This window comes from Tenrec ecaudatus, chromosome 4 (genome assembly GCF_050624435.1).
Source record: "Tenrec ecaudatus isolate mTenEca1 chromosome 4, mTenEca1.hap1, whole genome shotgun sequence".
Taxonomy (NCBI): Eukaryota; Metazoa; Chordata; class Mammalia; order Afrosoricida; family Tenrecidae; genus Tenrec; species Tenrec ecaudatus.
The window spans coordinates 15,174,413-15,246,501 of record NC_134533.1 but is presented as its reverse complement, the minus strand read 5'-3'; the positions used below and the strand labels follow the sequence as shown (position 1 = coordinate 15,246,501).

The 72,089-nt window shown below is 40.2% G+C and overlaps 3 protein-coding genes across 3 annotated transcripts; all 3 read right to left on the bottom strand.

Annotated features, from left to right (window-relative positions):
- Positions 1-9,753: 9,753 nt before the first annotated feature.
- LOC142446303 (olfactory receptor 5AN6-like) lies at positions 9,754-10,695 on the bottom strand. Its single transcript, XM_075548069.1, has one exon. The coding sequence runs from the start codon at positions 10,693-10,695 to the stop codon at positions 9,754-9,756; it is 942 nt and encodes a 313-aa protein (XP_075404184.1).
- Positions 10,696-42,647: 31,952 nt separating this feature from the next.
- LOC142446302 (olfactory receptor 5AN6-like) lies at positions 42,648-43,583 on the bottom strand. Its single transcript, XM_075548068.1, has one exon. The coding sequence runs from the start codon at positions 43,581-43,583 to the stop codon at positions 42,648-42,650; it is 936 nt and encodes a 311-aa protein (XP_075404183.1).
- Positions 43,584-64,858: 21,275 nt separating this feature from the next.
- On the bottom strand, positions 64,859-65,800 carry LOC142446301 (olfactory receptor 5AN6-like). The gene has a single exon (XM_075548067.1). It carries the CDS (start codon positions 65,798-65,800, stop codon positions 64,859-64,861), a length of 942 nt encoding a protein of 313 aa, XP_075404182.1.
- Between the last annotated feature and the right edge of the window lie 6,289 nt (positions 65,801-72,089).

Sequence of the window (72,089 nt, the reverse complement as noted above, 5' to 3'; positions counted from 1 at the left end):
ACTCAAGGTTCAATACAGCCCTCTGTCTCTACTTATCCAGTTACTTTCCAATTCAGATGGAGAGATGAAGAAACCAAGAAGCTAAGAATCTTTAAGAATGGTTCTTAGAAACTTTACACATCGCTTCTGTTCACATAACACTGTGCAGAATTTGTCACGTAGCTTGGATCCAGCCGAAAGGGTCCCTGAAAAATTGAGACACTGACCCGGGGGTCATGTCTGATCTCTTCCAACTACACAAAGGGGAAGGAGACTACAACTCCACACCAGTCCCCGTCGGAATGCCACAGCAGGGATCAGACAGGTCTCCAACTTCCATCCTACTTTACCCTATCCTGACACCAACCATTCCTCCTAAGGCACTCTGAGTCTCTGCTACACTCAAAACGTGTTGCAGTGGCCACATAGCACTCACAACCAAGGGAAGTTCTCACATTACAAAATGAGAAGGATCCAGTCTTTTCTTGCTCCACAGTAGCTCATTTCAGCCATGCTGAAGGTATCTCTCTCTGTTCTTCCACCTCTGAGCAACATAAGTTTTGGTCTCTGACTATTTAGGCCAGGAAGTCCACCCACCTCTCAGTCTCATTGTCTCAGTGCTGTGGCCTTTGGTGCCTCCTCCACTTCGGACAGAGAACTCATATGTGCTCTATTAGTGAATCTTCTTTCTTGACGGTCATGTGCTTCCTATTCCTGGGTCACTCTTAGACCCAGGAGAATCACAAAAATGACTAATCGAATACAAAAAATAAGCTAGAGTCCTCCACACCTATTTTCACGACTTGTCTGTCACTTTGATGTACTGTGTGGCGTATGTGCTGCTCTGACGTTGGAAGCTATGTCACCAGTGTTTCAAATGCCAGTAGGCTCATCCACATTGAACAGGTTGCAGCAGAGCTTCCAGACTAAGAGCAGACAAGGACTTGGCTGCCCACTTCAGAGGAAGTAGCCACTGAAAACCTTATACTTAGCTTTGAAACATTTTCAGACACTGAAGGTCTGATGAATGGAAGCAGAACATTGTAAGCGATAGTGTCAGAGGATGAGTCCCTGAAGTTGAAGGTCATTCAAAAAGTGACTGAGATGGAGCTTATTTCTCCCAGTGAAGTCGACCATGGTGATGTAAGGAGGGGAGTAGAGCCTTTGGAATCTTTATTTGCTGATGAGGCATGACTCAGAGTAAGGGAAACAGCTCCAAAAATCTGCTAATGATCAGAATTTGGAATGTGAAAAATATGAATCTAGGATAATTGGAAGTGATCAAAACTGAAATGGACCTCATAAAAATGGATATCCTAGGTATTAGTGATCTGAAATGGGTGGGTATAAGCCATTTTGAATCATAAAATCATATGATTTACTATGAGGGGAATAACACAGTCAAGAAGAATGGTGTTGTCAAAAAGGATGTTTCAAAATCAATGTTGAGGTGCCATGCTGTCTGTGCTAGGATTATATCTATCTGCGTTCAAGGAAATTCAATCAATACCACTATTATTCCAACTTATGCACTAACCACACAAGCTAGTGATGAAGAAATGAAAGAATCTACCAAGAACTTCAGTCAGAAATTGATCAAACATACAAGCAAGATGCATTGATACTTATTAACAATGGAAATGCAAAAGTTGGGGGAAAAAGAGCAAGTAACAGTAGTTGGAAGGTATGATCATGGTGAGAGAAATGAAGCTGGAGAGTTCAGGAAAGAATTTTGAAAATCCAACAACTTGTTCATAGCAAGTTCCTTTTTTCAGCAATACAAAAAGCGACTATATACATGGACTTTTCCGGACTGAATTCACAGAAGTCAAATTGACTACAGCTGTGGGAAGACACAATTCAGAAGGTCAAGATAAGCAACTAAAATAAGGCTATGGGCTGACTGTAGGACATACCATCTATTGCTCATATGTAAGTTCAAGATAAACCAAAGAAAATTAAAACAAGTCTATGAGAGATGAAATATGACCTTGAGTCTATCCCACATGAATTTTGGGAACATCTCAAAGACAGATTTGATTCTTGGACAGTTATGACAGAGACCTGATGAGCTGTGTGAGGATATCAAGAACACCATTCATGAGACAAAAGTTATTCAAAAGACAGAACAGAGAAAAAAAATCTAAGTTAATGTCAGAAGAGACGCTGAAACTTGCTATCATCGAATGGCCAAAGCAAACAGGGAAAAAATGATGAAGCCAAAGAACTGAAAATAAAATTTCGTAGGGCAGGTCCAGAAGACAAAGCCAAACATTATAATGAAATGTGCAAAGACCTAGAGTTAGGAAACCATAAAGAACATGCTCCACATGTCTTAAACTGAAAGAACTAAGAAAATATTCAAGCGCTGAGCTGCAGAATTGAAAGATTTGGGGAAAATACTTAATTACGCATGAAGCACCAAAAGAAGAGAGTCCAGAGTCGTCGCACCAAAAAGAACTGGTTGGCATTCCACCATTTCAGGAGATAGCTCATGGGCAAGAACCAACGGTTCTGAAGGACACATTTCATGCTGCATTGAAAGTGTTAGTCAAAAACAAGCTCCAGGAATTGATGGGATACCTATTTAAGGGTTTCATCAAGCTCATGATGAAGCACTGGAAGCACTTCTTAGTTTATGACAAGACATTTGGAAGATAGCTACTTGGCCAAATGAATGGAAGAGATCCACATGTGTACCCATTCCAAAGAAAGGTGACCCAACAGAATGCTCAAATTATAGAACAATATCAATTATAATATATGCAAGAAAAATTTTCTGCAGATCATCCAACCATCATCCCTGCTTCAGGCCAGATTGAGAAGAGGGCATAGAACAGGAGATATCACAGCTGATGTCAGATGAATTTTGGCTCAAAGCAGAGAAAAGTAGGAACATGTGTACTTTTGTTTGTTGACTATTGAGGTAGTTAGTTTATTTTGTCAACCTGGCTGATAAACACATGTGGTGTGGAGGGATAAATGGGTTAGCGAGCTCCGCCTTTCCAGTTCTCAGGTCTCTTGCTTTGTGATGGTCAGACCAGGGTGCAGTTGCCTTAGCCAGTTCTCTGCTTCAGCTGACAAGGCTCACTTTCTGCAAGATATCCCCAAGGAAAAGCCACAAGGACCTACCCCAATGCAGCCCTGGGTGCTGGAGCAGCCGTGTGGAGACCCCTGCCAGTGATAAGATGCTTACACGTTCACTGACTTAGCTCTCCTCTTGCAGTCGGCATCATAGCGTGTGTTTTGTGAGATGGAGAGGGCTTTGGGGATTGGTCTTGGACATATGAGTTAATGGGATAATGTTGGACTTGTGGGCTTGGGAAGCACTGGGTTGGGATGTATTCTTGAAGTGCACTTACCCTTTATATAAAACTCTCTTATAAATGAGTTTCTGTAGATTTGTTTCTCTAAAGTACCCAGACTAACACAACTATACCAAGGAATTTGACTCTGTATGGATCATAACAAACTGTGGGTAAACTCAAGAGGAATGAGTATTTCAGAACACTTCAAGGTGATCATTCAGAACTTGTACATGAAGCAAGAGGCAGTTGTGCAAACAGAACAAGGGAATCTTGCATGGTCTAAAATCAATAAAGATGCACATCAGGGTACTTGCTTCTCAACATACGTATTCAATTTGTATGGTGAACAAATACTCAGAGAAGCTAGATGATGTGACAAATGAGAGGGAGACTTATTACCAACCTGAGATTTGCAGATGACACAACCTTGCTGGCTGAACATGAGGAGGACTTGGACGCACTTGCTGATGAAGATCAAGGATTGTGCTCTTCAATGATTATTAAAGCTCAATGTTAAGAAGTCTCAAATCCTCACCACTGGTCCAATAGGTACCAGCATGATCAGTGCAGAAAAGATTTAAGTCCTTAAGGATATTGTCTCGCTTGGATCCACTGAAAGCAGTAGTCAGGACATCAAAAGTTACATCACATTGGATAAAGTACTGCATAAGACCTCTTTAGAGTGTGGACAAACAAGGATGCTACTTTGAGGATTAAGACGCACTTGACCCAAGCGATAGTGATTTCAGTTACTTCATATGCATGTGAAATTTGCACAATGAATAAATAAGACCAAAGGAGAATTGATGTATTTCCACTGTGGTGCTGGAGAAGCAGATTGGAAGTAGTATGGACTGCTAACGGGCCTTGGAAGAAATGCAGCCAGGGCGCTCCCTGAGGTGAGGATGGGGAGACTTCAGTTTACACACTTTGCACGTGTTGTCAGGACAGCCCAGCCCTTGTGGAAGGAAATCATGTTCGGCAAAGTAGAGGGGCCGTGACAAAGAGAAAGGCCCTTAGGGAGATGGATTGACACAGTGGCTGTAATCATGGGCTCCAGCAGAGGAAGAGCTGGGAGGATGGTGCAGGACAGGGCAACGTTTCATTCTGCTGTGCTGTGGGTCACAGCGGGTCAGAACCGACTTCACGGCACCTAACAACAACAACATCACATTTTTTCTTGTTCCCATTCATTCTATGGATCCGAGGGGTCAACACTGGGGACAGAAGAGTCATGCTAGGCAATGTCACTTCACCACAGAAACAGGACTATTTTGAATCCAGATAAAAAGTTGAGTGGTTTTAGTTCTTAGAACACAGAGCGAGCAGCTATCTGAGTGCTCATGTGCAGGTTCTCCTGCAGGGGCTTCCACAGGTGGTCAGATCGTTTCCTGTCTCTTTGCTGTGTTGCTGCTGCTCTGGCGGCAATACCAAAGAGCCACAGAAGAAAGTGCAGCATCGACTCTCCGAACAGTGAAACGGCCTCCTGTGTGAGGGTCTCTGTGACTCAAACACCTTCCACATCTCACTCTTTCTAGACAGGAACCCTGGTGGTGCAGTGGGTTACATGCTGGATTGCTAACCTCAAGGTCAGCAGTTCAAAACCACCAGCTGCTCTATGTTTGAACCACAAAGTGTTCTACTACTGTGGATTTCTGGGAAGCCAAAAGGGCCACTCTTCTCATTACTCTCATGGCTCAGAGCCAGAATCGATGTTATGGCCCTGAATTTGAATTTTGTTTCAGAATGAAAATATTCATGCTTTGAATTTTTTTTTTCCAAAACCAGGTGTTTTCAGTAATGAAAAGCATTTTGAATTTTGATACAATTAGTCAGACAGGTGTCTTGAGGGGTATCTGGTGCAGAAGTTACTGGGATGGCCCCGTTTCTTAAGACTCACACATTCATACATGTATCCACCATATGGCAGTAGATACGGGAGGTGGGCTCACCAAACCACAACCGAACTCACTGCGACTGAATCGACTCATAGTGACCCTACTGGACAGGACAAAATGGTCCTTGTGGGTTTCTGAGAGTGTGACATTTTATGTGAATAGAACGCTTCCTCTCAGATTGTCACGTATCCCTCACAAAACAACAAGAACCTCACTGAAATCAAGTCAATTCCGTTCATAGTGACTTGATAGGACAAGATGAAACTGCCTTTGTGGGTCTGCCAGACTGTAACTATTTTATGGAAATTAAAAACCTCATCTTTCTTTTGTGAGGTGACTGTTAGATCTGAACTCCTGACATTACAGTTAGCAATTGTGCTAGTCTGGGTAGACTAGAGAAACAAATCCGCAGAAACCCAGATATATAATGGAGAGACTTTTATATATAAGGTAAGTGTACATTAAGAAAGCATCCCAACCCAGTTCAGTCCAAACCTATAAGTCCGACATTAGCCCATATGTCCAACACTGATCTACAAAGTCATTCTCAAACTTACAAAACACACCCAATAGCACCGAATGCAGGAGGAATTCCCAATCAATGAGCGTATTGTAAGCATATCAGGGCTGGCAGAGGTCTCTACATGGCTGCTCCAGCACCCAGGGCCACATCAAGGTAGGTCCATGGGGCTTCAGCTCAGGGATGTTGCACAGGAACTGAGCATTGCCAGTTGAGGCAAAGAACTAGCTAATGCAGCCACACACTGGTCTAACCATCAGAGAACAAGAGACCAGAGAACAAGAAAGGCGAGGCTCACCGAGTGGTTTATTGCTCTGCCCTTCAATTAATCCCATGTGTTTATTGGCCAGGTTGGCACAATAAACCTTAACTAGCACAGAAGCCCAACCATAACCCACTACCCCACAGGGACTGTGTTGTTAGGTTGTTGGTTTCATTTCTTCAGATAGGCTCTGGGTGTGTACAGTGTATTTCTTTTTTAAAAAAATCCATCAAGATTCTTAACCCTAACACTTATTTAATGATATGAGTGGATTAAAAATCAGAAGGAGGAAAAGTAAATTTGAAATGGCCTTGGAGTGATGCATAATTTCATCACAACCAAAAACTGTAGGGATGACGAAGGAGCAGGCTGTGTTTAGTTCCGTTGTACAGAGTCTCGAGGTGGAACTGACTGCACAGCACTTCACAACCAACCAACCCTGGCTCTGCAGCTGGGCTGTTACCCCAAAAGGTAGAGCTTTGGGTGTAGTTGTTATGCAGTGGACAGCTAACTGCAGGGCCAGCAGTTCAAAACTACCAGGCGCTCCTCCAAAGGAAGGCAGGCCTTCTTAATCCTGTAAAGACTTACAGTCCTGGAAGTCCACAGGAGCAGTTCTACCCTGTCCTACAGGGTCCTTATGAGTTGGCAATGACTTGAGGGCACTGAGTTACTGTTGTTTAAACAAAAAGGTAGGTCAGCAGGTGGAACTCAACAGAGACTTTCTTTGGGAAAACATGGGAAAATCTGCTTCTGCAAAGATAATAGCCTTAGAAACCAGAGGAAGCAGATCCACTGGTTGCTATGGTTGGACATCAACTTGATAACATTGGGGTTGGTTTTCTGATTTGTCCTACTCCAGCATCTTCAATATTTATTCCTCATGCAATGTATTTTCCAAGGAAGCTACTTTCCCCAGAGCCCATTTCGTTTCCTCACTTGGGATTTACTGGACCTTATCTTGTTTATTAACCTGCAAACAGCAAGCAGGGACGGGTAGATCTTAGGTTCCTACGGGGCAGTTTGCTCAGTTGAAGTTCTTGTATGGATTTCCAAAACCAGTGGGAACGCCTCTCTTTTAAAAGGGGTGATCCCTTTCTGAAGGAAATTTCCAGGAAATGTGCTTTATGTTCTTCAGGTTCAGATAAACAATTTCCCCCACCCCACGTGCTGGGGCTACATTCTTTCCTTAGAGGAACCTGATAGAGATAGTGGAGACGTTCCCAAGCTGTCCGTTCCATCTTGGCTGCAACTCTGCTGCTCCTGACATTGAGCTGTTGTCAGGCCAGTTCTCCCGAAGTCGCAGGAGATAAAAGTTCCCTGAGTGACTGCCATGGGGCTATCTAGCTTTCTCAGGATAGTCTGAGTTGGGAATTGTCTACCCAGAGCCTGCTATTTTCATTTTATTAATATTTCCATTGCCATTAGCAACAGTTCCCTCACACATTTTAAGGGACATTTTCTGGACATCAATTTCTATTATTTCAAATTACTGTGTACCTCCTCTACCTTATTTACACAGAAACCTTATTTACCTTAACCACAGTAACGTTGATACATCTGCATGCCAGGTGTTAGTGTCACCTGTCTTAGTCTGATTTAATCTGGGTTTCCCAGAAAGCAGAAACTAAGACAATGCTTTATGAATGGTGAGTATCATCTCAGGTAGTGAAAGTGAGCAAGCAGAATTCTAAGATATGAAGGAAATAAGATCGGTTTTCAAAAGTTTAATCCAATTGTTCACTGCAATAGACAACGACTTGATTGATACCATGGCACTGTCATCCAAGGAGGTAAACCAAGTGCATTTCGGGAAGGATGCCCATGGAAAACAGAGAGATCAGTGCTATCCTTCAGCTTCCTTTGGTCAGCTCCACGTGATCAGATAGTTGCCGTGTTGTTACTTTTCTCACTCTTCCATGTTAAATAAGCATGGCCATCAGGGGCACGATACTGGACCTCACTGGTTCCAATGAGGCAATCACATCCTTCCTCCCTAACTTGACTATCCATGAAAATCATTTTTCCAATTAAAAGATCTGGTAAGCATGAGCTTGGGTTCAGAAGTACTCACAGTGCCCTATGATGACTCCGCTCTTGACTTGACCCTCCTGCAATTCTGAGTTCCAAGTCTCAGAGTCCTTCACACGTTCAGAAACACAGGGGGTTAGAAACGACAAGGCTCATGTTCTGCAGAAACTTGAAAACACTCAGATTTCTGGAAAATTTTATTCTCTTTTAGTCTTACCGACAAATTGACCAGTTGTTTTGTGACTTACTGTATATACTCGTATATAAACAAAGTTTTTCAGCACAAAATTTTTGTGCTGAAAAACTTGGGTTTGGCTTATACATGGGTCAGTGGTACCCCAGTGAGGTGTAACATCTCACAAGTGATTGCTGTTTCTCTGCTTTCATTCATAGCCCCGCTGACACTACAGGGCTTTGAATGTTTGTTTACTCACATCAAAGCAATCAAAGCCGTCCTATGACGTGGACAGCTCTAATTCGCAGAAGCACCCATAGTGATTCACTTACACCGGCAGCTGAAGTGGTAAGGATGTGTCTGTGGCTGTGCTCCATCTCTCCCCTCTGGTTTCTGTGTTAATCCATATCTTGCATTTCCCACCCTAGGCTTATACTCGAGTCAATCAGTTTTTCTGTTTTCCCAGGTAATAATCAGGTACCTTGGCTTATACTTGGGTTGCCTTATATTAAAGTATGTATGGTAACTCTTTCTTAAAGAATCGTGCTAAATGCACCCAACAGAAACCAACCCATATTTTCATACTTTTCATCTAAAGCTGAAATTTACTTTTCAGCATAACTTATTGAACTTCCTTTTTGAGCTATCACAAGGGATAATTAAACTTTATTTTTCCAAACAAAAATTGCTATCCTTCACTTTTCAATAGTACACATTTTTTAACACACCCATTTCCTAGATTTAAAGACAGAGTAGTGTTAGCATTTTAATAATTGTTACAAAAGAACACCACTACCTATATAGACATCCATATTTGTTATACTGGCAATGAATCCGAATGCAAAAATATAATTAGTGATAATAATACATATATATATATTGGGACTGAGTCATTAACTAATGAGAACATTGAGAGATGAGCAGGGATAAAAACACAAAGATAAAACGTTGGCCTAGAAGTGATATATTTCATGTCCATTCATGCTTCATTTGCCAGAAAAATCACACAACAAACCTAAATTCAGGGGGATGAAGAAGTCTAATCCTCCCCCAGAGTAGACAGGGGAGACAGCTGTTGACATACAGATACACAATAAACTAAAAGGGTAATGAGTTTCATTTTTCTTGCATGGTTGTATGTGTTTGTGTCCTGAATCCGAAGGCAGCCCAATCTCAAAAATGTCAGGAAATCAAAGTAAAGATGACAAGATAAGCAGGCATGGAAAGTAGAATACTGGAAGTGTAAAAAATCTGAAAGTAATTAAAGAGAATATTGACATATTGTGAAAAGTATAACTAATACCACTGAGCAACTTGTGTAGAAACTTGGAAATGGGAGTCTAGTTTGCTGACCTCATGTTCTCTGAAAACAAAACAGAATATTCATTTTGGGGAAAAAATGTGAAAAGAAATTTCCTGAGTAAGACTGTCAATAAAAAACAACATAGATGAAAATCTAGCCAGATGTAGCAAATATTTTTAACAACCTCACAAAGGTATTGAATAAGGCATTTTTAAGACCCCAGATTCATGTTGCATATCACTTATTTTGGAATAAAATGTAAAACCTTTGCATAATATTGTCAGGAGAAAATCCTTCTCTTACATCTGATGACGGCATCTTTGATTTCCTTATTTCTCAGACTATAGATCAATGGATTTAACATGGGAATCACTATAGTGTAGACAACAGAAGCCAGCTTGCTTTGGCTAAGAGAATCATCAGAATTGGGGCATAAATACACAAAGGTGCTTGAGCCATAGAAAAGACTCACTGCTGTCAGGTGAGAGGCACAGGTTTTGAAAGCCTTGGATCTGCCTTCAGCCGAACTCATCTTCAGAATTGTAGCAACGATATAACCATAGGATATCATGATAACCAGGACAGAGGTCAGTCCATAGACCACTGTCAGCACAGCAAATAAAACGTCCATGTAAAAGGTATCAGAACAAGATAAGTTCAGTAGTTGTGGCAGGTCACAGTAGAAATGGTTAATGATATTTGGCCCACAGAAATGAAGCTGAAGTAAGCCACACAGCTGGGTTAATGAGCCCAAAGATCCAGTTACAGTTGATCCAATTAACAGCTGTAGACACAGGGTTGGGGACATGATGGCTGTGTAAAGTAGAGGGTTACAAATGGCAGCGTATCGGTCATAAGCCATGGACACGAGAAGACAGCTTTCAATCAGACCAAAGCTAGAGAAGAAGAAGTACTGCACAGCACACCCCACAAAGGAGATGGATTTCTGCTCCTGGAAGAAGTCTGAGAGCATCTTGGGAGTCGTGGAGGACACATAGCATATGTCTACGAAGGCTAGTTTGTTGAGGAAGTAGTACATGGGGGTGTGCAAATGAGAGTCTATCTTGATCAAGATGCTAAGACCTAGGTTCCAGAAAACTGTCAGAAGGTAGATGCCTAGGAATATTGAAAAGAGGACGAGTGTGAGCTTTGGAAATTCAGAGAATCCCAAGAGGATGAACGTGGTAACAGTAGTTCTGTTTCTTCCTTCAGCCGTTGCCATGACACTCCTGAGATATTCAGGATATTTTGTTATCTTGTTATTCTCAGGCTTTTGAAAAGGATTAGAATATTTCACCAGTACTCATTCCTCCAGCTTAAAAGAGAGGAAAGAAGCTTCCTACATATGTTTAGTTCTCACATTTTGGGGAAGGAGGGAATACGAGGACCTACAAGCAGAGAAGAGTTTTCATTCAATGTAGTGCTCAACTTTCATTGCTTTTAAAAATAGTATATCTTTGTTGTTGTTGGAATTACTATCTATTGAGTTGGCTCTGAACCCCAAACTTTGTATGACAAGAAAATTTTGCTCAGTCGGTCATACCATTTACATAAATATCATTGATACGTTTCAGAACATCATTGCAGAGAATATCCATTTATACCATTGAATGTTTCCTTCCTTTTTACTGACTTTCGATTTGATAAACAGGATGCCCTCTAACGATTGGACTTTTCTGTGGACATTTCCAAGGTAAGGAAGATAAAGCCTTATCACCCTTGCTTCTCAGGAGCATCCCTATGGAATTTTTTCCAAAGTTGTTTTGTTCATTCTTCCTGAACTCCAGGGCATGTTCAAAAACCTTTGTCAAAAGCACACTTCATGTGCACCAGTTTGCCTTCTTTTTCATGGCCTATCTTTTTCCTGCATAGGAGGAGATTAAAAAGACCAGAGCTTGGACAACTTTTCCCTTCACTGTCAAGGTGAAATCTCTGCCTTTTACAAACTTTAATCATCTTTTGTAAAAGATTATACAAAGGAACTCCCAAAAGTCATGAAACATTGCCACTATCTTTTCATTTCATTTTCCATGCATTTTGAAGCCCCTTGAATTCTAGGGAAATGATGTATTAAACAGAAAATATTACAAAGAGTACGCCTTTTAAGGAGGAATACATTCAGATGGGGATCAAAATTAAACCTGTGCAAGAATTCAAAAATTGAAAAATGAAGCTACACAGCATGATGAATTGATATGGAGCACAAGCTACCCAGAGCCAAAACAAAACTACTGGATTAAGTATTTAGTATTACAGTCAGTTGTGTGAATTTGTTGTTGTTTTTTAAATCAAAATATGTAACTCACAATAAGCACTGGTTGGTAATAGGATTCAGTAAGTTAGGAAAACAGTGAGTCTGTTTTTAGTATTAGAGATCCTTGACAAAAAAGGTGAACCTGGCCATAAATTATTTCATAGACCTCAGAGATCTAGAATAGTGGCCCAATCAAGGTGGAAAATCTAATAAAAGAACATGGCAGTCCAGGTGGTAGCCTATAGCTGCATTGGATTATATAGTAACATAACTCAATTGTGACGTAGCCATTAGCCCATAGAGCATCAAAAATCTAGCTACAAAGCCCTGTTTTTGTTAGAAAAGTTAAGTTGATATGAACCACCCAAGGAATTTCTAGCTATGCCTTCTTCGCAGTCTTCATAAGGTCTAGAGCTCACAGTTCAATTGCACACTCCCTAGTATCCAGGAAGGGAGTCCTGGTGGTGCAGGGCTTTCATGTTAGGCTCCTGACTTCAAAGTCAGCAGTGCAAGCCCACTGGAATCTCTGTGGGGGAAGAATTTTCCCTGAGGGTCATTGTGAATCAGATTTAACTCAATGGGAATGAGAGTGAGTGCTTTCAGTATTCATGAAGCAGCTCCAAAACTTACAGCATGAGCTGTGATTACGATATTAAACAAAATACAAACACCATAAAAAGATATAAACTAGTCATTCATAAAGAAATCCAACAGGACTAAGAAAAAATATTAGAAAAGGTGACCCTAAAATTCAATAGCCAAGGAGGATTTCAATAGTTTCATGAAATAAGAAAGATTTTCTTCACATGATAAACGTTGTCTACAAAATTCTACATTAGTCAAATCATTCATTGTGAAGTAATGAATGACGTTCCTTGTGATTGAACCACGGCTGTCTTCACAGTTATTCTTCTTTGTGCTGTGGGTCACACCCAGAAAGGTAAATAAAATATAAGGAAGGGAGAAGCAATGGTGTCATTATTCACAGATGATATCATAGTAAGAAAAGAAAAATTAAAAATAATAGAGATAATCAAATTTTGGATTAATGGAGATGAGCCTTTATCCTCCTGCAAAAAGTTATGACTTCAGACACCCAGTGGGCAGTATTTTAGGGTCACTTACATCAGAACTGACTTAAAGACAATGTTTTTGAGTGCAACAATCAATTAGATTTTCCTAGACCAAAAATGACAGTAAAAACCTACCATTAATAGTAGCACCAAAAACGCATGAGGTATAGAGGAAGGAATCTAACAAAAATGTTCAAACTCTTTAGGGAGAATATATAATTTTATAACTTTATTGAAAAATATTAGAAAATACTCCAATGAAGAGATATGCTCTGGCCTTTGTGCAGTGCCTAAATTAATTAAATATATACAATTTCTCCAAAATCTATAAAATTCAAGGTAATTTAGCTCAAAATCCCCATGCCTAGCTGTTTTCCTTAATTTTTTTTCCCATTGAAATTTGAGATACTGAGTATCCGATGTTCAGGACAGAGCTGAGACCATCATGCCTGCACTCCATAAGAAAGAGAACTCATATTCAAAAGATGTGGTCATTCCTCACAAATAAGCTGATTCTTCTTCCCAAGTGGAAGAGGGGCCCAGTAATCAATTTACCATCTAGTAGATGGTTGGTTTCTTTGAGGGATGGCTCTACACTGTAGACTAATGCATTGTTCGCTGTGTTTGCCTGGTAAATATTCAAGAGCAGGCCTAAGTTACGTAGCATGCTGAAAGTTAAATAAATATTTTTGCAGTGATAGTGTAGACGGAAGTAATGTGTTAGTGAAGAATCCTACAGCTGCCCATATTGTTAGCCGAATAGAGGAGAAATAACCACAACACACACACACACACACACACACACCACACACACACAACACATAATGCTCAGATGCACTCCATTGTTCCTTCACCATTTTCTGAATGAGGATTTCTCACCTCACCTCTCCTGACGTTTTGGACTTGATAGTTCTCTGTTGGCTGCAGATGGCTATCCTGTGCATTGTTAGAAGTTTTGCTGCATTCCTACACTCTAGTCACTAGAAACTGGTAGTCAAAATGAAATGTCTCAAAGCATTGCAAAATCTCCCCTGCGTGAAGAGGTCAAACTCTTTCTTCCCTAGGCACATTGTTTTCTTTCTCATTTCCCCACAAACCCCGGGACTGGAAGAGCTCAACTCAATCTTAGATAAGTAAGAAGCAAAAGGAATCTTCACAAAATGAATTCCCAAAAAATGAAAACTGGAGGCAAGAAACATAATAACTAGTAATGAAAATTCAAAAACATATTCTCTGACAGATGGTTAAAGACTAGGCTCACTCATACTGCCATGCATGTAAATAAGCTACTAGTCAAAAATGATACTTCAAAATTTGAAGCAGCAACATGAAGGCTCAAGAGAGAAATAAGAAGTCAACAGAAGCAAATGAAAACTGAATATGCAGAACTCAGCTTCATGACAGAGTTAAAAACTCCAACACAGAATACAGAAATTAAGTCTGTTTAGCAAACAGTAAGGCCAAAACAGACTGTTAGAAGTACAACAAATGACCTGGAAAATCAGCTTGTAAAACAGAAAAACTAAATGTGGAATAGAGTGTACAGAGTTCAGAGAAAATAAAAGATGTGGAAGTCATATAAAACGAACTAGTGACCCTAAGGTCCAAAGCTCAAACCTGCTGCCGTCTAATCGATGCTGACGGACAGGGACTCTACAGGAGAGAGCAGAACTGGGCAGATTTTACAGTTTTTGTGATGGTAAATCTTTTGGGGGCAGACAGACTAATAATTCCCTCAGAGCAATTGATGGGCTTGAACCAACGACTTTGCAGTTAACATCCTATTACTGATTGATACCACCACAGAAGGTGCACAACAATAGTGAAATAGGAAAGATATTTAATCTTTCATTGATATTTCCCAAAAGTAGTCAATGATGTACACTTACAGATTGAATATAAACCTCTTCCCTCCAAAAAAGTCCTCAGTATATGATAATCAATACCAAGGCATCTCCTGATGAATTTGCTAGAATTCAAAAATAAAGGGAATTATTTGGATATCCAGGCCAAAAAAAAAAGAGTGAGCTACCTGTAAGAAGAAAAGCTCCTATTTGTCACAGATTTCTCCACAGCAATGTTTGGCATCAAGAGAAAGCTGAGCAACCTTAAGAGTCACTACAAAAGTGATGCAGTGTAGATACGCACATGCATCATAAAATGATTTCTTGTGAATTTTTCATCCCCTGGAATTGGTAATGTAAAACTTGATGTAGCGACACTCAAAATATGCAAGGCTTAGTAAATGGAAAAAGTAGATTACAGAACCCACCTTCTTCATAATAGAGATAAAAGCCAAGGAGAATAATGTGGCACGGAGAATTCTAAAAGGCAAAAAAAGCAAGAATAGAAAAAATATATGTCAACACATGGAATCACAAATGACCATTTTCCTAAATATAGGAAGAATGTTTGCATAACAATAAAACAGATGACACAACAGAAAAAGTAAATCAGTAAAAAAACACTGTTAGTTGGAATTGGGACAAATCTAAGTGCATTACTTATACACAATAAAGGGTCAAATAATTAATAACAGTTACGCGCTAAAGACCTAGTTTAGTGGTGGTGGGACTTAGTTCATTCCATTGATTTTTCACTTGTAAATTTCTCTAGGAAGAGTTAAGCTGGAATCTGGAGAAACTGTTCCTAAAACTACGCAAATAAATCTGAGTAGCACAAGGGCTGAACTGTAAAGGATGCTGTGGTGTACTACCCACATCCCTTCCTCAGGACAAAGCTGCTCATTCCTCCAGCTGAACATATTACTTGTGACTGATGACTCTGAGCTGAATCCCCTTCACGCATCACACAGAGACATCTCACTGAAGGTTCTGCATCCTCCAGAGTAAGGACAACCTGAGGCTGCAGGTGGATGGCTATCCTGCCTCCATAGCTCACAAAGGATTAGCTGAGGATTTAATTTGACTGCATTACTGTATAACTCCTCTCTTGGCCCACTTCTATTTCCTCCACTTCCTATCAGATTTTAATCCCAAGAAAATTTTCTAATAAATTTCTTACAGGCAAATCTTGGAATCTAGCTATTTTCCCCAAGGGATCTCTCCCTTAGATAACCATTTTATAAGACAGTGAACACGAAACACACAAAACGGGACAATAAGGATCTATGATTGAGCAATTCAATTTCTATTACTAAATCCTGAAGAAATTGTTATATAAATATATACTGGATACATATGTGAATTTGTTCACAAGCACATCGTATCTATTAGGCTCAAATAGAAACAACCCAAACACTCATCAATATAGAATGGATATATAAATTGTCGGCTATTCTTATAAAATAATACTGCTATATGAAAATAAAAATGAACTAACTAGGGATGCACATTTATACAGAAGAAGTTTACAAATACCATAATAATGAAATGAAAGAAGACACAACAGAATTTTCAATAAGACTCCATAAATCAAAACCTTATGAACTGGAGACAAATTATATGATCAGTGATAGGTACATAAATGATAAAATTACAGAAGCAAGCAAAGAGGTGTCCTGGGCATGGTGTGGAGAGAGGCTGATGTAGCTCAGAAGGTTGCTAGCACCGTGGCACTGTTCTACTTCCTGCTCTCAGTGGTGGTGGTGACCCAAGCGTTCTCACTATAGCACATGGAAGATTATCACCAAAACGACAAGGATATTTAAACTGTTAAAAGAAGCCATTTAAGTAGGTAACCGCCCACTCCCACCGCCACTGCATGAAAACCTGTGTTGAAATTGGAACTCCCAACAGAATGGAGCAAAACAGAGTAATTCACTCCACAAGGGAACAATATACATGCCTGCAACATTCTGAAGAGGCTTACAAATTATCCTGATTATCTGTGGGCGTAGGGTGAGTTTGGGGAAGCAGGCAAAAACCTCTTTGATCTCTGGAAAAGAAGAACCATTCAAATCTCTGTAAATAATGCACTGGTGGGTTTTCGTATGGCTCGAAGTAAGAACACATAGGTGGTAGTAAATAAAAAATTCCAAATATAATTTTTCTCACCTTCATGACTTTTAATGGACTTGGATGAATATCATCAAATATTTTTTCTGAAAATTTACACACAATCACATATTTGAAATGAAGTATGTGAGACTTTTCTTACTTTTGATTAAAACCTTATAGAATATATCCAAAGAGATATGAAGACTCAGTGATGGTGGAGACACCACCTCCAGGAAGAAGATTCATCAGTTTCAAGTTATCCAGCAGAGAAGATGTGAGCTCAGAGTTATGATCTAGGGCAGCCCCAACCACCACAAATCAGGCTCCTGCTGAATAGTTATTGCATAAAGATTCCATGATTCGATTATTGCTGTTGTTAGCTGAAGGCAGTTGGGTAGGCACTGCAAGTTAAAATTACTAAAATGAAAAAAGGCAAACGTTTGTCAAAATGGTCCCACGTAGAATGCCCTCAGTAAATTTCCAACCTGCCATCTCCGCTCCACAAGCTGCCTAATGCTGCCGTTCTAAGAAAGAACACTTATGATTACCTGAAACACCTTGGTTTCTGTTAATAAACAAGTACTTGCATGAGAAATGCAATATGTAAAAAGAAGGAAGAAGACTAGGTTTCAGACAAATGAAGGATGTAAATAATGGGCTAGGGTCAAAATATTGTTTCTTAAAGGTCATGGCTGAGTTAGGAAGCAAAACACTGAGAGGAGGGGGAAATACAAATAAACAAACCTGTTGCCATCGACTTGATTCCAACTCATGGCAACCCCGTGTGGTACAGAGTAGAATTGCTCCATGGGGTTTTCTCAGCTGCAATATTGAAGAAAATAGTCCATCACCTTTTCTTCTGCAGTACTGCTCGGTGCATTGAAACCATCAGCTTTTGGGTTAGTAATCAGGTCCAAACAAAATGGAACAGGAAGGTGCCAATGGTGGATTGGAGTCACCAGACATAATCTGTTCAGGGTATTCCTGCCAAAATTACTTGCTGAGATACTCCTGACATTTTTTGCCAGGGTAAATCTGGAAGGACTATAATCTATTGCCTTCATTTGGTCTCATCTCACAGCCTCCCTCTTGGTCCTGGAGAGACTACAGCATCCTTATAGCAGAGGCCCTTTTAACTGCTTCCAGGGAATTTAAATGTTTCCAGTGGAGAAATGGAGACAATTATCAGAAGTCAAATGTTTTCATTAATTATTCTCTAGGGTTTGAGATAGAGCCAACTAGTGCTAATGTAATCAGCTCAGTCCATCATCCTCCTTCTCAGTCCTATTTCGACACCCATGATTTAATTGATAGTTATCATTTTTAATCAGACACTGTTGTAAACCCTCCACATGTGTTAATTTCATGCTCTCCACAGGCTGGGTGGGGGCTTGTTATTGTGCTATCTGACACATGGAAAAGCTGAGAAACATAGAAGTTAAAATTTCCAAGGCCACCACACTAAATAGTGGAGTCAGTCAACCGTCTTGCTGCCAAGTCTAGCTGTGGTCTCTGACTCTGTTGTACTCCTCTACCACTGAGATGTGAACAAATCTACTCTAACGTTTTTCAGACTTTAAAACAAGATGGACTTTTGGGTTTTCAGGGATAATAGTGTCTGTAATTTATTTTCAGGGTCAATGTTGATTTCATAAGCATTAACTCATTAAAAATAAACTCACTGACATTGAGTCACTTCTGACTCACAGTGACACTACGGGACAGAGTAGAACTTCCCTTGCAGGTTTCTGAGACCTTAGTTCTTTACAGGAGTGGGCAGCCTTGTCTTTCTTCCACGTAATTCTGACACCTCGTTGTTCTTCTTGTTAGGTACCCTACATTCCGACACAGAGCGACCCAATGTACTACCAGAAGCACTGCCCAGTCCCATAGCCTCTAAATCGTTACTACCTTTGAGCCTATAGTTGCAGTCCTTGTGTAAACTTGATTGAGTGCCTTCACATTTTTGATAACCTTCTACTTTTATTTTGGCTTTAAATAACAGATTATGATGATGTTCCCAAGTTCTGAGAATTGGTTCTTTTTTTTTCCTTTTAAAAAGATCATTTTATTGTGGCTCTTACTGCTCCTGCAACACAATATACATCAATTCTATCAAGCATATTTGTACATATGTTGCCATCATCATTTCCAAAATATTTTATTTTTTGTAATTAATAAAACTTTTTATTGGGGCTCATACAGCTCTTATCACAATCCGTACATACATGAATTGAGCAAAGCACCCTTATACATTTGTTGCACTCGTTATTCTCATAATTCACCTTCCACTTGGGTTCCTGGAATCAGCTCGGTTTCCCTTTTTTCCCCCTCCGCTTCCCTCCCCGCTCCCCCCATCCCGCCTGGTCCCTTGATAGTTTATAAATAATTATTATATCTTATCTTACACTGCCCGGCGTCTCCCCTCACCCACCTCCCCATTGCCCATCTTCCAGAGAGGAGGTTACACATAGATCTCCAAGATCGGTTCTCCCTTTCTACAACCCCTTCCCTCCTGGTGTCGCCAATCCTACCACGGGTGTTGAGGGGTTCATCCGTCCTATATTCCCTGTGTTTCCAGATTCCTACTGCACTGCTGTACATCCTCTGGTATAACCAGGTCCGCAAGGTAGAATTGGGGTCATGATCATTGGGAGGGGAGGAAGCGTTCAGGAACTAGAGAAAGGTTTTGAGTTTCATTGTTGCTACACTGAAACCTGAGTGACTCATCTCCTCCCCACTACCCCTCTCCAAGGGATGTCCAGCTGTCTACAGATGGGCATTGGGTCCCCATCATGCACTCCCCCTCATTCACAGTAATGTGATTCTCACCACCACCCCGCCTTTGTTGTTTGAGACCTGGTCTCCTCTGCCCTTCACGATCACCTATGTTGGTGTGCTGCTTCCGTGTGGGCTTTGTTGCTTCTGGGCTAGATGGCCGCTTGTTTGCTTTCAAGCCTTTAAGTCCCCAGACTCTATATCTCTCAGTAGCCGGGCACCATTAGCATTCTTCACCACACTTGCTTATGCACACTTTCGTCTTCAGCGATTATGTGAGGAAGGTGATCACACAATGATTGTTTTTGTTCCTTGGTGTCTGCTACATGGTCCATTCAATACCTTGTGTTCGCTTAGGCCGTGTGCTTCTTCTCTGTGGGCTTTGTTGCTTCTGAGCTAGATGGCTGCTTGTTTGCCTTCAAGCCTTTAAGACCCCGGACGCTATATCTTTTTGATACCCGGGCACCATCAGCTTTCTTCACCACGTTTTCTTACACACACGTCTGTCTTCAGTGATCATGTCAGGAAGGTGGGTGTCATGCAATAACCGTTTAGCAGGGCGAGGTGCTATGGTATTGGGGAATTATGTATGAGGAGTCCCAATGTCCATCTGCTACCCTACTACTGAACCTATAAATACATGCACATAAGTCTATTTCCCCCATAATCATAAATATATTTACATATGTACATGTCTATATTTAGGCTTCTCTGTGTGCACTTTGCCTCCTACTCCTTTCCTCTAGTTCCTTTCGCTTTCCTCCCATCCCATTACCATGTTTAGCCTTCATTCTGGTTTCAGTAATTCCTCTCAGTTACCTTGCTCTTGGTCACTCCCTACCAGTCCTCCCCTCCCCTCCCCTCCCTCCTCTGGTTTTGAACCACTCTCTGTTCCCTTGTCCCTGTGTTGGGCGACACATCCTCCCTTCCCCTACCTCCCATGCTGTTGGTCCTGTTATTTTCTTCTCTCATTATTTGTCCAGCCTATCTTGTCTAGGTGGACCTGCTTATATAGTAATATGTGCATACTAATGCAGATGACTTTGATAGTGCCCAAGTGGCACATAAGAACACGGCTTTGACAGAAGCAATATCGACATGCTGATAAGCAGAAAAGTCACTAACATACAAAATTTACAAGGTAAAAAACAAAACAAATTAAAAAAACAAAAGACAAAACAAAAAGATCGCAAATATTAAAAGAAAAATGGCTAGTAGTTCAAGGTCAGTTCGTTGGCCTTTAGGAGTCTTTTCTAGATGTAGCTTGTGAGGTGCCACGTCCTGGCCCGAAAGTCCATCCTTTATACTCCCTTGGGATCCCTTTGCTCTGCTTCCTCCGCTGCTCCATTGCACGCCCCCAGTGTTTGCCTCAGTGTGGTGGGGTCAGCTCAGTCGCACATCCCCCACTGTGTCTCAGGTGCTGTCCCGTGTAGGGCCATATGTTGGTGCAGAATGTCGCATCTCGTAGTGTGGCCAGCTAAATGATCCTCTCTGTATGATGGGCCCTTCTAGCTGGTCTATCGACCTTGGTCTTGGTGGACCCAGGTGTACTCCACTATGTCCTTTCTCCTTCATTTGTTTCAACTTCCTTCTGGATGTGGTGTGGTGGGTCAGTTCTTTTCCCACTCCAGACGATCTATTTTCGTTTTCTGTGGTACTCCCTTTGAGTGTGGGGGTTGGCCTTATTCTGGTTTGGACCAGCGTGTCATCCAGCCCCTTTGTGTAGTCCTCTGTACTTTATGTTGCCCTCCTTGTTTGGTGTGTTGTGGTGGGGTCCCTATGCATGTTCCAGTACTCTGGGACACAACCGATACTGTCCCCCGGGTGGGTTAATACCCTGTTCCCCCCCATACCATCCACTCGGATTCTCCCCATCCCCACTACTCCTTCTTTATGCTGGGCTTTCATGTACCTCCCCAAGTGTGGCCTGCCCTCCCTCCAACTATCTATGCTTCCCCCCATTTATTGTGGGATGGATGTTTATTCTTCTATTTCTGTCATGCTGATTGTACTTACGTACTTACTTCTGCCAACCATCTACTCTTGCAAATATGATGTTTTCCTCTATAGAGTTATCTCTGGATGACTAGTCCAAAGCATCGGACTTGAAGATTTGCCACTCTCACTTCTTAGGAGCATTCTAGTTGTTCTTTTCAGGCGAAATTTCTTCATTGGGATAGTCATTGATAGATGAACTATTCTTTGGCAACACCCTAATTCAAATGTACTATGATTTTCCTTCTTCATCCTCCAAATTTTATATGCACATGAGATGATTGAAAATATGATGGCTGTAACAGTCAAATGTACCTTAGTCTTCAAAAGGACATCTTTGCTTTTGAAACATTTAAAGAGGCCTGCTGTAGCAGGCTTTATCAGAGGAATGCATCCTTTGATTCCTTGTCCACTGCTTCCAAGGACATAGATTGTAAATAAGGTAAAATGAAATCCTTGAAAACGTCAATCTTTTCCACACTATTTATGACATTGTGTACTGGTTCCATTATGAGAATTTTGTTTCTTTTATTTAATGAATAAATCATTTTGGGGGGGCCCTTACATATAACATCTATTATATTCAGCAGACATGTAAAAATGGTGCCGTCAACAATTTTAAAACATTATGTTTCTTCCTGAACACTTTGATATCAACTCCTCTTTATCTCTCCCTTCCTAATCCTTCCAGCTTCTTGAACCCTTAATATATTTTGGTATTTTTATTACTGTCTATACATATTTCACTCCACCCATTGTATGCCTTTACCTACAATGCCTGGTATCTGTCCACCTTGAAGGGGGCTGCTTTGGCATCATTGCTCTCAGTTCCCCTTCCCCCACCTCTTTCTTTTCCCAACCCTCCTGGAATTGTTACTCCCATGACTGTTTCTGAGGGTTTGTCTATCCTAAATTCTGTAAATTGAAAACACTCATATGTACCAACGTAGGATCACCAGTCTAGCAGAATTTGGAAGGGAGAATTGCTATCATAATAGTGGGGGTAGGAAAGATTAGAGAACTAGAGGAGTGTTGTGTGTTTCCTCGATACTAAACAGCCCCCTGTATGTATCTTGTCTTCTCTGTGTGCTCTCTGGGAGGGATTGTGCAATTATCCACAGAAGGTCTCAAGGTCTCTCATTTGACCCCTCTCCTTCACCTCAGTGAGGTTGTTTCTTTTTGAAATTCTGATACCGATTCCTGTCAACATCTCATGATCACACATGTTGGTGTGCTTCCTCCATGTGGGCTTTGCTGATTCCCTGATAGATGGCTGTTTGTTTGGCTTCAAGCTGTTGAGGCCCCAGATGCTAGATCTTTTGATAGTTGGGCACCATCAGCTTTTGTCGCCACATTTTCTTATGCACCTGTTTTTTCTTCAGTGATCAGATTGGGAAAGTGAGCATCAACTAATGCAAGTTTAATAGAACAAAATATGCTTGCATTGAGGAAGTACTTGAGTGGAGGCCCAATGTCCCTCTGCTACCTTAATACTAAAGCTATAAATATGTGTACATAGATCTATTTCCCCATCCTCATATACAAACATATTTACATTTGTACATGTCTGTATTTAGAACTCTGTAAATGCCCTTTGCCTCCTAGCTCTTTCCTTTATTTCCTTTTAGTTTCCTCCTGTCCCAGTATCATGATCAGCCTTCTTTTGGGTTTCAGTAATTCCTCTCGGTTACATTACCCTTGATCACGTCCTACCAGGCCTCCTACACACTCCTCACCACCAATTTGGACCATTTGTTGTTCTCTTTTCCTTGGGTTTGTTAACACCTTTTCTTTCCTCCCACCACCACTTTGCCCATTGTACTAATTTTGACACTATTGAGAAAGATAGATTCAACAAATGTAGTCTAACTACATATTGTAATACAAAGATTATCCACACAAACAGTAAAATACTTACATGACTAGACACAATTTTTCTTATGGGAGTTCGTAGTCAGGCAAAATTTACTATAATATTTACAACGTCAGACACAGTTCTGCCAGAATAATATATATCTTAATACAGAACCTCAGGTTTGAAATTCTTCTGGAATTCTTTATGTTTAAGATATGCCAAGCATGTTCTTTTTAGATTTCTAACTCTAAGTCTTTGTAATTTCAATTGCTATTTTACTTTCTTGTCTTGAGCTGTCCCTTGAAATTTTCAGTTCCGCTCTTTAATTTCATTAAGTCTTTTTTAACATGTACTTTCATCTTTTATTTCTTTCCTCTTTTTTGAATGAATTTTTGCTTTCTTCATGAATGATACTCTTTTAAAAAATCATTTTATTGGGGTTTCATACAATTCTTATCACAATCCACACATCCATCCAGTGGGTCAAACACATTTGTACATTTGCTTCCATAATAATTCTCCAAACACTTTCCTTTTACTTGAGTCCTTGGTATCAGGTCCTCACATCCCGCCCCCCTTCCCTGCAACCCTGTCCTCATGAACCCTTCATAAGTTATAAATTTTTATCATTTCCCTGTCTTACGCTGTCCTACATCTCCCTTTACCAAATTTTCTGTTGTCCATCCCCCAAGGAGGGGGTTATATATAGATCTTTGTGATTAGTTCCCCCTTTTTGCCCCAACTTCCTTCTCACCACTGGACCTGAGTTATTCATCTTTCCTGGATTCCCTGTGTTTCCAGTTCGTACCTGTACCATTGTACATCCTCTGCTTTAGCCAGATTTGTAAGTTAGAATTGGTATCATGATATTGGGCGGGGGGCGGGGAAGGAAGCATTAAAGAACTAAAGTAAAGTTGTATGTTTCATCTTTGCTACACTGCACCCTGCTGGTTCATCTCCTCCCCATAACCTTTCAGTAAGGGGATGTCCAGTTGCCTACAGATGGGCTTTGGTCCTCACTCAACACTCCACCTCATTCACAGTGATATGCTTTTTGTTCTTTGATGTCTGATACCTGATTCCATTGACTCCTCATGATCATACATGCTGCTGTGCTTCTTCCATGTGGACTTTGTTGCTTCTCGACTATGTGGCTGCTTGTTTATCTTTAAAACTTTAAAGCCCCAGATGCCATATCTTTTGATAGCCAGGCACCATCAGCTTTCTTTACATTTGTTTATGCACCTGTTTGTGTTCAGTCATTGTGTCAGGAAGGTGAGCATCATGGAGTGCCAGTTGAAGAACAAAGTGTTCTTGCATTGAGGGAGGACTTGAGTGGAGACCCAATGTTCATCTGCTACCTTAATACTAAACATGTAAGTATATGCACATTGATCTCTTTCTCCATCATCATATATAAATATGTTATATGAATGATATTCTTAATGTCCTCTGACAGCCCATCAGATCTTCTGTAATTAGTATTCAATGAAACAAATCTGTTCTTTCCATATATTTTGCAATTCAGGTGGGATAGATTTTACCTCAAATTTTGGCTTCATGGCCTTGTTTTAACTGATACATACAAATCGGCAATTGATCTGTTCCGTAGTCAGCATCTTGCCTGGTTTTAGCTGCTGCTATTGAGCTTCTCCATCATCTCTTCTCACAGATGTAGTCAATTTGATATCTGTGTATACCATCTGGAGAAGCCCATGTGCAGTCACCTTCTGTGTTGTTGAGAAACAACATTTTTGAAAATGAAGTACTTCATCGTGAAAAATCCTATCATGTGATCTCCAGTTTCATTTCTATAGAAAGACTATGTTTTCCAAGTCTGTTCTTTCCTCTTTGTTTCCAACTTTTGCATTCTAATCACTACTAATTAGCAAAACATTTTGATTGAATGTTTAATCATTGGCAGTCTGAAGACATTGGTAGAATTCTTCAATTGCATCACTAGTTTTGTGATTGGTGCATAAATTTGAATAGTTGTGCTAATTGAATTTCCTTGAAAGCAGGTAGATGTAATCCTATCAGAGACAACATTGTACTTAAGATTAATTTTGCAAAGTCTTTTCTGACAATTAATACAAAGCCTTTACTCTATATGGTGCCATTCCTGGCATAGTAAGTCATGTGATTTTCTGATTTAAATGGCTAATGCTAGTCCATTTCAGCTCAAAAATATCTATATCATCTATCTTTTGGGTTTTATTTCATTGTTGACAACTTCCAATTCTCTTCGATTTATGCTTTGCACAAAGTTCCAATAATTAGAAGATAATTAGCAAAGGAAGATCTTGAGGGCTCCACTGCCATTCATGTCACCCTGGTCAACTCCACTCTGAAAGGAGGTCTTTCACAGTCACATTCAAGTGCCCTCCAACCTCAGGGCCCTTCCTCTGCACTATCCCCGATAATGGTCTGCTTCCATTCATTAGGCCTTCAGTACCTGACCATGTTTCAAATCTGTGCAGGAGGTTGTCCTGGTTCATTGTCTGTTCTTAGTCTGGAAGCTCTGCTGAGTCATGTTCACTGTGGGTGATGCTATTGGCATTTGAAATACCAGTGACATAGCGTCCATCACCATAGTAACACACCAGCCACCACACGAGAAATGGAATCACTGCATCCAGAATATTATAGACCAGATAGAGGATATGTGAAGAAACAACAGTGTTACCCTGTGATATTTTTGTTTAATAAAGTTTTCTATGCTGTCATAGCCGTATTTTTGACATACTCTTATATATGGCTCTCCAACATTTGGTATTTAGTGTGAGTTATTTGGCATTAAGAGCATCTCCAACAAGCAGACTATCAATGGAGCTTGACTTTCCTTTAACCCATTGACACAGCTCACTTACTTCGTTGTTTGCAGTGCTTTTCCCCTCTTTTAACAAGTGAGTTTCATACACACACAGCCTGGAATGTCATAACTGCTACAGTCAGCATTGCTTCTGCATCCTTTACAGTGTTGTTTATCGTGTGAAGCTTACTTGCTTAGCTTAATTTTCATGGTTAAATTTTGCCTGATTACTCCTCAGCTCACATGCATTCAACTGTCTACTTTCTCTCAGAAGTTTCAGTGAATTGGTAGTTTTTCTATTCATTCAATCTAGTTGTGATGCTCCCCTGCTTGCTTCATCAAATCAATCTAAAAAAAAAAAACAAGCTCAAGGCCTCCTCTTGAGGGTAAATTTGAGACACACCTGCTAATCCTTGTGAACTGTTATTCTTCACACCTTCCTTAGCCAGTCGCTCTGTTTCAGTCAACATCCATTATTTTATAACACATTTATTATTCTATATATGTGCTAGGGCTCCCAAGTGGATCCAAGATGACAAACCTTATTTATCTTTTCTCCTTCATTATCCACTTGATATATTTATTTACTACTCCCATAGATATGAGTGGTGGATCAAATCATCCCCTTTGCATATTATATGGTCAAATTTTTGTGCAATTACTGTGAACCTATTAAATTATCCTTTAATTTTCATATATGGCTTTAGTCAGAATGTGTGGATAAGCTAAGAGTAAAATCTGAACCATACCATTGTGCTAATTGATCTTCAGGGACATCTCTGTGTAACTATGTTTCCCTGTCTTCAATTTTGTCCATTAATATCATAAATACCTTAAAGCTGACTCTCATTAGTACTTTCTGCATCTAATGTACTTTCTGCAGTCAGTTCTTGAGCATGACCATCAGTGAGACTATACACCATCAGTGAGACAGAACCACCAAAAAGTTATCATCGAACTTCCAACATCAACTTCAATGTACCATCTCCCAGAGCTCTCATAGTCCATCAGTGCTGCTCTTGTTCACTATTAAAGAAAAATGCTCACCCTAACTGATAAGAGTCACTGAGTAGTACAACAGGTGCTTGACTACAGAGCGGTTCCTCAGATGACAGATTTGGTGCTCTGCTCCCCAAATATCAGAGACTTTCACACAAGCTCCTCTCTGCACACAAGGGGTTATCATGAGTTGGAATGGACTGGATCATAGCAACACCTGGCCGTCATTTGGGGATGACAGAGGGCCAGGCTGTATTGTGCAGATGGTCTACATATGTTGGAACGGATTCTAAGGCACTTAACAACCAAGAGTCGCCCTAGGTCAGGTCTGGGGATGCGCTAGGTAAAAGTTGGGCAGTTAAAAAGAATCACAGATGGAACTCACTAGACCCTCTTTGGGAGGAATATGTGGGTCTATTTCTGCAAAAATTGAAATCTTGGAAATCAAACGGGGCAGATCCACTGGCAGGGATGGGTCTTTGTAAACTTGACCATAGTGGATTTCATTTTCTGATTTGTCTGACTCCAGCACCTTCCATATTTTCTCCTCATGGAATAACATATTGACAAGGAAATGGCTTTCTCCTAGAGCCGTATAGCATTTCCTCCCTTGGGACATGCTGGACCTTATCTTGCTTATGAACCTGTAGACAATCATAATGGCAGGGTTTATCTTGTGATCCGGCAGCGCAATGAACTCAGGTGAAGCTACTGCATGGGCATCAGAAACCTGTGGGAACTTCTCCTATCAATAAGAGGGGCTTCCTTTTGTAGGAGAGTTTGGAGTGCCTGGGGAGTTTATGATCTTTTGGATCATGTAAACAATTTTCTCCACATTAGGGTTTGGAGTCCCATTCTTTTCTTAAAGGATCCCGATAGAGATCGAAGAGACATATCACATCTGTACTATGTTCTTTGCAACTCTGTTACTTTTAAAATCGAGGTTTAGATGCCATATCAGCACAGGTGACAAAAGTTCCCTTAGGAGACAAAAATGCATGAAAAGAGACAGCAGTCACTGTAAGACATGGGAAAAAAATTAAAATAATTTATAAATTATCAAGAAGACTTGGAGGAAGGAGAAAAAAATTAAAACGAGGAGTTGATGCCAAGGGCTCAAGTAGAAAGAAAATGTTGTGGAAAAGATGACAACATATGTACAGATGTGCTTGACACAAAGGACATATGTATCGACTGTGGTAAGAGCTGTAAGAGCCCCCATTAAAATAAATTAATATTTAAGAAAAGATTCCTTAGTAACTGCTATGAAGTTCATGTAACTTTCACAGGAGAGCTTAAATTGGTAATTCTCTATCCCTAGCCTGTGATTTTGATATTGTCAATGTTTCCATTGTAATTAGTAAAAGTCAGTTCACTCAACAGTTTTATTGTCTTTGCCCGTGCAATAGTTGGGACCATAACTGGGATAGTTTATTGTGCCAACCTGGCTGGTAAACACAATTGAAGGGTGGAGAAGTAAATGGCTCAGTGAGCCTCACCTTTCTTGTCTCTTGCTCTTTAATCATGGAACCAGTGTGTACCTGCCTTGCTTATTCTGTGTCTCAATTTAAAGGGTACACTACCTGTGGGACACCTAGCTTGTAACTGTGTCGCTTAAATTTGAAGTCCCTTTAAGACCACACGATTTCAATTTACATCTCTGGAGCTGGGGAATGACAGTTGATGACCTGGCTGATGATTGGTGACCTGCCTTGCAGTTTGCTGCCAGTGCCTGGATAGCATAGCTCTCTCTCTCTGCAGAGGACTACCTGGCGGCTCTCAAGACTTGAAGGACTGCTAGTGTCTCACAACTCTCTGAGGGGAGTGAGTTGCACTGAGCCATTTCTACTGCTTTATAATTTAATTGTTCATTTCTTGCTTTATATATTTATCTGTATAAAATTTAACAGTTCATTTCTTGTGATATATATATATCTTTATAAATATAAAATTATCAGTAATCTGGTTTTTTCTCTCCAGAGAACCCTAATACAATAACCATCGCAAATTGCAGTGTCTCATGCTGCACTTGAATCTCATTTAAACTGACTAGAGTCTTTTGATATATCTGTGTGCTGGGTGTTAGTGCCCTATGTCTTCTGGTTAGGTGCTGTCTAGTAGGTTCCATCTCATAGTGACCCTATGTACCGCAGAAAGAAACAATGCTTAGTCCTATGCCAACCTGTCTTATTCTGATTTCATCTGGGCTAAAACCTAAGCAGAAGCTAAGGTGAAGGGTTTTTGAATGGAAATTGTTATTCTACTTAGTAAGAATGAATAAAACAATAAATAAGGCAGGGAAGGAAGGGAAACCAAATTTTAAAAGTATAACCAAACTGTTCGCTGCAATTTAGAAATAATTTTTGATCTCATAGGACTTATCAGCAGAAAAATGATGAATAAAGGTGGTTTTAATCACTAAAAATGAGCTGGACATGCCACTATATGAAATTGCAATGAAAGAAGGCATTCATTAGACACCTATGGGGACAATCCAAAGCTGGACATGCTCAGACCAAGGTCACCTAGACACAGGTAAGGACAACTTGGGCAAGCACTCTAGGTACCAGTGACACTACATCACATGTGCACCTGAACTCAGCCACTGAGAACAGCCAAAACCCTCACCCATGCCGCCTCAAGGTTGGATGTTAGGGGACAAAAGGCAGAGACCAAGGTCTGTCACCATATTGTTTTGGTGCTTCTTCCACGTGGGTTTCCATGGTCCCTGAAGGGGCCATCTGCAGTTTCAAACTCTTGCGTGGTCTGCCGCACGGCCTTGCAGGTTTCCAGAGATGGCATGGAGTGAGACCCTCCTACCCGAAACTCCCCTTTCCCTCAAAAGGTTAGTTGGTTTACCAAAGTGCTTCTGCAGCAGGAATTCTTTTAGCGTTGAGAAACAAGACCTGAAGAAAACCATCCCAGAGATCTGTATTCCAAAAAGCTACATGGTGTATTTCATGACAATATGCCCAGGAAAAGTAAAGGAAGAAGTGTCATATATCAACTGCTTTTGATCAACTTCACATTGGTCAACTCTGTGCCACATTTGACTTTCCTTATCCTTCCATGTCAAATAAGTATGAGCATCAAGTGGATGATTGTGGACACAATCAGATTCCTATTGGAGAATCATATCCCACAGCACTAACTTCATTTTCCATCAACTACTTTGTTCTATTTAAAGTAGCTATTAAGCATCCAGGAGCCCTGGTAGAACAGTGGTTGTGAGTTGAGCTGCTAACCACCAGGTCAGAAGTTTGAAACCACTAACTCTTCCAAGGTTGAAAGATGAGGCTTCCTACTCTAGTAAAGAGCTGCTGTCTCAGAAGCCCATAAAGACAGTTTTCCATGTGCTTTATCGTCACGGTGAGTTGGCATTGATTCAATGGCAGTGAGTTTATTTAACATCACCTTAAACTCACTAGAGATCTAAGCAATGAAATATAATGGTCACATCCTAGATTTGATACCTGTTTCAATGCTACTTTTAATTGACCTCTTTGCTCTGAGTCCTTCAAAATTTTAGAAGTTCTAGCAACATAGAAGTGTCAACAATTTTCATGTACTAACTCTGAAAATTCCCAAATTTCTTGATTTTTTTATATTCTTTCATTTTTACTTGCAAGCATGCCAGTTCCTTTCTGACTAACTCCTTCTCTACAGAACTTTGTTAAATGTATCCAACAGCATCCAACTCTATTTTCTCATTTTTAATGTCAATACAAAATTTACTCTACAACATTGCTTAGACAACATCATTTTCAAGATATTTCAAGGGACATTTGCTCCAAATGCTTTATTTCACCAAATTTGAATTTTTATCTTCCATTTTTCAATTACAAGTTTGTCCACACCCACTGCCTAGATTTTAAAAATCATTTTATTGGGGGCTCTTGCAGCTCTTATAATGATCCATACATCCATTGTGTCAAGCTCTTGTACACATGTGTTGCATCATCCTTTTCAAAACATATTCTTTCTGTTTGAACCCTTGGTATCACCTCACTTTTTCCCTACCCTACCCCATGAAATTTTGATAAATTATTACTTTCATATCTAACAATAATAACTGTCTCTCTTCACTCATGTTTCTGCTGTTTGTCTCCGTGGGGTCTGGGTAGATACATCGATCTCTGTGATCTGGTCCACCTTTTCTATACCCACCTTGCCCCTACCCTCATGATACCACTACTCCCATTATTTTTCCTAAGGGTTTTATCTGCCTTGGATTCCATGTGTTGAGAGCTCTTATCTGTACCAGTGTACATGGTCTAGTATAACCGGATTTGTAAGGTAGACTTGGGGTCATGATAGTGAGGTGGGAGGGTAGGGAGTATTAAAGAATAGAAGAATGGTGTATATTTCATCAGTGCTGTACTGCACCGTGACTGGATCATCCCTTCCTAGTGACCCTTGTGAGGGGATGTCCAATTATCTATGGATGGACTTTGGGTCTCCATTCTGCACCCTCTGGTTCACATTGATATGATTGCTTGTTTTGGGTTTTCTGATGCCTGATACCTGATCCTGTCAGCACCTCATGATCATATAGTTGGTGTGCTTATTCAATGTGGGCCTTGCTGCTTCCCAGTTACATGGCCACTTGTTTATCTTCAAACCTGTAAGACCCCAGACACTATATTATTTAGTAGCCATGCACCATCAGCTTTCTTCACCACATTTGCTTATGAACACATTTTGTCTTGAAACCTATGCATAACAGAATAAAATGTTGTTCTGTCCTGCAACATTTTTATGATCACTGTTATTTTGGGGCACATTATGACAGAAATTTTGTCAATTCTACCTTACTATACCTTGCTTATCTTTGCCATATCTATAAGAAAGTATAAGCATTACACAGGACATCATGTCTATTAAATAGAAAGTGAGTAAAAATTAAGGAAACATTCAAGGAGGTAGAACTCAGGGAACTATGATAACAGGCCCATCTAGGTGGATAATCTAACAGAAGACCCACATACATATCTGGGAATATATATATATATATATATATATATATATATATATATATATATATAAAATAAGGGAAATCCATAGAATATAAGGGGGGAACAAGGGTGATGTGGAGCAGGAAACTAATACACACATGGGGAGGGTATTGTGTATGTCTCTTCAGGAATGGGAGAGAGGGACCAGGCCCCACCCCAGAGCAGCAAGACTTGCAGGCAATATATGGGCATGAATCAGTGAACTAACAGAGGATAACAGGGCCAGGCCCATGGTGAGCTCTGTTGACTCTCCTCCTAGAAGAAAGCAATGCAGAGGTCAGCACTGAATATGGAGCCCAGGGAGAGAGGCAGCTCTGTCCAGAACACATGGGAGCACACTAAGTGGGAGAGAGAACCTCATCATCACCCACCAAGCCCTGTGGACAACATCCCTGCTCAGAGTAGCCTATGTACAGAGAGGACTATAGGACCGGCCACATCATGAGACACAACGTTCCCTCACTGACCTATAGCACTACAGTAAACAGCACTGGAGACATTGTGCAAAAAGTGTGCCCTGTCTGTCCCTTGCAGAGCGGGGTGAGATGCAAAGGGAGTGCAACAGCACAACAAGGGGAGCAAAGTAACCAAATCCCAGGGCAATGTTAAAAATAAACTTCTGACTTGGGGGACAGGGCTTGGAACCTCATCAGACTTGATCAGAAAGCGTACATAAGGGTCAACAGATTTGTTATGTTGTTTTGTCTTTATTTGTTTGCTTATTTATTTGTTTTTTGCCCTATGTCCATCTATATCAGAAAGGCAGGATGAACAATCCCGAGGAAAAAACAATGGGACTGGCAGTTCTTGGGAGACATGGGAGTGAAGGGGTGGAGAGCAGGAGTTGGGGAGCAAAAACTCAGAGATAAGGGAACAACTGAGATCTAAACTTGATGGTAAGGAGGGCATATATTGCCAGGTGGGGTTTGATCAAGAGCAATGCATCTGAGAGCTGAATGGAGGGTAAGCATGATAGTGGGCTAGAAAGAAGGTAAAAGGAAATAGAGGAAAGAAATAGGGAAAATTTGTTTATACAGGTATCAACATAGGTACATATATCTAATTTATTGATTTATAATGAAAGGCAAAGAGGCCAATGTACATATATTTATGTTAAGTATTAAGATAGCAGATGAACTTTGGCCTCTTCTCAGGCCTCCCTTAACCTAAGAGCACTTTGTTCTGATAACCTGGAACTCTTTGATATGCACCTTCTCAACACAATCACTGAAGACAAAATAGGTGCATAAATAAATATGATGAGGAGAGCAGATGGTGCCCAACTATCAAAACATATAGCATCTGGAATCTTAAAGGCTTGAGGTTTAAAAAATAGCCATCTTGCAAGAAGCAAATAACCCACATGGAAGAAGCATACCAGCCTGTGTGATCAGGAGGTCTACAGGAACTGGTATCAGGTATCAAAAATCCAAAACAAACAACTATTTCAATTTGAACAAGGTGGGCTGGAGTGGAGACTGAAATCCCATCTTAAAACAATTGAATATCAACCTGATGGAAGAGTTATAAGAAAGGAATGATTCAATTAAGAGTAGTATAGCACCAATGAATCACATATCATTCCTCTAGTTCTTAAAAGCTTCCTCCCCGTCCCCCACTACCATGATCCAGGTCTACCTTACAAATCTGGTTAGACCGGAGAAACACACTATTATGTATTAGAGTTCTCAACACATGGAATTCAAGACAGATAATTCCCCCAGGAACAGTAGTGGAAATAGCAATATGAAGAGGGGAGAGGGATCGTAGGGGAGAGGGAGGAGGCAGAAATGGGGAACTCATAACAAGATTGGATATATAGGCCCTCCTACCCCAAGGGGATGAATAACACAAATGTAGGTGAAGGGAGACAATGAACAGAGTAAGATATGAAATAATGATAACAGCATATAATGGATCAAGGATTCATGAAGATGGAAAAGGAGGGGAGGGAAAAAAGAGAAGCTTATACCAAGGGCTCATGTAGAAAATGTTTTCGAAATGATGATAGCAACATATCTACAAATATGCTTGATACAATTGATGTAAGGAATGTTATGAGTTGTAAGAGCACCCAATAAAATGATTTTTCAAAAGAAAGAAAATGATGTCAGGAATTTTTTAAGTACTGAGAAACTATATATTGGCAAAAAATGATTTATTAGAACAGTGAAAACTTAAACCTGAAAAACAAACTTACTGCCAATGAGTCCATGTGACCCTCTAGGACAGGATAGAATCATCCCTGTGAGTTTCTGAGACTATGACTATAGGAGTAGAAAGGCTGGTCTTTCTAGTGAAAACTTAAATAGCTGAGTAAATAATTCTAAAACCACACCACAAAGGCACTTCAGTTACAGAGGTTTCTAGGAACAACTAATTGTAATCATCTACAAACTTTGTCACAGCCAAGAGCTGAAGGAGCACTGAAAACTTAAAACTTGGGGCATGATTATGCTATTAAACCTAAAATTGAGACCCTCAAAAAGGAAATCTATAAATTAGTCTCATTCATAAATAGATTCTACAAGACTAAGGAAAATATAGCACACACAAAAAAAGACATAGCAACCGTGGTCATGGAGGACTCTAATACTTTCATGAAATAAGGGAAGAAAGAAAAATTTCTTCATATGATAGAGGTTGACTAAAAAATTTTATATTAGCCGAGTCATTCATAGTGAAGTAAGGAAAGATTTCCTTGTGACTAAAATCCTGGCTTTCTTCACTGTTATTCTTCACTGTGTGGTGGATCACAGGCAACAGGATAAAAAAGTAAAATAAAATTCTAAGGAATATAGTACCAATGCTGTCATTATTCACAGATTATATGATTCTCTATAAAGAACAAAGTAAAAATAAAAGAGATAATCAGCGAGTGTAGCCTGGCTTTGGGATTTTAAGACGAAGCTTTCTGGTCCTGTAAAGATTTATAGTCTCAGCCGATAGGGGTGGTGTGGCAGTTACATAATCCATCAACTTGCAAAGGGGTAGACTCTAGTCTGTCAAATAGTCATAGCAAATGAGGCCTCTATGTTCTCCTGAGACTTCTGGAAACTCCTGTTTTCCTTCTTGGAGGCAGGACACACACACTCTGCTTGTCTTCCTTCTGACAAGCCACATGGAGACCCCTGGTGGAACCAGAGCCCGGGATCTGGAAGCCAAGCACACATGGACACCCACGCCAATGCTGAGATACTTCCATGACCACAACAGCCACATGACTTTGCACCCACTGGCCTGTGATCTTCCTGCATTCAGCATAATTGCATCTGTTGCGTGAGTCTGAAGAGGATATTACTGACTGACATGGGACATATGGACCAATATTGGACTCATTGACTTGATCTGGACTGGGCTGGGATATTTTCTTAATATACAGTTACTCTGTGATATAAAATTCTCTATTACACACATATGAGTGTCTCTGGATTTGTTTCTCTAGCTTCCCCAGACACACAGGTGGTTATGAGTCAGAATTGACTTCTTGACAGTGACTTTGAATGCAATAGTCAACTAGATTTTCGTAAACACTCAAAACAAAAAGCACAGCAAAAACCTACTTTTGTGGTAGCATCACAAAAACATGCACTATCTGGAAAGGAATCTAATGAATGTGTTCAAAATCTTTGTGGAGAATATTTAATAAATTGATTGAAAAATTTTTCTGCAGATCATCCAGCAATGTTTGCAGCAATATATTGATAGGGAGCTGCCAGAGGTTCAGGTCAGACTAGAGAGGGCATAGAACAGGGAATATCAAAGCTGCTGTCAGGTGAATTTTGGCTCAAAGCAGAGAACACTAGGGACATGTTTACCTTTGTTTGTTGACTATGCCAAGGAATTTGACTGTGTGTGGATCACAACAAACTGTGGGTAACCTCAGGAGGGGTGAGAATTCCAGAACACTTCATGGTGCTCACCCAGAGCTTATACCCGAATCAAGAGGCAGTTGTGCGAACGGAACACGGGAGTCTTGCATGGTCTAAACTCAAGAAAGGTGCACCTCAGGGTACCAGCTTCTTACCATACGTATTCAGTTTGTGTGGAGAACAAATACTCAGAGAAGCTGGATGATGTGATGAATGAGAGTGAGGCTTATTAGCAATCTGAGATTTGCAAATGACACAACTTTGCTGGTTGAACATGAGGAGGACTTGATGCACTTGCTGATGAAGATCAAGGATTGAGGTCTCCAATGTGAATGACAACTCAATGTAAAAAAGTCCCAAATCCTCGCCACTGGTCGAATAGGTACCAGCATGATCAGTGCAGAAAAGATTTAAGTCCTTAAGGATTTTGTCTTGCTTGGATCCACTGAAAGCCGTAGTCAGAACATCAAAGAATACATCGCATTGGATAAGCTACTGCATAAGACTTCTTTAGAGTGTGGACGAGCAAGGACGCTACTTTGAGGATTAAGATGTGCTTGACCCAAGCGATAGTGATTTCAGTTACTTCATATGCATGTGAAACTTGCACATTGACTAAATGAGACCAAAGGAGAATTGATGCATTTCAGCTGTGGTGCTGGAGAAGCAGATTGAAAGTACTGTGGACTGCTAACAGGGCCTGGGAATAATACAGCCAGTGTGCTCCCAGAAGTGAGGATGGCGAGATTTCAGTTTACACACTTTGCATGTGTTGTCAGAGAGCCCAGTCCTTGGGGAAGGAAATCATGTTCGGCAAAGTAGAGGGGCCGTGACAAAGAGAAAGGCCCCTAAGGAGATGGATTGACACAGTGGCTGCAATCATGGGCTCAAGCAGAGGAACAACTGGGAGGGTGGTGCAGGACAGGGCAACGTTTCATTCTGCTGTGCTGTGGGTCACAGCGGGTCAGAACCGACTTCACGGCACCTAACAGCAACAACATAGCTTTTTTGCTTTTTCCCATCCGAGGGGTCAACACTGGGGACAGAAGAGTCACGCTAGGCAATGTCACATCACCACAGAAACAGGACTATTTTGAATCGAGACAAAATGTTGAGTGGTTTTAGTTCTTAGAACACAGAGCGAGCAGCTATCCGAGTGCTCATGTGCAGGTTCTCCTGCAGGGGCTTCCACAGGTGGTCAGATCGTTTCCTGTCTCTTTGCTGTGTTGCTGCTGCTCTGGCGGCAATGCCAAAGAGCCCACGGAAGAAAGGGCAGCATCGACTCTCCAAATAGTGAAACGGCCTCATGTTTGAGTGTCTCTGTGACTCAAACACATTCTACATCTCACTCTTTCTACACAGGAACCGTGGTGGTGAGTTACATGTTGTGATGCTAACCTCAGGTCAGCAGTTCAAAACCACCAGTTGCTCCATGATTGAACCAGGAAGCGTTCTTCTCCTGTGGAGTTCTGGGAAGCCAAAAGGGCCACTCTCATTACTCTCATGGCTCTGAGCCAGAGTTGACTTTATGGTCCTGAACTTGAATTTTGTTTCAGACTAAAAATATTTATGCTTTAATTTTTTGCAAAACTAGGTGTTATCGGTAACGAAAAGCATTTTGAATGAAATGATTCTGAGGCAATATGAATGTTGATACTATTAGTGGGGACAGGTGTCCTGAGGGATCTTTGGTGCAGAGGTTGCTGGGATGGTCCGTTTTCTTAGGACTCATACTGTTATACATGTATCCACCAGATGGCGGTAGATACGGGAGGTGGAATGCTCAAACTACAACTGAACCCACTGCCACTGAATATACTCACAGTGACCCTATTGTACAGAACTGCCCTGGTGAGTTTCGAGAAGGTGACATTTTGTGTGAATAGAATGCTTCCTCTTTCAGATAGTCACTCATCCCTCAGAAGAAAAACAAAAACCTCACTGCCATCTAGTCAAATCCGTTCATAGTGACTTTATAGGATAAGATGAAACTGCCCTTGTGGGTCTGCCGGACTGAAACTATTTATGGAAATTACAACCTCATCTTTCTTTCGTGAGATGGCTGGTAGATTTGAACTGCTGATATTACCGTTTCAGCTGTGCTAGTCTGGGTAGACTAGAGAAACAAATCCACAGAAACTCAGATATATATAAGAGAGTTTTATATAAAAGGTAAGTTATACATTAGGAATGCATCCTAACCAGTCCAGTCCAAACATTAGCCCATATGTCTAATACCAATCTACAAAGCCCTCCTCAAACTCACAAAACATATCCAATACAACACCAAATGCAGGAGGAAGGCCAAATCAATGAGCGTGTTGTAAGCACCTCAGCGCTGGCTGGAGTCTCCACACTGTTTCTCCAGCACCCAGGGATGCATCATGGTAGGTCTGTGTAGCTTCATCTCAGGGATGTTTCGTAGGAACTGAGCCTTGCCAGCTGAGGCAGAGAACTAGCTGATGCAACCACACACCGGACTGACCATCAGAGAACAAGAGACACCAGAGAACAAGAAAGGCGAGGCTCACTGAGCTGTTTATTGGTCTGCCCTTCAATTAATCCCATGTGTTTATCGGTCAGGTTGGTACAATAAACCTTAACTAGCACAGAAGCCCAGCCATAACCTACAACCCCACAGGCATTGTGTTGCTAGGTTGTTGATTTCATTTCTTTAGATGGGTTCTCTGTGTGTGCATAGTATATTTCTTTTTTTTTTTAAACTCACTCCAGATTTCTTAACCCTTACATCTCTTTAGTGGTCTGAGTGGCTTAAAAAATCAAAAGGAGGAAAATTAAATTTGAAATGGCCTTGGAGCCTTTAGTGATGCATAATTTCATCACAACCAAAAACTAGGCATCCCTAAGGAACAGGCTGTGTTTAGTTCTGTTGTTCAGAGTCTCCATGAGGTGGAACTGACTACACAGCACTTCACAACCAATCAACCCTGGATAGGCATGGTGGGATGATGGTTAAAAGCAGGGCTGTTACCCGAAAAGGTCCAAGAGACTTGGGTGTAGTCGTTATGCAGTGGGTGGCTAGCCGCAAGGTCAGCAGTTCAAAACTACCAGGCGCTCCTTCATACAAAGGCTGGCCTTCTTACTCCTGTAAAGAGTTAGTCCTGGAAACCCACAGGAGCAGTTCTACCCTGCCCTACAGCATTGTTATGAGTTGGCAATGACTCAAGGGCACTGAGTTGTTGTTGGTTAAACAAAAAGGTAGGTCAGCAGGTGGAACTCAAAAGAGACTTTCTTTGGGAAAACATGTGAAAATCTGCTTCTGAAAGCTCATAGACTTAGAAGCCAGAGGGAAGCAGATGCACTGGTTGCTATGGTTGGACATCAACTTGATAACAGTGGGGTTGGTTTTCTGATTTGTCCTGCTCCAGCATCTTCAATATTTATTCCTCATGCAATATATTTTCCAAGGAAGCTAATTTCCCCCGAGCCCCATTTCATTTCCTCACCTGGGATCTGGACCTTATCTTGTTTCTTAACAGCAAGCAGGGAAGGTTATATCTTAGGTTCCTACTGGGCAGTTAGCTCAGTTGAAGTTATTGTATGGATTTCAGAAACCAGTGGGAACTCCCAGGTCTCAAACAACAAAGGCAGGGGGGTGGTGGGAATTACATCACCGTGAATGAGGGGGAGTGCGTGATGGGGACCTAGTGCCCATCTGTAGACAGCTGGGCATCCCTTGCAGATGGGTAGTGGGGAGGAGATGAGTCACTCAGGGTTCAGTGTAGCAACAATGAAACTCAAAACCTTCCTCTAGTTCTTGAACGCTTCCTTCCCTCCCAATTATCATAACCCCAATTCTACCTTGCGGAACTGGTTATACCAGAGGATGTACAGCGGTGCAATAGGGATCTGTAAACACAGGGAATCTAGGAAGGATGAATCCCTCAACAGCAGCGGTGGGAGTGGCGACACCGGGAGGGAAGGGGGTGTAGAAAGGGAGAACCGATCTTGGAGATCTATGTGTAACCTCCTCTCTGGGAGATGGGCAATGGGGAGGCGGGTGAGGGGAGATGCCGGGCAATGTAAGATAAGATATAATCATTATTTATAAACTATTAAGGGAGCAGGGGGAAGGTGGAAGTGGGTAGGGAGGGTGAGGGGAAAAAAAGGAAACCGAGCTGATTCCAGGAACCCAAGTGGAAGGTGAATTTTGAGAATGATGAGGGCAACGAATGTATAAGGTTGCTTTGCTCAATTGCTGTATGTATGCATTATGATAAGAGTTGTATGAGCCCCAATAAAAAGATTTATTAATGTTAAAAAATGTGGGGATCCCTTTCTGAAGGAAATTTCCAAGAGATGTAATTTAGGTTCCTCAGATGCATATAAACAATTTCCCCCACACCACGTGCTGGCGCTCCATTCGTTCCTTAGAGGAACCTGATAGAGATAGAAGAGACATTCCCAAGCTGTCCGTTCCATCTTCTTTGCAACTCTGCTGCTCTTGACATCGTGCTGTTGTCAGGACAGTTCTCCCGCAGTCGCAGGAGATAAAAGTTCCCTGAGTGACTGCCATGGGGGTCACCTAGCTTTCTCAGAATTGTCTGAGTTGGGAATTGTCTACCCAGAGCCTGCTATTTTCATTTTATAATATTTCCATTGTCATTAGCAAAAGTTTCCTCAACATATTTTTAAGTGTCATTGTGTGGAAAACAGTTTCAATTATTGAAAATTACTGTGTGCCTCATTTACCTTATTTACACAGAAACATTACTTACCTTAACCACAGTAACGTTGATACATCTGCATGCCAGGTGTTAAAGTCACCTGTCTTAGTCTGATTGAATCTGGGTTTCCCAGAAAGTGGAAACTAAGACAATGCTTTATGAATGGTGAGCATCATCCCAGGTAGTGAAAGTGAGCAAGCAGAAGTGTAAGACATGAAGGAAATAAAATCAGTTTTTAAAAAGTGTAATCCAATTGTTCACTGCAACAGACAATGGCTTGATTGATGCCATGGCACTGTCATCCAAGGAGCTAAACCAAGTGCATTTCGGGAAGGATGCCCATGGAAAACAGAGAGATCAGTGCTATCCTTCAGCTTCCTTTGGTCAGCTCCACGTGATCAGATAGTTGCCCTATTGTTACTTTTCTCATTCTTCCATGTTCAATAAGCATGGCCATCAGGTGCATGATACTGGACATCACTGGTTCCTATGAGACAATCACATCCTTCTCCCTAACTTGACTTTCCACGAAAATAGTTTGTCCAATTAAAAGATCTAGTAAGCATGAGCTTGGGTTCAGAGATACTAACAATGCCCTATGAAAACGACGCCCTTGAACTGACCCTTGCTGTAATTCTGAGTTCCACTTGTTTTCTCTGAGTCCTTCTCACGTTCAGAACACGCAGGGGGTTAGAAATGACAAGGCTCATGTGCTGCATGAACTTGAAAACACTCAGATTTATGGGAATTTTTCTTCTCTTATAGTCTTACCAACAAACTGACCAGTTGTTTTGTGACTTACCTCTTTATGTAGAATCATGTTAAGTGCATCCAGCAGCAACCAACCCATGTTGCAGACATTCTGTTTTCATACTTTTCATCTAAATCTGAAGTTTACTTTTCAGCAGCAAGTATAGAACCTCCCTTTCGATCTACCACAAGGGACAATTGAACCAAACACTTAATTTTGCCAAACAAAAATTGCTATCCTCAACTTTTCAATAGTTTTGGAATGTTTTTACACATTCACTGGCTAGTTTTAAAGACAGAGGAATGATAACATTTTAATAATTTTTGCCAAAGGACACCTTCTACCTATATAGATATCCATAATAGTTTATTGGCAATCAATCCAAATGCAAAAATAGTTATTGATAATAATACATATCAATCTTGGGACTGAGTCATTAACTAATGAGAACATTGAGAGATGAGCAGGGATAAAAGCCCAAAGATAAACTGTTGGCCAAGAAGTGATGTATTTCATGTCCATTCCTGTTTCATTTGACAAAAAATTTCATGCTATAAGACCTATACTCATGGGGATGAAGAAGTCTAATCCTCCCCCAGAGTAGAAAGGGGAGACAGCTCTTGACGTACAGATACACAATTAACTCAAAGGGTAATGAGCTTCATTTTTCATCCATGGTTGTATGTGATTCTGTCCTGAAGCTAAAGGCAGACTGATCTCAAAACCATCAGGAAATCAAAGCAAAGCTGAGAAGATAAGCAGGTAGGGAAACTAGAATACTGGAAATGAAACACAGAATGCAATTAACGAGAATGCTGACACACTGTGAAAATAATAGCCAATACCACTGAGTGACTTGTATAGAAATTTGGAAATGGGAGTCTACTTTGCTGTCCCCATGTTTGTTGAAAACAAAATAGAATATTATTTTTTGGGAAAAAATGAAAAGAAATTTCCTGAGTAAGGCTTTCATTAAAAAAGATCATAGATGAAAATCTAGCCAGATGTAGCAAATATTTTTACCAACCTCACAAAGGCATTGCACAAGATATTTTTAAGACCTCAGATTCATGTTGCTTATTACTTATTTGGAAATAAAATACACAGACTTTACATACTATTGTCAGGAGAAAATCCTTCTCTTACATCTGATGAGGGCATCTTTGATTTCCTTATTTCTCAGACTATAGATCAATGGGTTTAACATAGGAATCACTATAGTGTAGACAACAGAGACCAGCTTGCCTTGGCTAAGAGAATCATCAGAATTGGGGCATAAATACACAAAGGTGCCTGAGCCAAAGAAAAGACTCACTGCTGTTAGGTGAGAAGCACAGGTGTTGAAAGCCTTGGACCTACCTTCAGCAGAACTCATCTTCAGAATGGTGGCAACGATGTAACCATAGGATATCATGATAACCAGGACAGAGGTCAGTCCATAGACCACTGTCAGCACAGCAAATAAAACGTCCATGTAAAAGGTATCAGAACAAGATAAGTTCAGTAGTTGTGGCAGGTCACAGTAGAAATGGTTAATGATATTTGGCCCACAGAAATGAAGCTGAAGTAAGCCACACAGCTGGGTTAATGAACCCAAAGATCCAGTTACAGTTGATCCAATGAACAGCTGTAGACAGAGGGTCGGGGACATGATGGCTGTGTAAAGTAGAGGGTTACAAATGGCAGCATATCGATCATAAGCCATGGACACGAGAAGACAGCTCTCAGTCAGACCAAAGCAAGAGCCGAAGAAGTACTGCGCAGCACACCCCACAAAGGAGATGGATTTCTGCTCCTGGAAGAAGTCTGAGAGCATCTTGGGAGTCGTGGAGGACACATAGCATATGTCTACAAAGGCTAGTTTGTTGAGGAAGTAGTACATGGGTGTGTGCAGATGAGAGTCTATCTTGATCAAGATGCTAAGACCTAGGTTCCAGAAAACTGTCAGAAGGTAGATGCCCAGGAATATTAAAAAGAGGACGAGTGTGAGCTTTGGAAATTCAGAGAATCCCAAGAGGATGAACTTGGTAACAGTAGTTCTGTTTCTTCCTTCTGCCATTGTCACGACGCTCCTGAGATCTACAGGAACTTTGTTATCTCGGTATTCTCAGGCTTTTGAAAAGGAATGGAAAATTTCACCGTTACTCATTCCTCCAGCTTAAAAGAGAATAAAGAAGCTTCCTACATATGTTTATTTCTTACATTTGGGGGAAAAAAGAACTTAGAATCTACAAGCAGAGAAAAACGTTCATTTAGTGTAGTGCTCGACTTTCATTGCTTTTAGAAATGATATTATATCTTTGTTGTTGTTGGAATTACTATCTCTGGAGTTGGCTCTGAACCACAAACTTATGTATGAGAAGAAAATTTTGCTCAGTCGATCATACCATTTACATAAACATCGTTGATATGTTTCAGCACATCATAGCACAGACTTTCCATTTATATCATTGAATTTTTCCCTCATTTTCACTGACGTTCTATTTGATAAACAGGATGCCCTCTAATGATTGTACTTTTCTGGAGACTTGTCCAAGGTAAAGAAGATAAAGCCTTACCGTCCTTGCTTCTCAGGAGCATCCCTGTGGAATTATTCCCAACGTTGATTTGTTCATTCTTCCTGAACTCCTGGGGATGTTCAGTGGTCTTTGTCAACAGCACACTTCACGTGCACGTTTGCTTCTCTTTCATGGTCTATCACTTTGCTGCATAGGAGGAGATTAAAAAGACCAGAGCTGGGGCAACATTTCCCTTCATTGTCAAGGTGAAATCTTTGCCTTTTACAAACTTTAATCATATCTTTTGTAGAAGATTTTCCAAAGAACTTCCAAACATTATGGGGCAGTGCGACTATCTTTTCATTTCATTTTCCATGCATTTTGAAGCCCCTTGAATTATATGGAAATTATATATTAAACATAATATATTAAAAATAGTATGCCTTTTAAGGAGGAATACATTCAGATGGGGATCAAAATTAAACCTGTGCAAAAATTGAAAAATGAAGCTACATACCACGATGAATTAATATGGAGCACAAGCTACCCAGACCCAAAACAAAACTACTGGATTAAATATTTAGTATTATTGTCAGACACGTGAATTTGTTGTCATTTTTTAAAGCAACATGTGTAACTCACACTAAGCCCTGTTTGGTAATAGGATTCGGTAACTTAGAAAAACAGTGAGCCTGTTTTTAATATTAAACATGCTCGACAAACAATGTGTACCAGGGCATAAATTATTTCATAGACAAACACTGCATGAAAACCTGTGTTGAAACTGGAATTCCCAACAGAATGGAGCAAAACAGAGCAATTCACGTCACAAGGGAGCACTATACACGCCTGCAACTTTCTGAAGAGGTTTTCAAATTATCCTGATTATCTGGGGACGTAGGGTGAGTTTGGGGAAGCAGGCAACAACCTCTCTTGATCTCTGGAAAAGATGAACCATTCCAATCTCTGTAACTAATGCACTGGTGGCTTTTCACATGGCTTGAAGTAATAACACATTGGTGGTAGTAAATAAAAATTTCAAATATTAAATTTTCTCACCTTCATGACTTTTAATAGACTTGAATGAATATCATCAAATATTTTTCTGAAAATTTACACACAATCATATATTTGAAATAAAATAGTTGAGACTTTTCTTATTTTTCATTAAAACCTTATGGAAGACATCCAAAGCGACATGAAGACTGAGTGATGGTGGAGACACCACCTACAGGAAGAAGATTCATCAGTTTCAAGTTATCCAGCAGGGTAGCTGTGAGCTCAGAGTTATGATCTAGGGCAGCCCCACCACATATAAGTCTCCTGCTGAACAGTTATTGCAGAAAGATTCCATGATTGTATTATTTTTTTTTTGGGTGAAGGCAATTGGGTAGGCCACTGCAAGTAAAAGTACCAAAATGGAAACAGGCAAACCTTTAGCAAAATGGTCCCACGTAGCATGTCCTCAGTGCATTTCCAGCCCTCCATCTCTGCTCCACAAGGTTTCTAACGTTGCTGTTCTAAATAAGAGCATTATGATCAGCTGACAGACCGTGGTTTCTGTTAATAAACAAGCACTTTCATGGGAAATGCAATGTGCAATAAGAAAGAAGAAGAAGACTAGGCTTCAGAAAAATGAAGGATATTAATAATGGGCTAGGGTCAAAATATTCTTTCTTAAAGGTCATGGCTGAGTTAGGAAAGCAAAACACTGAGAGGAGGGGGAAATACAAATAAAAAACCTGTTGCCATCGACTTGATTCCAACTCATGACAACCCCGTGTGGTACAGTGTAGAATTGCTCCATCAGCTTTTCTTCTGCAGTACTGCTCGGTGCATTCAAACCATCAGTCTTTGGGTTAGTAATCAGGTCCAAACCAAATGGAACAGGAAGGTGTTAATGGTGATTGGAGTCACCAGACGTAATCTGTCAGGGTATTCCTGCCAAAATTACATACTGAGATACTCCTGACATTTTTTGCCAGGGTAAATCTGGAAGGACTATAATCTATTGCCTTCATTCGGTCTCATCTCACAGCCTCCCCCCTGCTCCTGGAGAGACTACAGTATCCTTATAGCAGAGGCCCTTTTAACTGCTTCCAGAGAATTTAAATATTTCCAGTGGAGAAATGGAGACAATTAACAGAAGTCAAATGTTTCCATTAATTATTCTCTAGGGTTTGGGATAGAGCCAACTAGTGCTAATGTAATCAGCTCAGTCCATCATCCTCCTTCTGAGTCCTATTCGACACCCATGATTTAATTGATAGTTATCATTTTTAATCAGACACTGTTGTAAACCCTCCACATGTGTTAATTTCATGCTCTCCACAGGCTGGGGGTGGGCTTGTTATTGTGCTATCTGGCAAATGGAAAAGCTGAGAAACATGGAAGTTAAAATTTCCAAGGCCACCCCTCTGAATAGTGGAGTCAGTCAAGCATCTTGCTGCAAAGTCTAGCTGTGGCCTCTGACTCTGGTGTAATCCTCTACCTCCGAGAAGTGAATAAATCTACTCTAAAGTTTTTCAGACTTTAAAACAAGAGAGACTTTTGGAATTTTCAGGGGGAAACGTGTCTCTAATTTTACTGTCACGGTCAATGTTGAGTTCATAAACATTAACTCATTAAAAAATAAACTCACTGGCATTGAGTCACTTCTGACTCACAGTGACACTACGGGACAGAGTAGAACGGCCCTTGCAGGTTTCTGAGACCGTAGTTCTTACAGGAGTGGGCAGCCTTGTCTTTCTTCCACGTAATTCTGACACCTCGTTGTTCTTCTTGTTAGGGGCCCTCCATCCTGACTCAGAGCGACCCAATGTACTGCCAGAAGCGCTGCCCTGTGTCATAGCATCTAAATGGTTACTACCTTTGAGTCTATAATTGCAGTCCTTGTATAAACTTGATTGAGTGCCTTCACATTTTTGTTAACCTTCTACTTTCCTTTTGTCTTAAAATAACAGTTATGATGATGTTCCCAAGTACTGAGAGTTGGCTGGGCTTAGCTGGGTGTTTCTTTTTTCCTTTAAAAAAATCATTTTATTTTGGCTCTTACTGCTCCTGCAACACAACATACATCAATTCCATCAAGCATATTTGTACATATGTTGCCATCATCATTTCAAAATCATTTTCTGCTTTAGCCAACCATGTGCTTTTGCAAACATGGTGTTTTCCTCTAGGGAGGGGTCTCTCTGGGCGACTAGTGCAAAGCATCGGAGCTGCAGCTTTGCCGCTCTCACTTCTCAGGAGCATTCTGGTTGTTCTTTCCCGGAGAGGTGTCTTCATGCGAACAGTCAATGATAGGTTCACTATTCTTTGTCAACACCCTAATTCACAGGTACTATTGTTCTCCTTCACCATCCTCCAGATTTTATACGCATATGAGATGATGGAAAATATGATGGCTGTAACAGTCAAATGCACCTTAATCCTCAAAGGAACATCTTTGCTTTTGAACCATTTAAAGAGGCCTGCCGTAGCAGGCTTAACCAGAGGAATACATCCTTTGATGCCTTGTCCACTGCTTCCATGGACAGAAATTGTAAATCTGGTAAAATGAAATCCTTGAGAATATCATTATTTTCCCCAATATTTATGACATTGCCTACTGGTGCCATTGTGAGAATTTTGTTCCTTTTTTTAATGAATAAATCATTTTATTGGGGTCTCTTACATATAACATCTATTATATCAAGCAGGCATGTATAAATGGCGCCGTCAATAATTTCAAAATATTATCTTTCTTCTTGAGGCCTTTGATATCAACTCCTTTTTATTCTCTCCCTTCTTAATCCTGCCACCTACATGAACCCTTAATGTATTTATGTATTTTTATTATTATTTATACATATTTAACACCGCCCATTGTATCCCTTTACCTGAAACTCATAGTATCTGTTTATTTTGAAGGGGGTTGTTTTGCCATCATAGCTATCAGTTCCCCCTCCCCCACCCCTTTCTTTCTCCAACCCTCCTGGAATTGTTACTCCCATTACTGTTTCTGAGGGGTTTGTCTATCCTATATTCCGTAAATTGAAATCTCTCCTATGTACCAATATAGGCTCACCAGTCTAGCATGATTTCCAGGTAGAATTGCAATTATAATACTTGGGGGGGGGGTGGGGAGGAAAGATTCAAGAACTAGTGGAGTGTTGTGTGTTTTCTCGATACTAAACAACCTCCTGGATGTATCTTCTCTTTGCTGTGTCCTCTCTGGGTGGGATTGTGCAATTATCCACAGAGACGTTCTAGGTCTCTAATTTGATGCCCCTCCTTCACCTTGGTGAAGTTGTTTCTTTTTGAACTTCTGATATCGACTCCTGTCAGCACCTCATGATCGCACATGTTGGTGTGCTTCCTCCATATGGACTTTGTTGATTCCCTGATAGATGGCTGCTAGTTTGGCTTCAAGCTGTTGAGGCCCCAGATGCTATATATTTTGATAACTGGGCACCATCATCTTTCTTAGCCACATTTGCTTATGCACCTGCTTTTTCTTCAGTGATCAGATTGGGAAGGTGAACATCAAGTAATGCCAGTTTAATAGAACAAAATATTCTTGCATTGAGAGAGTACTCGAGTAGAGGCCCGATGTCCATCTGCTACCTTAATACTTGACCTATAAATATGTGTACATAGATATATTTCCCCATCCTCATATACAAATATATTTACATATGTACATGTCTGTATTTAGACCTCTATAAATGTACTTTGCCTCCTAGCTCTTTCCTCTATTTCCTTTTACTTTCTTCCTGTCCCAGTATCATGCTCAGCCTTCATTTGGGTTTCAGTAATTCATCTCGGGTACATTACTCTTGATCACGACCTAATAGGCCTCCTACACCTTCCTCACCACCGATTTGGATCATCTGTTGCTCCCTTGTCCTTGGAGGTTGTTAACGCCACTTCCTTTCCCCTCACCTCAGCTATTCTGATTGTACTAATTTTGACACTATTGAGAAAGGAAGATTGAACTAATGTAGGCTAAGTGCATATTGTAATACAAGGCTTATTCACATATATAGTAAAATACTTACATGACTAGACACAATTTTCCCAATGGGAGTTGTAGTCAGGCAAAACTTAGTTTAATATTCACTGACGTCAGACACATGTTTGCCAGAATAATATATATCTTAATACAGAACCTCAAGTTTGAAATTCTTCTGGAATTCTTTATGTTTAAGATATGCTGAGCATGTTCTTTTTAGTTTTCTAACTCTAGGGCTTTGCAGTTTCATTTTACTTTCTTGTCTTGAGGTGTCCCTTGAAATTTTCTGTTCAGCTCTTTGATTTCATCATGTCTTTTTAAACATGTACTTTCATCTTTTATTTCTTTCCTCTTTCTTGAATAACCTTTCGCTTTCTTCATGAATTATATATATTTTAAATCCTTTTATTGTGGGCTCATACAATTCTTATCAAATCCATACATCCATCCAGTGGGTCAAACACATTTGTACATTTGTTCCTATAGTCATTCTCCAAATATTTCCTTTTACTTTAGCCCTTGGTATAAGCTCCTCACTTCCACCCTCCCTACAACCCCTCCCTCATGAACCCTTTATTAGTTATAAATTATTATCATTTTTCCTCTCTTACACTGTCCTACATCTCCCTTTAACCACTTCTCTGTTGTCCATCCCCCAAGGAGGGGTTTATATGTAGATCCTTGTGACCGGTTGCCCCTTCTACCCCACCTTCCTTCTTACCACTGGACCTGAGGAATTCATCTGCCCTGGATTCCCTGTGTTTCCAGTTCCTGTCTGTACCAGTGTACATCCTCTGGTCTAACCAGATTTGTAAGGTAGAATTGGTATCATGATAGTGGGCGGGAGGTGGGGGAGGAAGCATAAAATAACTTAAGTAAAGTTGTATGTTTCATTATTGCTACACTGCACTCTGCTGGCTCATCTCCTCCCCATGACCTTTCTGTAAGGGGATGTCCAATTGCCTACAGATGGGCTTTGGTCCCCACTCAACACTCTGCCTCATTCACAGTAATATGCTTTTGTTCTTTGATGTCTGATGCCTGATTACATTGACACCTCATGATCCTACAGGCTTGTGTGCTTCTTCCATATGGACTTTGTTGCTTCTCAAGTAGGTGGCTGCTTGTTTACCTTCAAGCCTTTAAGGCCCCAGATGCTATATCTTTTGATAGCTTGGTACCATCAGCTCTCTATACATTTGTTTATGCTCCTGCTTTTTGTTCAATGATCATGTCAGGAAGGTGAGAATCATGAAATGCCAGTTTAAGAACAAAGTGTTCTTGCATTGAGGGAGGACTTGAGTGGAGACCCCATGTTCATCTGTTACCTTAATACTAAAGCTATAAGTATATTCACATGGATCTAATTCTCCATCATCATATACAAATATCTTATATGAATGATATTCTTACTGTCCGCTGACAGCCCATCAGATCTTCTGTCATTAATACTCAATGAAACAAATCTGTTCTTGCCATTTATTTTGAAATTAAGGTGGAATAGATTAAAGCTCATATTTTGGCTCTCATGGGTGTGTTTTTGGTTATACTTACAAATCGGCAATTGATGGACTGTTATACAGTCAGCATCTTGCCTGGTTTTAGATGCTGCTACTGAACTTCTCCATCATCTCTTCTCACAGGTATAGTCAATTTGATATCTGTGTATACCATCTGGAGAATTCCATGTATATAGTCACCTTCTGTGTTGTTGAAAAACAACATTTTTGAAAATGAAGTCCTTCATCGGGAAAAATCCTATCATGTGATCCCCAGTTTCATTTCCATAGGAAGACTATGTCTCATCTTTCCTCTTTGTTTCCAACTTTTGCATTCCAATCACTAATAATTAGCAAAGCATTTTGATTGAATGTTTAATCATTGGCAGTCTGAAGACATTGGTAGAATTCTTCAATTGCATCACTAGTTTTTTGGTTGGTGCATACATTTGAATAGTTATGCTAATTGGATTTCCTTGAAAGCAGTTAGATGTAATCCTATCACAGACTACATTGTACTTAAGATTGATTTTGCAAAGTCTTTTCTGACAATTAACACAAAGCCTTTACTCTTGATGGTGTCATTCCTGGCATAGGAAGTCATGTGGTTTTCTGAATCAAATGGCTAATACTAGTCCATTTCAGCTCACTAATGTCTACATCATCTATCTTTGGGTTTTATTTCATTGTTGACGATTTCCAATTCTCTTCGATTTATGCTTTGCACAAATTCCAATAATTAGCAGATAATTACCAAATGAAGATCTTGAGGGCTCCACTGCCATTCATGTCACCCTTGTCAACTCCACTCTGAAAGGAGGTCTTTCACAGTCACATTCAAATTCCCTCCAACCTCAGGCACCCTTCCTCTGGCACTATCTCCAATAATGTTCTGTTCCATTCATTAGGCCTTCAGAACCTGACAATGTTTCAAAGCTGCGCAGAAGGTTGTCCTTGTTCATACATAGTCTGTTCTTAGTCTGGAAGCTCTGCTGAACAATCTTCACTGTGGGTGACACTATTGGCATTTGAAATACCAGTGACATAGCGTCCATCATCATAATAACACCCCAGCCACCACCGTAGAAATGGAAGCACTGCATTCAGAGTACTAGAGACCAGAGAGAGGATGTGTAAAGAAACAACAGCATTACCCTGTGATATTTTTGTTTATTAAAGGTTTCTAAGAGTCATAGCCGCATTTTTGACATAGACTTACATATGGCTCTCCACCATTTGGTATTGAGTGTGAGTTATTTGACATTAAGAGCATCTCCAACAAGCAGACTATCAATGGGGCTTGATTTTCCTTTAACTCATTGACACAGGTTACTTACTTCATTGTTTGCAGTGTTTTTTCATTCTTTTAACCAGTGAGTTTCATACACATACACCCTGGAATGTCATAACTGTTACAGTCAGCATTGCTTCTGCATCCTTTACAGTGTTGTTTATCGTGTGAAGTTTACTTGCTTAGCTTCATTTTCATGGTTGATGTTTGCCTGATTACTCCTCAGCTCACATTCTTTCAACTGTCTAGTTTCTCTCAGAAGTTTCAGGGGAGAATTAGTAGTTTTTCTATTCCTTTAATCTAGTTGTGATGCTCACCTGCTTGCTTTATCAAATCAATCTCATACATATGAACTCAAGGGCCTCCTCTTGAGGGTAAATTTTAGACACACCTGCTAATCCATGTGAACTATTGTTCTTCACACCTTCCTTAACCAGTCACTCTGTTTCAGTCAACATCCATTCTTGTATAACAAATTTATTATTCTATATATGTACTAGGGCTTCCCAATAGATATAATGATGGGAAATTTTATTCATCTTTTCCTCTTCATTATCCACTTCATATATTTATTTAATACATCCATAGAGATGACTAGCGGATCAAATCATCCCTTTATGTATCATATGGTCAAAATTTTGTGCAATTACTGTGAACCAATTAAATTATCCTTTAATTTTCATATTTGGCTTTAGTAAGAAGGTGTGAATCAGCTAAGAGTAAAATCTGAACCATACCATTGTGCTAATTGATCTTTAGGGACATCTCTCTGTAACTATGATTCCCAGTCTTCAATTTTGTCCATTAATGTCATAAATCCCTTAAAGCTGACTCTTATTTGTACTTTCTGAAGCTCGCAGAGTCCGTTCTTGACCATGAGCATCAGTGAGACTATACAGGATCCCAACACACACAGCACCAACAAAAAGTTATCATCCAACTTCCATTATCAACTTCAATGCACCATCTCAAGATCTCTCATAGTCCATCAGAGCTACTCTTGTTCAATATTAAAGAAAAATGCTCACCCTAACTGGTAAGAGTCACTGAGTAGTACAACAGGTGCTTGACTACTGAGAGGTTCCCCGGAAGACAGAGCTGGTGCTCTCCTCCCCAAATATCAGAGCCTTTCACACAAGTTCCTCTCTGCACACAAGGGCTTGTCATGAATTGGAATGGACTGGATCATAGCAGCACCTGTCCATCATTGTTGAGATGACTGAGAGCCAGGCTGTGTTGTGCAGTGGGTCTGCATATGTCAGAACGGATTCTAAGGCACTTATCAACCAAGAGTCGCCCTACGTCAGGGCTACGGGTGCGCTGGGTAAAAGTTGGGCAGTTAAAATAATCGCACATGAAAGTCACTAGACCCTCTTTGGGAGGAAAATGCGGGTCTATTTCTGCAAAAATTGGAATCTTGGAAATCAAACGGGAGCAGATCCACTGGCTGCTATGGGTCTATGTAAACTTGACCATAGTGCATTTCACTTTCTGATTTGTCTGACTCCAGCCCCTTCAATATTTTCTCCTCATGGAATAACATATTGACAAGGAAATGGCTTTCTCCCAGAACCATATAGTGTTTCCTCCCATGGGACATGCTGGATCTTATCTTGCTTATGAACTTGTAGACAATAATAATGACTGGTTTATCTTGTGATCCGGCAGGGCAATGAACTCAGGTGAAGCTACTGCACAGGCATCAGAAACCTTTGGGAACTTATTCCTATTAATAAGAGAGGCTTCCTTTTGTAGAAGAGTTTGGAGAGGCTGGGGAGTTTATGATCTTTAGGATCATGTAAACAATTTTCTCCACACTAGGGTTTGGAGTCCCATTCTTTTCTTAAAGGATCCTGATAGATAGAGTTTGAAGAGACATACCAAATCTGTACAGTCTTTTTTGAAACTCTCTTACTTTTAAAATCGAGGTTTATATGCTATATCAGCACAAGTGACAAAAGTTCCCTTAGGAGATAAAAGTGGATGAAAAGAGACAGTGGTCACTGTAAGACATGGAAAGCATTTATAAATTATCAAGGTGACATGGGGGAGGGAGAAACATTTAAAATGAGGAGCTGATGCCAAGCCGTCAAGTAGAAAGTGTTTTGAAAAAGATGACAACATATGTACAGATATGTTTGACACATTGGACATAAGCATGGATTATGGCAAGAGCTGTAAGAGCCCCCAATAAAATAAAATTAATATTTAAAAAAGATTCCTTAGTAACTGGGATGAAGTTCATCTACCTTTAACAAGGTACCTTAAATTGGTAATTGTCTACTCCTAGCCTATGCTTTTTACTTTGTAAATATTCCCACTGTAATTAGTAAAATCTGTTCACTCAACATTTTTTATTGTCTTTGCCTGTGCAATAATGGAGACCACAGTGTCTTCTAATGCACTTGAATCTCATTTACACTGACTGGAGTCATTTGATATATCTGTGTGCTGGGTGTTAGTGCCCTATGTCTTCTGGTTAGGTGCTGTCTAGTAGGTTCCATCTCACAGTGACCCTATGTACCGCAGAAAGAAACAATGCTTAGTCCTATGCCAACCTGTCTTATTCTGATTTAATCTAAAATGTAATCTAATTCTAAAGGCTAAGCATAAGCTAGGATGAAGTTTTTTGAATGGAGAGTGTTATTTCACTTATTAAGAATGAATTAAAAAATAAGTAAGGCAGGGAAGGAAGGCAAAGCAAATTTTAAAAGTAAAATCAAACTGTTCACTGCAACTTACAATTAATTGTTGATCTCAAATAACTGATCAGCAGGAAGATGAAAGATAAAGGTGGTGTTAATCACTGAAAATGAGCTGGGAATGCCACAATACGAAATTGCAATGAAAGAAGGCATCACTAGACACCTATGGGGACAAGCCAAAGCTGGACATGCTCAGACCAGGGCCACCTAGACACAGGTGGAGGACAACATGAGCATGCACTCTAGGAACCAGCAACACTACATCACATGTGCACCTGAACCCAGCCACTGAGAACAGCCAAAAACCTCACCCATGCCCCTCAAGTTGGGGTGTGAGGGGACAAATAGCAGAGACCAAGGACAGTTGCTATCTTGTTCTGGGACTTCTTCCACGTGGTTTTCCATGGTCCCCTGAAGGGATCATCTACAGTTGCATACTCTTGTGTGGTCTGCCGCACGGCCTTGCAGGCTTTCCAGAGATGGCATGGAGTGAGACCCTCCTACCCGAAACTCCCCTTTCCCTCTAAAAGTTAGTTGGATTACAAAGTGCTTCTGCAGCAGGAATTCTTTCAGCATTGAGAAACAAGAACTGAAGAAAACCATCCCAGAGAACTGTATTCCAAACGGCTACACGGTGTATTTCAGGACAGAACACCCAGGCAAAGTAAAGGGAGAAGTGTTACATATCAGCTGCCTTTGATCAGCTTCACGTTGGTCAACTATGTGCCTCATTTGACTTTCCTCATCCTTCCCTGTGAAACAAGTATGAACATCAAGTGGATGCTGGTGGACACAATCAGATTTCTATTGGAGAATCATATCTTGCAACACTAACTTTATTTTGTACCAACTACTTTGTTCTATTTAAAATAGCCATTAAGCATCCAGGAGCCCTGGTAGAACAGTGGTTGTGAGTTGAGCTGCTAACCGCCAGGTCAGCAGTTTGAAACCACTAACTTCTCCAAGGTAGAAAGCTGAGGCTTCCTACTGTAGTAAAGAGCTGCTGTCTCAGAAACCCACAGGGATAGTTTTCCCTGTGCTTTATGGTCATGGAGAGTTGGCACTGACTCAATGGCAGTGAGTTTATTTAACATCACCTTCAACTCATTAGAGATCTAAGCAATGAAATATAATGGTCACATCCTTGATTTGATCCCTGGTTCAATGCTACCTTTAATTGACCTCTTTCAAAAAGTGAACCTTTCAAAAATTTAGAAGTGACCACAATTTTCATGTCTTAACTGTGAAAATTTCTTGACTTTTTTATATCCTCCAGTTTTGCTTGCAAGGTTATCAGTTGCTTTGTGACTGATTCTTCCCTGTAGAACTTTGTTAAATGTATCCAAGAGCATCCAACTCTATTTTCTCGTTTTTAATGTCAATACAAAACTTACTTTATAGCATTGCTTAGACAACCTCATTTTTAACATACTTCAAGGGACGGTTGTTGCAAGTGCTTTATTTTGTCAAATTTGAATTTCTATCTTTCATTTTGCAATAACAAATTTTTTACAACCACTACCTAGATTTTAAAAATCATTTTATTGGTTTCTCTTGCAGCTCGTATAATAACCCATACATCCATTGTGTCAACCACATGTGCACATATTTGCCATCATCCTTTTCAAAACCTTTTCTTTCTATTTTAGCCCTTGGTATCACCTCACTTCCCTACCACCCCCAATGAACCTTTGATAATTTATCAATTATTTTCATATCTTACATTAATGACTGTCTCTTTTCACCCATGTTTCTGCTGTTTGTCAACCTAGGCAGTGGGTAGGTACATCGATCATTATGATCCATTCTTCCCTTTCTTCTCCCTCCACCTTCCACGTACCCTCATGGTATCACTACTCCCATTATTTTTGCCAAGGGGTTTATCTGGCCTGGATTCCGTGTGTTGAGAGCTCTTATCTGTACCAGTGTGCATGGTCTAGATAGCCAGATGTGTAAGGTAGACTTGGGGTCATGATAGTGACGGGGTTAAGAATATTAAAGAAACCGATTGTCTACAGATGGGCTTTGGGTCCCCATTCTCGCCCTTATTCACATCAATATGATTGTTTGTTTTGAGTCTTCTGATGCCTGACACCTGATCCCATGACACCTCATGATCACACAGTTGGTGTGATTCTATGTGCACTTTGTTGCTTCCCCATTACATGGCTGCTTGTTTATCTCTAAACTTTTAAGATCCCAGACAATATATATTTTATTAGCCAGACACCATCAGCTTTCTTCATCACAGTTGCTTACGTACCCATTTTGTCTTCAGGCCTATGTATAACGGAATAAAATATTGCTCAGTCCTGCAGCATTTTTATGATCACTAGTATGTTTGGGCACATTATGGCAGAAACTTTGTCAATTCTACCTTATTATATTTTGCTTACCTTTGCCATTTCTATAAGAAAGCTTAAGCATTACAAAGGACATCATGTCTGTTAAATAGAGAGTCAGTAAAAATTAAGCAAGCATTCAAGGAGGTAGAAATCAGGCATCTATAATAACGGGCCCATGTAGGTGGATAATCTAACTGAAGACCCACATACATATCTCTGTGTGTGTGTGTTTGTGTGTATGGAAATACATTGGATTGTATCAGTAACATAAAAGCAAATGGTGAGGGAATTCCATAGAATATGAGGGGGGAACGAGGGTGATGGGGAACAGGAAACTAATACAACCAAGGGGAGGGTATTGTTTATGTCTCCACAGGAAAGAAGAGGGACCAGACCCCATCCCAGAGCAGCAAGCCTTATAGGCAATACATGGTCCTGAAGCAGCAAACTGACAGAGAGACAACAGGGCCAGGCCCACGCTGTGCTCTGTTGACTCCATTCCTAGAAGAAAGCAATACAGAGGACAGCACTGAATAGAGAGCCCAGGGAAAGAGCCAGCTCTGTCCAGACCTCAAGGGAGCAAACTAAGAGGGAGAGAGAACCGCATCACGACCCACCAAGTCCTGTGGACAACATCCCTGCTCAGAGTAGCCAATGTACAGGGAGGACTGTAGGACCGGCCATACTTGAGACACAACGTTCCCTCACTGACCTATAGCACTACAGTAAACAGCACTGGAGACATTGTGGGGAAAGTGTGCCCTGTCTGCCCCATGCAGAGCGGGTGAGATTCAAAGGGAATGCAGCAGGGCAGCAAGGGGGGCAAAGTAACCAAGTCCCCAGGGAATCCTCAAAATAGACCTCATCATACTTGATCAGAAAGCATACATAAAGGTCAACACATTTGTTATGTTGTTTGTTTTTGTTTGCTTGGAGTTTTTTTCCCCACCCTATGGCCATCTATATAAGAAAGGTAGAGCGAACAATCTTGAGGAGAAAACAATGGTACCTGCGGTTCTTGGGGTACAAGGGAGTGGAGGCGTGGGGAGAGGGTGTGGGGAAGCAATAAACTCAGAGATAAGGGAACAACTGAGAGCTATATAATGCCTGATGGGGTTTGATCAAGAGCAGTGTGTCTGAGAGGAACTGCTGTGCTGAGAGCTGAATGGAGGGTGAGCAGGATAGTGGGATAGAAAGAAGGTAAAGAAGGAAATAGAGGAAAGAATTGGAGGTAAAAACTGTTTATAGAGTTATAGATATAGTTATGTATATATATAATTGATTGATTTATACTGAAAGGCATAGAGGCCAATGTACATGTATTTATGTTAAGTATTAAGAAAGCAGATGAACTTTGGGCCTCTCCTCAGACCTCCCTTAACCCAAGAACACTTTGTTCTGATAACCGGGTACTCTTTGATACATACCTTCTCAACACAATCACTGAAAATAAAATAGGTGCTTAAGCAAATGTGATGACAGCAGATGGTGCCCAGCTATCAAAACATATATCATTCTGGAATCTTAAAGGCTGGAGCTTAAATTAGCAGCCATCTAGCAGGAAGTAAATAGCCCACATAAAAGAAGCACGCCAGCCTGTGTGATCAGGGGGTCCACTGGATCTGGTATCAAAAGATCCAAAACAAACAACTATATCAATTTGAATGAGGGAAGCTGGAGTGGAGACTGAAAGCCCATCTGTAGACAACTGGATATCCACACCATGGAAGGGTTATAAGGAAGGGATGATTCAACTAAAGTGTAGTATAGCACCAATGAATCACATATCATTCCTCTAGTTCCTAAATTCCCCCCCCCACACCCCCCACTTCCATGACCCAGGTCTATCTTACAAATCTAGCTAAACTGGAGAAATGCACTGTTACATATAAGAGCTCTGGACACATGGAATTCAGGACAGATAATTCCCCCATGAACAGGAGTAGGAATAGCAATATCAAGAGTGGAGGGGGATCACTGGGGAGAGAGAAGAGGGAGAAATGCGGAACTCATAACAAGATTGGATATGTAAGCACTCCTCCCCCAAAGGGATGAATAACACAAATGTAGGTGAAGGGAGACAATGAACAGTATAAGATATGAAATAATGATAACAGCATATAATGGATCAAGGATTCATGAAGATGGGAAAGTTGGGGATGAAGGGGAAATAGAAAAGCGTATACCAAGGGCTCAAGTAGAAAATGTTTTGGAAATGAAGAAGGCAACCTATGCACAAATATGCTTGATGCAATTGGTGTATTGAGTGTTTCGAGTAGTGAGAGCCCCCAATAAAATGATTTTTAAAAAGAAAGAAAACTTGATGTCAGGAATTTTTTTTAAGTACTGAGAAACCGTGACTTGGCAAAAATGATTTATTAGAACAGTGAAAACTTAAACTTGAAAAACAAACTTACTGCCAAAGAGTCCATGTGATCCTATAGGACAGGATAGAATCATCCCTGTGAGCTTCTGAAACTATGACTCTTTATAGGAGTAGATAGCCTGGTCTTTCTAGCGAAAATATAAACAGCTTAATAAATAATTCTAAAATCACAACACAAAAGCACTTCAGTTACAGAGGTTGCTAGGAACAACTAATTGTAATCATCTACAAACTTTGTCACAGGAAAGATCTGAAGGAGTACTTAAAGCTTACAGCTTGGACATGATTATGCTGTTAAACCTAAAGTTGAGACCCTCAAAAAGGAAATCTACAAATTAGTCTCATTCATAAATAGATTCAACAAGACGAAGGAAAATATAGCACAAAAAAAGACATAGCAACCGTGGTCATGGAGGATTCTAATACTTTCATGAAATAAGGGAAGGAAGAAAAATTTCTTCACATGATAGAGTGGTTTTAGTTCTTAGAAAAAGAGCGAGCAAATATATGAGTTCTCCATCTGCAGCTTCTCCCCAGCAGAGGCTTCCACAGGAGGTAAAATCATTTCCTGTATCTTTGCCTGTGTTGCTGCAGTTCTGACGGCAATACCAAAGAGCCCAAGAAAGAAAGTGCACCATCTACTCTCCGAATAGTGAAATGGCCTCATGTGTTAGGGTCTTTGTGACTCAAATAACTTCTACATCTAAGTCTTTCCAGACAGGAATGCAGTGGGTTACATGTTGGGCTGTTAACCTCAAGGTCAGCAGTTCAAAACCACCAGCTGCTCCCTGCGTTCTACTACTGTAAAGTTCTGGGAACCCAAAAGGGCCACTCTTCTTGCTATTCAGATGGCTCTGAGCCAAAATCAACTTTATGACCCTTAATTTGAATTTTGCTTGAGACTAAAAATATTTATGCTTTGATTTGTTTGTTGCCAAAATAGATGCTACCAGTAATGAAAATCATTTTCAATGAAATGATTCTGAGGCAATACGAATGTTGATACAACAGGTGTCCTGAGGGGTCTCTGGTGCAGAGGTTGCTGGGTTGGCCCCATTTTTTAAGACTCACACAGTTATAAATGTATCCACCAGATGGCAGTAGATACCAGAGGTGGGCTGGCCAAACCACAACCAAACTCACTGCCACTGAATCCACTCATAGTGACTCTATTGGACAGGACAGAACTGCCCTTCTGGGTTTCTGAGAAGGTGACACTTTATGGGAATAGAACACTTCCTCTTTCAGATTGTCACTCATCCCTCAGAAGAAAAACAAAAACAAAAAACTCGCTGCCATTGAGTCCATTTCAATTCATAGGGACTTTATAGGACGAGATAGAACTGCCCTTGTGGGTCTGTGAGACTGTAACTGTTCATGGAAATTGAAAAACTCATCTTTCGTTTGGGAGGCAGCTGGTAGATCTGAACTGCTGACATTACAGTTACAGCTGTGTTAGTGTGGGTAGACTAGAGAAACAAATCCACAGAAACTCATATGTATTTAAGAGAGAGTTTTATATAAAAGGTGAGTGTACATTAAGAAAGCATCCCAACCCAGTGCTGTCCAAGCCCATAAGTCTGACATTAGCCTATATGTACACCACCGATCTACAAAGTCCTCCTGAAACTCACAATGCACACACAACAATGCCAAATATGGGAGGAAACCTGAATCAATGAGCGTGTTGTAAGCATGTCAGTGCAGGCAGGAATCTCCTCATGGCTGCTCCAGCACCCAGGGCCACATCAAGGTAGGTCCATGTGGCTTCTGCTCAGGGATGTTTCACAGGAACTGAGCCTTGCGACCTGAGGCAAAGAACTAGCTAATGCAGCCACACACTGGTATAACCATCATAGAACAAAGAAAGGCGAGAGATCAGAGAACAAGAAAGGCGAGGCTCACCGAGCGGTTTATTGCTCTGTCCTTCAATTAATCCCATGTGTTTATCGGCCAGGTTGGCACAATAAACCTTAAATAGCACAGAGGCCCAAACTTAACCCACTACCCCACTAGACTAGGTTGTTAGGTTGTTCATTTCATTTCTTTAGAAGAACTCGGTGTGTGTGCATAAGGTATTTCTGTTTTTTAAAAATCCCTCCAGATTTATTAACCCTAACATCTCTTTAGTGGTCTGAGTGGCTTCAAAAATAAAAAGGAGGCAAAGTAAATATGAAATGGCCTTGGAGCCTTTAGTGATGCATAATTTCATCACAACCAAAAACTGTAGGGATGACGAAGGAGCAGGCTGTGTTCAGTTCTGTTGTACAGAGTCTCGAGGTAGAACTGACTGCACAGCACTTCACAGACAACCAACCCTGGCTCTACAGCTGGGCTGTTACCCCAAAAAGGTAGAGCCTTGGGAGTAGTTGTTATGCAGTGGACAGCTAACTGCAGGGTCAGCAGTTCAAAACTACCAGGCGCTCCTCCAAAGAAAGGCTGACTTTCTTACTCCTGTAAAGAGCTACAGTCCTGGAAACCCACAGGAGCATTTCTACCTGCAGGATCCTGCAGGATCGATATGAGTTGGCAATGACTTGAGGGCACGGAGTTGTTGTTTAAATAAAAAAGGTAGGTCAGCAGGTGGAACTCACCAGAGACTTCCTTTGGGGGAAAAATGTGAAAATCTGCTTCTGCAAAGATCATAGACTTAGAAACCAGAGTGAAGCAGATGCACTGGTTGCTATGGTTGGACATCAACTTGATAACAGTGGGGTTGGTTTTCTGGTTTGTCCTTCTCCAGCATCTCCAATGTTTGTTTCTCGTGGAATATGTTTTCCAAGTAAGCTATTTTCTCCCAGAGCCCCTTTTCATTTCCTCACTTGGGATTTGCTGGACCTTATCTTGCTTATTAACCTGCAAACAGTAGGCAGGGCAGTGATTATCTTCAGTTCTGACTGGGCAGTTAGCTCAGTTGAAGGTATTGAAACCAGTGGGAACTTCTCTCTTTAAAAAGGGGTGATCCCTTCTGGAAAGAAATTTCTGGGAAATGTAGTTTAGGTTCCTCCGGTTCATATGAACAATTTCCCTACAACACGCATTGGAGCTCCATTCTTTCCTTAGAGGAGCCTGATAGAGATAGAGGAGACATTCCCAAGCTGTCCGTTCAAACATCTTTGCAACTCTGCTGCTCTTGACATTGTGCTGTTGTCAGGACAGTTCTCCTGTAGTCACAGGAGATAAAAGTTCCCTGAGTGACTGCCATGGGGCCATTTAGCTTTCTCAGGATAGTCTGAGTTGGGAATTGTCTACCCAGAGCCTGCTATTTTCATTTTATTAATATTTCCATTGTCATTAGCAACAGTTCCCTCACACATTTCTAAGTGTCATTGTCTGGACAACAACTTCCATTATTACAAATTACTGTGTACCTCCTCTACCTTATTTACACAGAAACCTTATTTACCTTAACCAGAGTAACGTTGATACATCTGCATGCCAGGTGTTAGTGTCACCTGTCTTAGTCTGATTTAATCTGGGTTTCCCAGAAAGTACAAACTAAGACAATGTTTTATGAATGGTGAGTATCATTCCAGGTAGTGAAAGTGAGCAAGCAGAAGTGTAAGACATGAAGGAAATAAGATCGGTTTTCAAAAGTTTAATCCAATTTTTCACTGCAACAGACACTGACTTGCTTGATACCATGGCACTGTCATCCAAGGAGCTAAACCAAGTGCATTTCGGGAAGGATACCCATGGAAAATAGAGAGATCAGTGCTATCCTTCAGCTTCCTTTGGTCAGCTCCACGTGATCAGATAGTTGCTGTGTTGTTACTTTTCTCACTCTTCCATGTTAAATAAGCATGGCCATCAGGGGCACGATACTGGACCTCCCTGGTTCCAATGTGACAATCACATCCTTCCTCCCTAACTTGACTTTCCATGAAAATCCTTTGTCCAACTAAAAGATCTAGTAAGCATGAGCTTGGGGTCAGAGGTACCCACAATGCCCTATGATGACTGTACCCTTGATTTGACCCTCCTGCAATTCTGAGTTCCACTTGTTTTCTCTGAGTCCTTCTCACGTTCAGAAAACGCAGGGTTAGAAATGACAAGGCTCATGTCCTGCATGAACTTGAAAACACTCAGATATCTCGAAATGTTTATTCTCTAGTAGTCTTACCAACAAACTGACTACTTGTTTCCTGACTTACCGTATATACTCGTGTATTAGCTGAGTTTTTCAGCACAAAAAAATGTTACACGGGGCAGTGGTATCCCAGCAAGGTGTAACATCTCTGCGGCGATTGCCTTTCCTCTGCTGTTCATTCAAAACCCCAGTGACACTGCAGGGCTTTGAATGTTTGTTTATTCACATCCAACCAATCAGAGCAGTCCTATGACCTGGATGGCTCTAATTCCCAGAAGCACCCATAGTGATTCACTTATGCCTGCAGCTGAACTGGTAAGGATGTGTCTGTGACTGCGCTCCATCTCTCCCCTCTGGTCTCTGTGTTAATTCCTATCTTGCATTTCCCACCCTAGGTTTATACTTGAGTCAATCAGTTTTTCTGGTTTCCCAGGTAATAATTAGATACCTTGGCTTATACATGGGTCAGTTATATTCAATTATATACAGTAACTCATTCTTGTAGAATCATATTAAAAGCATCCAGCAGCACCCAACCCATATTTTCATAACTTTTCGTAGTAAAGCCAAAATTTACTTTTCATCATTTCTTATCAAACTTCCTTTTTCAGCTATCACAAGGACAATTGAACTTTATTTTTCCAAACAAAAATAGATATCCCTCACTTTTCAATAGTACACTTTTATGATACATTTATTGCCAAGATTTAAAGACAGAGGAATGTTAGCATTTTAATAATTGTCATGAAAAGACACTACTACCTATGAAGACATCCATATTAGTTATACTGGCACTCAATCCGAATGCAAAAAAATATTTATTGATAATAATACATATATAATTTGGGACTAAGTCATCAACTAATGAGAACATTGAGAGATGAGTGGGGATAAAAACCCAAAGATAAAATATTGACCCAGAAGTGATATATTTCATGTCCATTCACACAATAAAGCCTCAATTCATGGGGATGAAGAACCCTAATCCTCCCCCAGAGTAGAGAGGGGAGACAGCTATTGACATACAGATACACAATAAACTAAAAGTACAATGAGTTTCATTTTCATAAATTTTTGTATGTATTTGTGTCTTGAATCTAAGGCAGGCCAATCTGATAAATGTCAGGAAACCAAAGTGAAGATGAGAAGATAAGGAGGCAGGGAAACTAGAATACTGGAAGTGGAAAAAAACTGAATGTAATCAAAGAGAAGTTGACATATTGTGAAAAGTATAACTAATACAACTGAGCGACTTGTGTAGAAATTTGGAAATGGGAGTCTAGTTTGCTGTGCTCATGTTATCTGAAAATACAATAGAATATTCTTTTTGGGGGAAAAAAAGGTAAAAACAAATTTCCTCAGGAAGACTCTCATTAAAAAGAAACCATAGATGAAATCTAGCCAGACGCAGCAAATATTTTTACCAACTTCACAGAGATATTAAACTAGATATTTTTAAGACTCGAGATTCATGTTGCTTATCATGTATTTTGGAAGAAAATATGCAAAATTTGCACAATATTGTCAGGAGAAAATCTTTCTCTTATATCTGATGAGGGCATCTTTGATTTCCTTATTTCTCAGACTATAGATCAATGGGTTTAACAGGGGAATCACTACAATGTATACAACAGAAGTTACCTTGCTTTGACTAGCAGAATCTTCAGAATTAGGGGATAAATACACAAAGGCGGCTGAGCCATAGAAAAGACTCACTGCTGTCAGGTGAGAGGCACAGGTGTTGAAAGCCTTGGACCTGCCTTCAGCAGAACTCATCTTCAGAATGGTGGCAACGATATAACCATAGGATATCGTGATAACCAGGACAGAGGCCAGTCCATAGATCACGGTCAGCACGGCAAATAAAACCTCAAAAAAAAAGGTATCCGAACAAGATAAGTTCAGTAGTTGTGGCAGGTCACAGTAGAAATGGTTAATGATATTTGGACCACAGAATTGAAGTTGAAGTAAGCCACACACCTGTATTAATGAGCCCAAAGATCCAGTTAAGGTTGATCCAATCAACAGCTGTAGACAGAGGGTCGGGGACATGATGGCTGTGTAAAGTAGAGGGTTACAAATCGCAGTGTACCGATCATAAGCCATGGACACGAGAAGGCAGCTTTCAATCAGACCAAGGCTAGAGAAGAAGAAGTACTGCACAGCACACCCCACAAAGGAGATGGATTTCTGCTCCTGGAAGAAGTCTGAGAGCATCTTGGGAGTCGTGGAGGACACATAGCATATGTCTACGAAGGCAAGTTTGTTGAGGAAGTAATACATGGGTGTGTGCAGATGAGAGTCTATCTTGATCAAGATGCTAAGACCTAGGTTCCAGAAAACTGTCAGAAGGTAGATGCCTAGGAATATTGAAAAGAGGACGAGTGTGAGCTTTGGAAATTCAGAGAATCCCAAGAGGATGAACGTGGTAACAGTAGTTCTGTTTCTGCCTTCAGCCGTTGCCATGACACTCCTGAGAGCTATAGGATGTTTTGTTATCTCGGTATTCTCAGGCTTTGAAAAGGAATGGAACATTTCACCAGTACTCATTCCTCCAGCTTGAAAGAGAATAAAGAAGCTTCCTACATATGTTTATTTCTGACATTATTGGGGTGGGGTGGAAATAACAGAACCTACAAACTGAGAAGAGCATTCATTCAATGCAGTGCTCGACTTTCCTTTCTTTTAGAAATGATATTATATCTTTGTTGTTCTTGGAATTACTATCTCTGGAGTGGGTTCTGAACCACAAACTTGTGGATGACAAGAAAACTTTACTCAGTCCATCATACCCTTTCCAAAAACATCGTTGATATATTTCAGCACATCCTTGCAGAGCCTTTCCATTTATATAATTGAATGTTTTCCTCACTTTTACTGACTTCCTAAGTGATAAACATGATGCCCTCTTGTAAGGATTGGACTTTTCTGTAGACATGTGCAAGGTAAGGAAGATAAAGCCTTACCACCCTTGCTTCTCAGGATCATCTCTGTGGAATAATTTCCAACATTGATATGTTCATTCTTCCTGAACTCCTGGGGATGTTCAATAATCTTTGTCAACAGCACACTTCACATGCACCAGTTTGCCTTCTTTGTGACAGTCTATCTTTTTCCTGCATAGGAGGAGATTGAAAAGACCAGAGATGGGGCAACATTTCCCTTCATTGGCAAGATGAAATCTTTGCCTTTTACAAACTTTAATCATATCTTTTGCAAAAGATTATACAAAGGAACTTCCAAAAATCATGGAGCAGTGCGACTATCTTTTCATTTCATTTTCCATGCATTTTGAAGCCCCTTGAATGATATGGAAATGATATATTAAACATAATATATTAAAAATAGTATGCCTTTTAAGGAGGAATATATTCAGATGGGGATCAAAATTAAACCTGTGCAAGAATTCAAAAATTGAAAAATGAAGCTACACTCCATGATGAATTAATATGGAGCACACGTTACACAGACCAAAAACAAATGACTGGATCTAATATTTTAGTATTGCTGTCAGATATGTGAATTTGTTGTCATTTTTTAAAGCAATATATGTAACTCACAATAGTCCTGTTTGGTAATAGGATTCAGTAAGTTAGGAAAACAGTGAGTCTGTTTTTAGTATTAGAGATCCTTGACAAATAAGGTGAACCAGGGCATAAACTATTTATTAGACCTCAGAGATCTAAAATAGTGGGCCCATCAAGGTGGAAAATCTAATAAAAGAACCTGGCAGTCCAGGTGGTAGCCTATAGCTTCCCTGGATTATATAGTAACATAACTCAATGGTGATGTAGCCATTATATCATACAGCATCAGGAAACCTAGCTGCGAGGCCCTGTTTTGTTAGAAAAATGAAGTTCATATGATCTGCCCAAGGAATTTCTAGCTATGCCTCCTCACCCTCTTCGGAATGCCTGTTGTGCACAGTTCAATTGCACACTCCCTAGTGTTCAGGAAGGGAGTCCAGGTGGTGCAGGGCTTACATGTTAGGCTCCTGACCTCAAGGTCAGCAGTGCAAGCCTACCAGTATCTCTGTTGGGGAAGATTTTAACCCAAGGGTCATTGTGAGTCAGTTTTGACTCAATGGGCGTGAGAGTGAGTGCTTTCAGTATTCATGAAGCAGCTCCAAAACTTCCAGCATAAGCTGTGGTTACGATATTAAACAAAATACAGATACCTTAAGATGATATAAACTAGTCATTCATAGAGATTCAATGAGACTAAGAAAAATTATTAGAAAAGGTGACACTAAAATTCAATAGCCAAGGAGGATTTTAATAGTTTCATGAAATAAGAAAGAAGAAACTTTTCTTCACATGATAAAGGTTGTCTATAAAATTCTACATTAGCCAAGTCATTCATTGCGAAGTAATGAAAGATGTTCCTTGTGATTGAACCACGGCTTTCTTCACAGTTATTCTTCTTTGTGCTGTGGGTCACACACAAAAATGTAAATAAAATATAAGGAAGAGAGAAGCAATGGGGTCATTATTCACCGATGATATGATAGTAAGAAAAGAAAAATTAAAATAAAAGAGATAATCAAATTTTGGATTAATAGAGATGAGCCTGCAAAAAGTTATGGCTTCAGAAACCCAGTGGGCAGTATTTTAACGTCGCTTAGACCAGAACTGACTTAAAAATAATGAATTTGAGTGCAATAATCAATTAGATTTTCCTAAACAAAAAAGACAGTAAAAACCTACCTTTAATAGTAGCACCAAAAATACTGAGGTATCCAGGAAGGAATCTAACAAAAATGTTCAAACTCTTTATGGAGAATATTTCATTTTATAAATTATTGAAAAACATTAGAAAATAATCCATTGAAGCGAATTCTGTGGTCTTGGTGCAGTGACTAAATTAGTTAAATAGGCTCATTTTCTCCAAATTCTATAAAATTCAATGAAATTTAGCTCAAAATCCCCATACCTTATTGTTTTCCTTCATTTGTTTTTCTATTGATATTGGTGATACTAAATATATGATGTTCATGACAGACTCAAAGCCTTCGTGCCTGCGCTCCACGAGGAGAACTCATATTCATAAGATGTAGGCATTCCTAGCAAATGGGCTGATGCTTCTTTCCAAGTGGAACATGTACCCAATTATCAATTTACACTCTAGTGGAAGGTTGGTCTCTTTGAGGGATGGTTCTGCACTGGGGACTGGGCAATGCTCTCTGTATTTGCCAGGTAAATATTCAAGAGCAGGCCTAAGTTATGTAGCATGTTGGAGGTTAAATAAATATATTTTGCAGTGATAGTGTAGACAGAAGTAATGTGTTAGTGAAGAATCCTACAGCTGCCCATAATGTTAGCTGAATAGAGGAGAACTAACCACAACACACACACAACACATAATGCTTAAATGCATTCTATTGTTCCTTCACATTGTTCTAAATGAGGATTTCTCACTTCACCTCCCCTGACATTTTGGACTTGATAGTTCTCTGTTGGCAGGGCTTGGCTATCCCCGTGTATTATTAGAAGTTTTGCTGCATTACTACACTATAAAATTTTAGTCTAAATGAAATGTCTCAAAGCATTGCCACATCTCCCCTGGGTGAAGAGGCCAATATCTCCCCTCCCTAAGCACAATGTTTTCGTTATCATTTCCCCAAAAGCGCTGCTACTGGAAGATCTCAACTCAATCTAAGATGAGTAAGAAGCAAAAGGAATCTTCACAAAATGAATTCAAAAAAATGAAAATGGGAGGGAAGAAAAGTAATGAGGGTAAAGAAAATTTTAAAAATATTCTCTGACAGGTGATTAAAGAATGGCTCACTCATACTGCCATGCACGTAAATAAGCTACTAGTAAAAAACCATACTTCAAAATTTGAAGCAGTAGCATGAAGGCTCAATAGAGAAATAAGAAGTCAACAGAAGTAAATGAAACCTGAATATGCAGAACTCAGCTACATGGGAGGGTTAAAAACTCCACCACGGAATACAGAATACAGAAATTAAGTCTGCTTAGCAAACAACAATAAGGACAAAAACAGACTGTTAGAAACACAACAAATGACATTGAAAATAGGCTTGTAAGACTGAAAAATTAAATGTGGAATAGAGTGTAAAACATTTAGAGAAAAGATAAGATGTGGAAGACATATAAAAGAAACTGGTGACCCTAAGGTCCAAAGCCCAAACCGGCTGCTGTCTCTTGGATGCTGATGTACAGGGACTCTACAGGAGAGAGCAGAACTGGCCAAAGTTTTAGAGTTTTTGTGATGGTAAATCTTTGGAGAGCAGACAGACTCATATTTCTCCCTCAGAGCAATTGATGGGCGTGAACCACCGACCTTGCTGTTAACATCTTCTTACTGATTGATAACACCACCCAGGGTACACAACAATAGTGAAATAGGAAAGATACTTAAATATCTTTCATTGATATTTCCCTAAAGTAGTCAATGACTTAGACTTACAGATGGAATGTAAACTTCTTCCCTCCAATAAAGCCCTCAGCATATAATGATCAACACCAAGTCATCTCCTGCTGAATTTACTGAAATTCAAAAATAAAGGGAACTCTTTGGATCCAGGCCAAAAAAAAAAGTGAGTTTCCTGTAAGAAGAAAAACCTCATATTTGTCACGGATTTCTCCTTAACAGTATTTGCATCAAAAGATAGTTGAGCAATCTTAAAGGTCACAACAAATAGTGATGCAGTATAGATACACATATGTGTGATCAAAAGATTTCTTGAGAGTTTTTCAACCCCTGGAATTAGTCATGTAAAATTTTATGTAGTGATGCTCAAAATATGCAAGATTTAATAAGTGTAAAAAGTCAATAACAGAACCCACCTTCTTCATCTTATAGACAAAAATCAAAGAAGAACTAAAGTGATAAAAAGAATTATAAAAGGCAAAAAAAGCAAGAATAGAAAAAAATAGATGTTAACACTGGAATCACAAATGACCCTTTTTCTAAATATAAGAAGGTTTGCATGAGAATAAAAGAGAGGACACAACAGAAAAATAAAATCAGTAAAGAAACTCTGTGAGTTGGAATTGGGACTAATCTAAGTAAATTAAATATACATAATAAAGGGTTGAATAATTTAATAACAGTTACACACTAAAGACCTGGTTTAGTGGTGGTGGGACTTAGTTCATTCCATTGATTTTTCACTTGTAAATTTCTCCAGGAAGAGTTCAGCTGGTATCTGGAGAAATTGTTCCTACAACTACACAAATAAACCTCAGTAGCACAAGGGCTGAACTGTAAAGGATGCTGTGGTGTACTACGCACATCCCTTCCTCAGGACAAAGCTGCTCATACCTCCAGCTGAACATATTACGTGCGACTGATGACTCTGAGCAGAATCCCCTTCACGCATCACCCAGAGACATCTCATTGAAGGTTCTGCACCATCCAGAGGGAGGACTACTTGAGGCTGCAGGTAGATGGCTATCCTACCTCCATAGGATTGGCAGAGGCTCTTGCTTGACTGAGTCACTATATAACTCCTCTTCTGCCCAATTCCATTTCCTCAACTTCCTATCAGATGTCAATCCCAAGAAAATTTTCTAAAAATTTCATAAGGTAAATCTTGGAATTCTAGCAATTTCCGCCTAGGATCTCTCGCTAAGACAACCTTTTTATAAGACAGTGAACACAGCCACAAAATAGGGTGATAATTATCTAGGATTGAGCAATTCAATTTCTACCACTAAATCCTGAAGAAGTTGTTACGTAAATATACACTGGATACATATGTGAATATGCTCACCAGCACATCGTTTCTATTAGCCTCAAAGTATAAACAACCCAAATACTCATCAATATACAATGGATATATAAATTGTGGGCTAGTCTTATAAAACAATACTGCTTTATGAAAATAAAAATCAACAAACTAGGAATGCACATTCACACAGAAGAAGCTTTCAAATACAATAGCAATTAAATGAAAAAAGACTCAACAGAATTTTCAATAAGACTGCTAAATCAAAACCTTATGAACTGGAGACAAAAACATATTATCCTGTGATATGTGCATAAATGATAAAATTACAGAAGCAAGCAAAGAGGTGTCCTGGGCATGGTGTGGAGAGAGGCTGAAGTAGCTCAGAAGGTTGTTAGCACCGTGGCACTGTTCTACTTCCTGCTCTCAGTGGTGGTGGTGACCCAAGCGTTCTCACTAAAGCACATGGCAGGAGATCAGCAAAACAACAAGGATATATAAACTGTTAAAAGAAGACATTTAAGAAAGTAATCCCCCACTACCACCGCCACTGCATGAAAAGCCGGGTTGAAATTGGAATTCCCAACAAATGGAGCAAACAGACAAATACATGTCACAAGGGAACAGTATACACGCCTGCAACTTCCTGAAGCGGTTTTCACATTATCCTGATTATCTGGGGCATAGGGTGAGTTTGGGGAAGCAGGCAACAACCTCTCTTGATCTCTGGAAAACCTGAACCATTCGAATCTCTGTAAATAATGCACTGGTGGGTTTTCACATGGCTTGAAGTAATAACACATTGGTGGTAGTAAATAAAAAATTCCAAATATGCTTTTTCTCACCTTCATGACATTTAATAGACTTGAATGAATATCATCAAAATTTTTTGTGACAATTTACACACAATCATGTATTTGAAATAAAATAGCTGAGACATTTCTTATTTTTCATTAAAACTTTATGGAAGATATCTTAAGAGACATGAAGACTGAGTGATGGTGGAGACACCACCTACAGGTAGAAGATTCATCAGTTTCAAGTTATCCAGCAGGGTAG

What these genes read in the sequence shown, in the direction of transcription:
- LOC142446301 (XM_075548067.1), bottom strand. Translation starts at nt 65,800, where the DNA reads ATGGCAACGGCTGAAGGCAGAAACAGAACTACTGTTACCACGTTCATC.
- LOC142446302 (XM_075548068.1), bottom strand. Translation starts at nt 43,583, where the DNA reads ATGGCAGAAGGAAGAAACAGAACTACTGTTACCAAGTTCATCCTCTTG.
- LOC142446303 (XM_075548069.1), bottom strand. Translation starts at nt 10,695, where the DNA reads ATGGCAACGGCTGAAGGAAGAAACAGAACTACTGTTACCACGTTCATC.